Source organism: Lithobates pipiens, unplaced genomic scaffold (assembly GCF_037356315.1).
Source record: "Lithobates pipiens isolate NorthernLeopardFrog02 unplaced genomic scaffold, aLitPip1_a1.2 Scaffold_10, whole genome shotgun sequence".
In the NCBI taxonomy this organism is placed as follows: Eukaryota; Metazoa; Chordata; class Amphibia; order Anura; family Ranidae; genus Lithobates; species Lithobates pipiens.
Window position 1 is genome coordinate 184,506,134 of NW_027507686.1, and position 72,089 is coordinate 184,578,222.

General features: G+C 42.0%; 2 protein-coding genes across 2 annotated transcripts in view; both read right to left on the bottom strand.

Moving 5' to 3' along the window:
• Window positions 1-7,113: 7,113 nt before the first annotated feature.
• Window positions 7,114-42,720, bottom strand: LOC143936182 (cathepsin D-like). Its single transcript, XM_077460577.1, has 9 exons — window positions 42,549-42,720; window positions 30,999-31,149; window positions 28,687-28,810; window positions 24,213-24,331; window positions 23,770-23,969; window positions 17,675-17,797; window positions 14,937-15,081; window positions 9,494-9,592; window positions 7,114-9,354 (listed from the first exon to the last, which is right to left on the bottom strand). Exons 1-9 carry the CDS (start codon window positions 42,614-42,616, stop codon window positions 9,193-9,195), a joined length of 1,191 nt encoding a protein of 396 aa, XP_077316703.1. The 5' UTR covers window positions 42,617-42,720; the 3' UTR covers window positions 7,114-9,192.
• Window positions 42,721-54,920: 12,200 nt separating this feature from the next.
• LOC143936192 (cathepsin D-like) overlaps window positions 54,921-72,089 on the bottom strand; it is a 26,389-nt gene continuing 9,220 nt past the window's right edge. The window contains exons 2-9 of the mRNA XM_077460588.1: window positions 71,716-71,872; window positions 70,591-70,714; window positions 69,942-70,060; window positions 69,322-69,521; window positions 67,028-67,150; window positions 64,274-64,418; window positions 60,147-60,245; window positions 54,921-58,740 (exon numbers count right to left, since the gene is read on the bottom strand). Coding sequence (XP_077316714.1) covers window positions 58,579-58,740; window positions 60,147-60,245; window positions 64,274-64,418; window positions 67,028-67,150; window positions 69,322-69,521; window positions 69,942-70,060; window positions 70,591-70,714; window positions 71,716-71,872 — 1,129 coding nt within the window. The 3' untranslated portion in view covers window positions 54,921-58,578. The remainder of the gene's footprint in view (window positions 58,741-60,146; window positions 60,246-64,273; window positions 64,419-67,027; window positions 67,151-69,321; window positions 69,522-69,941; window positions 70,061-70,590; window positions 70,715-71,715; window positions 71,873-72,089) is intronic.

Genomic DNA, 72,089 nt, shown 5'->3' on the forward strand with positions numbered 1-72,089 from the left:
GAAAATTTTTTTTGAGAACCGGAAAATTTTAAAACCGAAAAATTCAGAAAAATTTAAAATTGCAAGGGGGAGTGGATATGGAAGGGCTTACTTTGCCAGGGGTATGTGTTGATCTAGTTGTATATGTGAAAAATTATTTTGTGCTTATATAGAGCATTAGCGAGCTTTGTTAAAGGGGGGGGATCTTACAGAGACCTTCAGCCTTATTCACAAAATTCTTGAATAATTGCTGTATTAGAGGAGATGTCAAAAAATATCAAAAAATATCAAAAATTATCAAAAAATATCAAAAAATTCCAAAAATTTTTTTTATATTAAAATGGAATAGTATAAAAATAAAGAGGAGTAATGCGTATATGTAAGCAAAGTTGAATGAAGATTAGTGGATAGTATAATAGTCATGGTGGATATCCGTGTGGACCTTGATATGACAAATGGTATATTGAAGTCCCGGTAAAAGTCGGGAGCTCAGATAAAATCAGTGGTATTATCTTATGCGTGGTGTGATAAAATTTGCTGATTGGTGGGATGTGTTATATTCTCTCTGCTCAGTCCACATGAATTAAAAATAGTTAAAAAATAGTTAAAAATAAGTTAAAAAATGGTTAAAAGTTAGTTAAAAAACAGTTGAGGTCCAGGTCTACATTCATTCCTCTAGGGTGTAGCGTATCTAAGTTAAAAATCCACTTAGTTTCATTCTGTGAAATCTTAATAGTCATATCTTCACCTCGCCAGTGTCCTTTGACCTTGTCAATGGCATAGAAGGTCATTTGTTTAGGGTCTTGATTATGGAATTCTTTAAAATGTCTCGAGACACTATGTTTCTCATACCCTATTTTAATATTTTTGATGTGTTCTCTTATCCTTTCATGTAGTTCGCGTGTTGTCCTTCCTACATACTGTTTGTGACAGGGGCACTCTAAAACGTATGTCACATGAGTGCTTTTGCAGGAAATTAATTCTTTTATCGAGAATTCTCTCCCGTTCGTGGTGGAGGTGAATTTAGTAGTTTTCCTATGTGTCTGCTTACTTCTGCGGCAAGGTAGGCATTGCCCACATTTGAAGAACCCTTTTAGGTGTTTGCTGATCTTAATGTTGCGTGGAGGATCAATTGTATTCTTGACAATTTTACTTCTCAGGTTGGGGGCTCTTCTATAGATGAATGCTGGGTTGTTAGGTAAAATTTGTTTTAGCACATCATCGGTTTTCAAAATGGACCAATGTTTCTTTATGATTTTTTCCACTTCCTTGTGCTGTCTGCTGAACCCCGTGAGGAAGGCTGTCTCTATATTCTTATTTTTCTTACCAATTGCTTTGTTTTCTATTAGTTTTTTCCTCTCCATTTTAGTTACGGTATCTTTGAGTGCCCTCAGATAGGGCTCTTTATACCCCTTGTGTATAAATCTTTTGATAATGGTTTCCGCTTGTTTATCAAAGTCCTCTTTTTTGGTACAATTTCTATATATTCTTAGGAGTTGTCCCTTGGGTATATTGCCAATCCATTTAGGATGGTGGCAACTAGAAGTGGGTATGTAGGCATTTCGGTCTGTGGTTTTGAAGAAGGTTCTTGTACCTAGATGACCTTCCGTTTTGAAGATTTGCAGATCTAAGTAATCAACCTGCAAATCTTCAAAACGGAAGGTCATCTAGGTACAAGAACCTTCTTCAAAACCACAGACCGAAATGCCTACATACCCACTTCTAGTTGCCACCATCCTAAATGGATTGGCAATATACCCAAGGGACAACTCCTAAGAATATATAGAAATTGTACCAAAAAAGAGGACTTTGATAAACAAGCGGAAACCATTATCAAAAGATTTATACACAAGGGGTATAAAGAGCCCTATCTGAGGGCACTCAAAGATACCGTAACTAAAATGGAGAGGAAAAAACTAATAGAAAACAAAGCAATTGGTAAGAAAAATAAGAATATAGAGACAGCCTTCCTCACAGGGTTCAGCAGACAGCACAAGGAAGTGGAAAAAATCATAAAGAAACATTGGTCCATTTTGAAAACCGATGATGTGCTAAAACAAATTTTACCTAACAACCCAGCATTCATCTATAGAAGAGCCCCCAACCTGAGAAGTAAAATTGTCAAGAATACAATTGATCCTCCACGCAACATTAAGATCAGCAAACACCTAAAAGGGTTCTTCAAATGTGGGCAATGCCTACCTTGCCGCAGAAGTAAGCAGACACATAGGAAAACTACTAAATTCACCTCCACCACGAACGGGAGAGAATTCTCGATAAAAGAATTAATTTCCTGCAAAAGCACTCATGTGACATACGTTTTAGAGTGCCCCTGTCACAAACAGTATGTAGGAAGGACAACACGCGAACTACATGAAAGGATAAGAGAACACATCAAAAATATTAAAATAGGGTATGAGAAACATAGTGTCTCGAGACATTTTAAAGAATTCCATAATCAAGACCCTAAACAAATGACCTTCTATGCCATTGACAAGGTCAAAGGACACTGGCGAGGTGAAGATATGACTATTAAGATTTCACAGAATGAAACTAAGTGGATTTTTAACTTAGATACGCTACACCCTAGAGGAATGAATGTAGACCTGGACCTCAACTGTTTTTTAACTAACTTTTAACCATTTTTTAACTTATTTTTAACTATTTTTTAACTATTTTTAATTCATGTGGACTGAGCAGAGAGAATATAACACATCCCACCAATCAGCAAATTTTATCACACCACGCATAAGATAATACCACTGATTTTATCTGAGCTCCCGACTTTTACCGGGAATTCAATATACCATTTGTCATATCAAGGTCCACACGGATATCCACCATGACTATTATACTATCCACTAATCTTCATTCAACTTTGCTTACATATACGCATTACTCCTCTTTATTTTTATACTATTCCATTTTAATATAAAAAAAATTTTTGGAATTTTTTGATATTTTTTGATATTTTTTGATAATTTTTGATATTTTTTGATATTTTTTGACATCTCCTCTAATACAGCAATTATTCAAGAATTTTGTGAATAAGGCTGAAGGTCTCTGTAAGATCCCCCCCCTTTAACAAAGCTCGCTAATGCTCTATATAAGCACAAAATAATTTTTCACATATACAACTAGATCAACACATACCCCTGGCAAAGTAAGCCCTTCCATATCCACTCCCCCTTGCAATTTAAAATTTTTCTGAATTTTTCGGTTTTAAAATTTTCCGGTTCTCAAAAATTTTTTTCCGGTTCTCAATATATACATTTCTCCCCTTTTCTTCCCATTTTGTAGTGTCTTTTTCTCATTTTTATATTATTTTTATTTTTATTATTTTTTCTTATATATATATTTTTTATATACAATTTCTCTTATATATATTTTATACATATTCCTCTTATACATTTCCCATATTTTATGATATACCTATTATACCTGGATTTTCGCTCGGATTGTAACATCTTTTTCAGTAATAACTCTCTCACTAGTATATATATACTATTATCATAAGTCTTTTCACTTTACACTTTTTATTTTGATCCCTGTTAATTTCCATCTTTTTTCCTTCATTTCACTCACTATGAACAAGTATAACATACCTAACCTTCCCCACTTCTATTTTGAAACTACACATATTTAATACCATCTGCTTCCTTCACATCTAATACCATCCACTTTCTTTATTTTATATGCCGGTACAAATGTCAGTATATATCTGTAGTTTATTTTATTATGTATAAGGTTCGATATACGTCCGATATTGTTTTCGTTGCAGCGTCTCCATTCCCCTGGCGTATAGTGCTTGTCGAGCAGTACATGTGTAAGAGGGCATTTCCCTCACTTAAAATGGCGCCGATTGATCGCGCATGCGCAACAGGCACAATACACCCTATAAAGCAGGAAAGGTGTACGAAAATGGCCGCTCCAGATGACGTCCGTGTGACGAAACGCGTAGGGCGTGGCCAGGCAGCGTACACCTCGAGCTCAGACGGAGATTGCAACAGCGGGAATTTTAAAAGCTGTACACACCGCACTTTTAAACCAGTTGTTTGTGAGTAATTTTTTAACTATTTTCTGCAATAAAATTCTTTAAAAACGGTATCACACTATGGTTGTGCCTCTTCTCTACTCCATATAAACGGGGCTTATTGCTACTCACGGAGGAACGAGGGATCCCTAATCTTTAAAGTGGAAGGAAGCCAGAGAGCCGCACAATAGCTAATATTGTGAATGTTGATCCACCCCGGATGGGGTCCTCCTTCTGGTGAGAGCATAATAATTTTAACACCCTTTTAAGCCACCGAATGTGAAGAACACAGTTGGAAAACATCACCCCCCTCCTTTCCTGCACCTGCGGTTTTTTCCGCCACCCAATAGAGACTTGCTCCATCACGTCCAATGTTTAAAATTTGCCTGCATTGTTTGCACATTTTCTTGCACTAATTTTGCACGTTTTTTTGGATTTTTAATTTTATTTAATTTTTCTGTGTTTTATCATTTTAGCACATTTATGCTTCATGTAGATGGTATTTTAATTTTTAATTTTCATTAATTTTATACTAATTTATGTAAAGCATCACTATCAGACCAGTTTATGCTACCACCGTGATATTTCATATATGTTTATTTATTATAGTTTGGCACCACAGTATACGTAATATACTTTAATATTCTTTTATCACGACTAATCCACCAGCTATCACAATTAGTCTTCACCTATAGGTCTGTAAGAATTTATTTGCACGCGCACTTTAATAACTGCATATTGCCATTTAGATTAATACTTTAATAACTGCATATTGCTATTTAGATTAATAAGTTATATGGTTTGCTACATTGTAACCTGTTGCCATTGGCGTGCACTTTGAGTTTATTGTATTTTTATTTAATTTTCATTTAATTTTAAAATTTTGGGTTTTGAACCAGCACGCTGGAAAATATATATTATATACACTTTGGCCCAAAATTAGTCAGCACTTTAAGAATTATATATTGCCACACATGTGAAAATTGACCTATACAATACAATACATTTTTATACACCAACACACTACTAGTCCCCACATATAGGTATAAGCGCCATATCTATTACCCCCCTTTGTCTCTGTTTGTGAACTAGTCTCTTGGTTCCCCATTGGGCTCCCCCCACCCCAGTATAAAACTCCTCAGCCATGCAATTGTGTGTGACGGGCAGGAAGGGAGTGAAACGAGGAGTGTTTAGTATGGACGCTCCTTCCTTGGTGCAGACCTTTACAGATTCATAGACCTATATTTAACAGGAACATGAATGAATCGGGAGCAGGCACCAAAAAACGTTTGATGCTGCACCCCAACAGAATTTTTAGGGGAGTATACATTTTTATTTTTTAAACGTGCTTTATGAATTTCTCCAACTGTGTGTAATGCCTCTGCTGCACAAATCATGCCACTGTGTTAAAGCGCCTTATGCCAGTTTGTAACATGAAGTGCATCTTGCCTCAGTACTTCATACATCTATTGCTGGAGTAGCTCATACCTCTCAGCAACAGTATATCTGATTGGCTGAGGTAAAGAGGCAGGCAGAGGCTGACACAATCTCCACCTCAGCCAATCAGAGGTATTTTATTCATTCATAAAATACAAAGCTCCCTGTGAATGGCTGAGCAACACTCAATTGCGAATCTAATTTTTTTCCTGGAAAGGGGACAGAAAGTCCCCATACCGCTGCTGTAGCACAGCACTGTATATCATATGTAGATGTAGCAGTTTATAAAGCATTCCCATAGGGCACATGCATTAGTAAAGAAAATGGGTTATTTGGACCAGCTTGGGCCAAACAAACTATTTAAAGTCATAGTAAAAACCTGGAGTTATGCTTACCATACATGGATCAGTTTTTCTATGGACCAGCCAGCAGCCTGAACGAAAAAAACTGATTGGATTCCACCATCCATACAAGCAAAGGTGGATGGAGCAAGCCTCCCCCCTATGGTATAGTATGCCAACTATTCTGCTGTCAAAATACACTAGTCGGTGCTGCAGCTGATCGGCTATGGCACTGAAGGAACAAAAAATTTCCAACACACCTGTTCCTAAGAAGTTGATCATTAAATCAACTTTTCATTAACAGCCAAAGATAAATAGAAATTCGGCCGATCGCTGTTGAACCAGCAGAATTTCATTCCATCTATGGTCAGCTTTAGGCTGTAACTCTCCACTGCAAACATCTCACACCTTCCTATTACCCACAATATCAGTCACATACAGTGCTACATGGAGTTCCCCACCCCTCTCTGTTATAAGCAGTGTCTTATGCCCCGTACACACGATACGAAAATCGTACGGAAAATACCGCTTTCGATGCGATCGTACGATAATCGGATCGTTAGTACAGAGCTTTCGAGAGCCGATTCGAACAGTACATCCGATATTATTCTATCGGACGTGCACGGAAATTTTTTTCGTACGATGCCAGATCGTACGATTTTCGTGTAATCAGTACAGCTATCGTTCGAAAATGCAATACAAATGCATTACAACACATGACATCACGTACGAATTTTTTTTATGTCGTGCGGGAATTTTCGTGACTTTAGTAAACTCATCAGATTCGATCTGAGATTAGCATGCAATAAAAAACGGACGTTCATTCGTCCGATAATCTCATCGTGTGTATGGGGCATTACACTTCCCCAATGCAAACACAGGGAGATTTACTAAAACTGGTGTACACAGAATCTGGTTCAGCTGTGCATAGTAACTAATCAGCTTCTAACTTTAGCTTGGCAATTAAACATTGACAATAAAACCTAGAGGCCAGGTTCACATATGTGCGGCTGCGGTTTCCAGCCTGGGGTCCGGTGCATTCCTGTTTCATGCTGGTTGAATGAAAAAAAAAAAAAAAAAAAAAATCAATCAATCTATAGACTGCATTAGAAGCCCACTGGATTTTTCTGGAAGATCCACTTATTTTTCTGTATTTGCAGGGTTTTTAAAAGGGATAAATAACATGAGAAAATGTGCATGTACTACATATGTGCGCAATCTTTTTTTTTGTACAGCCATTTGCACAGAAATCCAGATGGTTCAAAATCCATTTAACATAACAAATATACAGTCATTAATTAAAAAAAAAAAAAAAAAAAAACATTTTCTAAAGAAACTTTATTTCAAGTTTTGCAATTACACAAATTACAGTGTGAATCAGGTACTGACAATTTACTCGACTGATATTTAAACTTCAAGTTAAAGTTATTTCATGTTCATCAAAATAAAATTAAAGCCAGTGCATAACCCAAAAACCAGTAGGATTTGTTTTTTTTCAATTCAATACAAAAATAATTTTCCACAGACAGCTTTTAAAACTAACTCTGCAATCAGGAAACAAAATCGCACACCACAAATTGTATTGCTAGGCAGGAAGGGTATTAAGTGTGATCATTAAATAAAGCTGGGAAGGTTTTCCAGGACCATGGTAAAACATTTTTGAATTCAAAACTATAGAAAGCAGCCTACTATCAAGCAGCTCCTAGTGCTGCCCATTAGCTGCTGCCACTACGCGCCAGTCAGGGGTTATGTTATTCCTGCACTGTTCTCTAAGGCTTGGTTTCCACTAGTGCAACTTCTCAAGCAACTTGGGACAGCAAAGTTGCATGACAAGTCGTACCCCATGATTTCCAATGAGCGCCGTTCATATCTGTGCGACTTCAAAGTAGCCTCTGCATTACTTTGGTCCCACTTTGATGCGACTTGAGGTCCATAGACCTCAAGAATACACAGGCATTGCTTCAAGTCGCATCAAAATCGCTGCATAAAATCATGGCAAAATCACGCAACTTTTGGGTTGCAATAGTGGAAACCTAGCCTTAATGTGGTTGTAAACCTCTCATTGTGACCTTTACCTATAGGTAAACCTAGAATAAAGCTTACCTATAGGTAGTGGAAATATCTCCTAAACATACAGTGTTTAGAAGATATTTCCTGTACACTGCGCCGATGAGGTCAGCGGTGCATGCGCTGTAAAGAAACGGCCCTCCGTGCCATTTATTCACTCGCAAGTGCCATGACCACGAGTCCACGTCCCCCTGAAGGAAGGGTGAGGTGGAGACAGCGCGGGCTTAGTTTGCAGGTAAGTGACATAATGGGCTAGTATGTGATGCATACTAGCCCATTATGCTTTTACTTTGCAGGGGAACAAAGAGGAAGTAAAACCCAGCAGGGCTTACTTCCTCTTTTAATGTAAAATAAATGAAGACGCAAAAGGAATAGCAAGTTTTCACCATAATAGCCACATAAGGTGTGTGGAACAGAGAATTTGGTAGCAGAGATCTCAAAGCTCTTGTCCCCAAGAGTAAGAAGCCAGTGAATAATTTAACAATAGCAACAATCAAAGGCAGAGATATTACTATTGGGTGGACTATCCTTTTGAAAATAGTGCAGCTAACCCCAAAATTTCACATACACAAAAAAAAAGCAATAATTATATGAGATGACAATTAAAAAAGGAACCTGTCATGGGAAAGCTGCTTCTGCTGACATCTTTTGAAAATTCTATTTGCCTGGCTCTCCTGGTGATCCTCTTACTTCAAGTCACTGACCCAAAACATCTACACAAGTACTCATTGCGTTTTTATTACTTTTCTATTGGTATACTTGCTCTGGGTCAGCCATTCAAAGCACTGAAGTCAGTGGGTCAGTATAGGAGTAAGACAAATTTCATTTTCAGAAGGTGAGCAACACCAGCCACACCAGTTTTCTTACAGCAGGGTTACTTTAATGGAAACCTGTATCGGCAACAGTCAAGTTAAAGGATACGTTCATATTCAGGGTGTAACATGTTATGAATGGACTGGCCCCTGCTCTGATAGCTAGTGGGGGTTTTCTCCCCTCTACTAGCGGTCACAATTTAAAAAAAAAAAAAAAAAAACACACAGCCAGATTTTTTTTTACCTGCAAAAAAAAAAAAAAATGTGCATTTATTATTTTTTGTTAAAAGATGAACTTATCCTTTAAAAGGCGTGGCCAATTTAGGATATAACGGAAGATGGTTTTAGGGGGAATTTGCTGACACTGATGGAACCTCCTGTGTGCTAGTCACACACAGTGCTGAAGGAGAGGAAGACTAATCCAGTTTTTACATGGATAGGTGTGGAGTTGATAACACAGCAACATGCTCTGTACTGTCAGTAAGTGCAGGTAATGGAACGCTCCATTTATGTATTGCCTGAATTATTTAGATTTAGCAAATCCGACACGATCATTTTCTCTGTCAAATACAGTGTAATACTGGCCAATGAAAACATCTCCAATAATCCAGAGTGGTCCAGCCGGAGGAGGAATGTCAAGGCCCATGAATCCACTGATGCACATAGTACGGCCAAACTGAGTCACCTGAGAGAGAACACAGGATTACCATCAGGGGGGTCATAGGCAGAATACAGCTCCTAGAATGTGTTTTAATTGCAATAAATGCAAGGGTTGTATAAACACCAATCATATTCATAGCTATTCAACACTGCCAAATACTCACCTTCAGAACATATTGTTCTCCAGTCAGGCTGTAGTCCTTTCCTCCAAAATTGAATGTGATAACAGGCAGTGAGGGGATTTTGTCACAGATCACCATATACTGCAGAGAAGCACATGAACAGTTATATTAATACTTTAGTTTTATTAAGTCATAACATTCCTTTATGGGAATTAAACACAGATCCTTCCTATTTATTTTGACAAAAACATTCACAGTTTTAGCTATATTAAAATTTAATTTTGGTTAAAAATAAATTAAACTTTAAAAAGCCATCCTCTTCACCTTGGAGGACCCCTCAAAACTGGCACATGCGGCCCATGTTCCTCTAGTTTGCAAATGTCTTGTAGGCAACTGTATTCGCTGACACCTTCACTTTGCAATTTTTCTAAAGAAAAGACCTTTCCTTTAAAAGTGATTGCAAATGATCACCTTTTAAAACAACCTATTCAGTTTAAAAACAGAAATGAAAGGCAAAACATTTTTGTATACATATCACATTCCCTCCATTCTTAGCTGCATAAGAGCTGAGAGGAGAAGTAGCGGAACACTGAGCTTCCCAGTGAATGGCTGTGCCGTGAGGGCCTGCCAGGACAAGCATGATCATGATCACTGGAGCAGTGTTTCTCAACTCCAGACCTCAAGGCGCCCCAACAGATCAGGTTTTCAGGATTTGCCTCAGATGAAACAGCTGTGATAATTACTAAGGCAGTGAAACTGATCAAATCACCTATGCAAAATAATGGAAAGCCTGAAAACATGACCTGTTGGGGTGTCTTGAGGACTGGAGTTGAGAAACACTGAATTGGAGAAGAGCACACCGAGTTCCCAGCACAGCTAGAGAACTGACCAGTGTTCTCCTGCTTAGTGTGGTCAGTTTAAATAGGAAAGCAGAGAGAGACGGTCAGGAACAGCAAGGATTTCACATAAAGGGAGCAATACAAAGAGAAAATATCAGGAATATGAAGTGTTGGGGGTAACACACGCTTTAAGGATCAGAACTACATTTTTCAGTTAGTGGCAACATACATGGTTTGTTTTAGCACTAAACATTTTATATATTACAAAGGATCAAATCAATATGGGATAACCAGACAGACAGTAGAGTAAGAATTTTTGGAGGTATTTGATTTAAGCGAAATATGGGTCACTGCTGTAATGCAGTTTTTCAGCTGCTAGCTAGGGGGAAAAAAATACCCCATAATATGCAGGATTACACATTTTCTTTTAGAACTGAAGGCAAAGCATTTTCCCATTTTTCATAGAATAAGTGAGGGTAATAACCCATCAGGGTTTTTTTTTTATTTTTTATCTGTCCTGGTGACCATTACAAAAAGTCAAATAAGATCCCAAATGCTAAGTGGTCACCAGAACAAGGAATAGAGGGGATATTTTGCTACGAGGACACTAGTCTCACTTTGTATGATATTTCCTCTCACCTCCTGTTGTGCCTATAGATCTGGAAATCTCCTCAGACACCGGAAGTGAAGGGAAGTCTCCCCAATGGGACACAGATGGCATTTTTTTAGGAGCCGGTGAAGCTGGGTTCACACCTATGCAAATTGGATGCAAGTTTCCCCGCATCCCATTTGCATGACAGGAGATTGTGACCATCTAAGGAGCCGGTTCACATATCTTCGTTGTGGCTAATGAGTGTCTTTGACTCAGTTTCAGGGCCAAATTCAGGCAAAAATTTGGCCCCGATTCATCCCTGAAAGGGAGAACAGGGACGCACCGCAGCCCTGCTACGAGCCGCATCCATCAGAACCCAGCCTAAAGCATTACACACGCAATCAACAGATCACAGGTTCAATCTCAGGCTCCGGCAGAATGTCAGTGTAGCTGTCTACCCATACCTCGTATGGGCGGGCAGTTACGAAATGACAGGAAGTATCAATGAACTACTCCCCAGCACCCTGGTAGTTCATTGAGGACTACAAGCTATCAGCCGTCAAGGCTGCCAGTACTTGCAGTTCATTCACAGATCTCTTTGAATGATAGGTGCAGCTAGTGCCAAGCTCCACACGCCCGCATTCTTTTTGAACTGACAGTGGATGCAGGGAGTAGACCCCCGGCCCTCTGTCACAATTAGAAAAGGGATCTGGAAGAGGCTGCAGGAGCATGTTACATGTTTCATCCTAAAAAAGGGGTTGAACATGTAACACGTTCCCAAAAGGTGAACTTATCCTTTAACCACTTAAGGACCGCCTCATGTAAATATACGTCCTTTTTTTGAAGAGGGATATCTCGGTAATAGCAGCAGCCGCTGCCACAACCGAGGTATCGATCTTTACAGGAAGCGGTCCTGTGTACGATAACGGTGGTCTCCGCGGCGGGTTCGCCACGAGATCACCGTTTTCGGCGGCGGGAGAGATGCCACCCCCCCTTCCGCTGCTTACCGGAGCCGTCGGTAGCGGCGGAGGCGATCGGGTCCTGTCGATGGCCGGCTATGGAGACGAGTGAGGCTAAGATGGCCCCCACTCGTCTCTATACAATAGGAGGGCGGAAGCGACGTCAAAACGTCACTTTCGCCCATACCCCTTAAAAAAGGTATATTTTTTTCAATGTCATTTTTTTAAAATGACTTTTTTTTTTTTGCATTTAAGTCCAAATATGAGATCTGAGGACTTTTTGACCCCAGATCTCATATTTAAGAGGACCTGTCATGCTTTTTTTCTATTACAAGGGATGTTTACATTCCTTGTAATAGGAATAAAAGTGATCCATTAAAATAATTTTTTTTTTTAAAGTGTAAAAATAAATAAAATCAAGTAAAATAAATAAGAAAAAATAAATAAAAATATGAAATACATATGAAAACGGCAGACAAACCACACATGTGAGGTATTGCCGCGATCAGTAGAGCGAGAGAAATAATTCTAGCCCTAGACCTCCTCTGTAACGCAAAACATGCAACCTGTAGAATTTTTTAAATGTCGCATATGGAGATTTTTGAGGGTAAAAGTTTGACGCCATTCCACGAGCGGGCGCAATTTTGAAGAGTGACATGTTGGGTATCAATTTACTCGGCGTAACATTAGCTTTCACAATATAAAAAAAAATTGGGCTAATTTTACTGTTCTTATTTTTTTATTCAAAAAAGTGAATTTTTTCCACAAAAAGTGCGCTTGCAAGATCGCTGCGCAAATACGGTGTGAAAAAAGTATTGCAATGACCGCCATTTTATTCTCTAGGGTGTTAGAAAAAAAAACAAAATATAATGTTTGGGGCTTCCAAGTAATTTTCTAGCAAAAAAAAATGTTTTAAACATGTAAACGCCAAATCTGAAAAAGAGGCCTGGTCCTTAAGTGGTTAAAGAGCTTATCAATGGATGGGAGAGATCCATTTTATGGGTGCTGCAAGACAGAATGTAAGAGATACAAAAGGTTTTAAGACGACTCAGGGGATGTGTAATTTCCCAATCTTGGAGGAGCGTAGCAAGCATGTGGGAGTAGCCAGAAGTTCAGTCGGATAGGCAGAGCACAAGTTATTTTGGGGTTTTATAAGTAGGCTGATTATACATAACCTTCATTTGACTAGGAGCCAGTGCAGGGATGCAAGAATTGTGTTTGATCAGTGAGTAGCCTAGCAGCTGTGTTGTGTACCAGGCTCAAAGTGATGTAGTTCTCTCAGGGAGACCACAGTAGAAGGCACTGTAATAACCTAACATCGCAGTTAGAATAGCATGCATTCATTTTGGCATAGCCTCTGCTGGAATCAGATTTTTGATCAATTTGACATTCCTGTTGGATAGTGGAAGGAGGACTTGATGGCTGCTGATATCTGTTGCTAAATTGATAGGTCAGTGTCCAGGATAACACTCAGAGTGAGCAGATGGTCTCAGAACATAAGATTTTTATTTCCAAGGTATGTTAGCTGACACTTTGTGTTCGCCTTTAACATCCAACAGAGATGGTGAATATCCCCATTGGGACACAGACAAAAAACAAAACAAAAAAAAAAACCACAAACAGACACGTGTTCTAATCCCTCTCCACTATCTAAAAAATTAAAATGGTTTTGCCTTCATTTATAGTTTAACATTAAATTTCAGCTTAGATGTGGTGGCTGCATTTGTTTTCTTTAAGGTTTGGCTTATTTTCAAGTGATCAAGTCAGAAGGTCTGTTTTTCAACAGAATAAGCTGTCTTACAGATGTAATAGGTAGAGGGTTGAGACAAACCATTTAACACCGTTAGGGTTGCTTACAATGATCAGCTTTTATTTATTCATGTAAAACGCTCATCTCAAAAGGACCAAAACTGTTTGCTGTAATGGCTTAAAGTGGAGGTAAACCTATCGATTTCCATTTTAAAAAACAGTTACATCTCCAGCATGCCAGGAAGGGTATCTGCCACATTGCTTGTGCTTTAAACCAAACCATCAAATGGCTGGTGTCATAACTGATCACATGTGCAGCACCATAGCAGTTGAAGATCAAACAGAGACCAATATGGCAGCTTCCCTGGCTGAAGAGGATAGGAGGGTTTTCTTCCACTTGGAAAAAAAAAAAAAAAAAAAAAAAGTGGCAGCTGAAGTTCGGCTTCAATTCTTGGTGTATTAAAATGTGCTAGAATATATAAAACACCAGCCTCCTTAAAACGGGAGTCCACCGGGACTCCGCGTTTTTTTTTTTTTAAGTCAGCAGCTACAAATACTGCAGCTGCTGACTTTTAAAATAGTGACACTTACCTGTCCAGCGCGCCCGCGATGTCGGCACCCGAAGCCGATCTCTCGATCGTCTCTCGGGTGCTGCCGCCGCCATCTTGGGTATGGGAATCAGGAAGTGGAGCCTTTCGGCTTCATTTCCCGGTTCCCTACTGCGCATGCGCGAGTCACGCTGTGCAATAAGGACGGTCCCCGCTGCCTCTGGGATCTGTGTGTTTCCCAGCAGGCAGCGGGGCACTTGCGGAAAGGGGCAGGCACTTGCGGAAAGGGGCGTAATCTACGCCCCTTTCCGCAGAGAGCTATCCCGGAAGTGGGTGCAGATACCTGTACTGTACAGGTATCTGCACCCCCCCCCCTGAAAGGTGCCAATTGTGGCGCCGGAGGGGGGGAGGGTTCCGATGAGTGGAAGGTCCACTTTAGGGTGGACCTCCGCTTTATAAAAAATAAAAATAAAAAAAAAATAAAAAAAAAAGGTGCCCCTGTGCTCCGTCATCCAGAGCACTCCAGGTGGTGTGTAACTGGCCAGATCCCCAGGTGAAAACAGAGGGGAAAAAGGGAAAAAATGATTATAGATTTATTGTTATTTATATATTTATTTCATTTTTGGGTTTAATACCACTTTATAAAGAACACATTTATTAGTTTGAGTGCAGTGCTCTCCTGGTTTCTATGGTTCTGGAAGATACAATCTCCAGTGAAAATTGGTACATAATGCTCTACAGTCCACCAACAATGTGACACTTTATAACTTGCACACCCATTGACAGACAAGCACTCACCTCTCCATGAATCAGGGGCAGAGCTCCAATAGCTTTTTGCAGTGCATTGATTTCTTCTGTTGGGCCAATGATCAGTGAAGTCCCAGTGTCCACAATTGCTTCACAGCCACCTTTACACAGACTGAGCTGATCTCCGACCCCTACACTACAAGGGGGAGAGAAACATTATTACTCGGGCAGTCTCTAACTGCATTACAGCTGAACTGGGCCATTTTGAAAGACAAGTTCAAAGCAATCATGCAAGCACTGGACAGACAGACAATGGCCTGCTGGCTCCATACCAGGGATGAGTCTTATTGTAGTTCTCTCCAGTTACAAGAGCGACATTTTCTATGGACCCTACATTTCAATTCTAAGGCAGTGGACCAGCGTTCATAGGAAACCCGTCATGATGGAAATTAGAGCTGCAGAATTAATCAGCAAGAATCGTTATTGCGATTTTTTTCCCCATTGCAATTTTGACAAAGGGTTTCCAGATCTTCCTGATCTTTGGTATGCAGAGAATTTCCTCTCTGCTCCCAGCCCTCAAAAGTCAAAGTCTGGGAAGTCTGCCAAGTTTTAAAACATTCTATCAGTGGAATATTAAGTCTAAACAGTGTATCAATTTGTCTTTTACATCAAAGAAATGGACTTCTGTATGTAAATTAGGAACATTTAACCACTAAACCTTTTTCTGACAGTTGTTTTCAAGTTAAAAAATTTTTTTGCTAGAAATTGCTAGCCATTACATAGAACCCCCAACATATACATAAATTTTAGTAGGTTGGTGGTTGTTGTATTATGTCACACTGTATTTGTATAGCGGTCTTTCAAATGCAATTTTTTGGGGGGGGGAAAAAAAATAATAAAAAAAATAAAAATAAAAAAAACAGTAAAGTTAGCCCATTTTTTTTTTTTGTATAATGTGAGATTTTGCGCCACGTGAATCTTTTTTTCCCTCAGCAAAAAAAAAAAAAAATAGCGATTCTCATTTTGCCCAGAATCATGCAGCACTAAATATTATAGCATTGATAGAGTCATGTGGGTAGATTTACTAAAGCTGGTGCACTCAAAATCTGGTGAAGCTGTACATGGTAGCCAATCAGCTTCTAACTACAGCTTGTCCAATTAAGCTGTGGCAATACATCTTGTAAGCCGATTGGTTTCTATGCAGAAGTGAGCCTGATTTTGCACTTTTGCACTTTCCAGCTTTAGTAAATAAACCTTAGACTCCCATCAGGAAATCTTACTTCTCTTGCTGCATTTGTGTTACAGGTCAGCAACTCAAAATTATTAAAGCTGCAGCCAGGCAGCTAACATTATCAGAATGAGCTTAGAAAAGGCATTTGACATACTTTTAAGGGGGAAAAAAATCTAAATAAAAAATCAAGCACACACACCGCGCAGTTTTGTTTTCTGTTACAATTCATGTTCAAAACGGAAGAGATGAGTGGTTCAAATGTAGTCCCATAGGCAATTTGCCTGGAATCCAAATCTGAATCATATCGCAGTGTTCAGAAAACGTACAGGAATTTTTACCACATATGTGAACCTGCTCAATAGAAAGCCGGTTTGGTTCACGTCATGCGAATCAGATGTGGTTCAAAATGCACCCAATTCACATACAGTATCTCACAAAAGTGAGTACTCCCTTCACAGTTCTGTAAATATTATACCTTTTCAAGTGACAACACTGAAGAAATGACACTTTGCTACAATGTAAAGTAGTGAGTGTACAGCTTGTATATCAGTGTAAATTTGCTGCCCCCTCAAAATAACGCAACACACAGCCATTAATGTCTAAACCACTGGCAACAAAAGTGAGTACACCCCTAAGTGAAAATGTCCAAATTGGTCTCAATTAGCCATTTTCCATATATGTATATATATATATATATATATATATATATATATATATATATATATATATATATGTATGTGTATATGTATATATATATATATATATATATATATATATATATATATATATATATATATATATGTGTGTGTATATATGTATATGTATATGTATATATATATATATATATATATATATATATATATATATATATATATATATATATAAATAAATAAATAAATAAATAAATAAATAAAGGGAGGGGGGGGGGGGGGTCTTCGCTGACCCACTAGGGATGCCCACCCGTGCCCATTAGAGATGCCATTCGGTGCCCATCAGTAACGTCTGTCAGCGACTCCTATAATTTCCCATCAGTGCAGCCTGTCAGTGCTGTATATTAGGGCCTTATCAGTGCCTGTCAGTGAAGGAGAAAAATGTACTTACACAATTTTACAACAGAAACAAAAATAAAAAAAACCTCCCCCCAAATATGTATTTTTTTTTTAATTTAACAAAAAATAAAAAACCCAGTGGTGATCAAACACCACCAAAAGAGAATACATCAAAAAGATACTGGGACGATGCTTGTGGCTGCAAGCATCATCCCAGTATAACAGATGAAAATCAAGGACATCCACCCGTTGGAAAGTGGTTAAGATGCATCGCTTGCCTTGGTAATAAAGCAGACTTTTAAAAATGTAATCTGTATCCTCCCCATACTATACTGATACTTGTTCATGTGTCAGTTAAGATCACACTGGTGATCGTTTGAAGAACAAAAAAAAAAAAAAACCCCACACAAACATCACATACATTCTCTCATTATCAGGTAACTTCACATCAACTAGCACACAGCCCACCAATAGGAAGACAGCTCAAATAAATTCTTGCTTTTACTCACTTGTTCATACGAATCTGCCAGTATGCCTTGCGGGTCACATTCATGTAACTGAAATCTCCAGTGTAAAACTTAGGGTCAGTGCCTCCAAGCAGCAGTTCTCCACCTGGTGGAGAATCTGGATTTCTAAAGAAAAGGATCATTGGAGAAATATTAGAAACCATTGTCATTTGCATAAAATATCTTGTTACACCTACTAAAAGGTTTTATATTTGCAAACTGTAAGTGCATCTGACTTAGCAGTACAGAATAAAATCAACAGACAGGGGTTGACAAATTTGCTTGGAATCTAGGAGCCAGCTAAAAAAGTTAGGAGCCAGGTCCGTGACGGCGATCGGGACCTGTCCCTGGCCTGACATGGAGACGAGTGAGGGGGAAGATAGCCCCAAGCCCCTCACCTGTCTTCAAGTCATTGCCCATAGCTCTTAGAGGGACATTTTATTTATTTTTTTCAAATGACAAATTTTTTTTAAATTGCATTTTAGTGTAAATATGAGATGTGAGGTCTCTCTGACCCCAGATCTCATATACAAGAGGACCTGTCATGCTTTTTTCTATTACAAGGGATTTTTACATTCCTTGTAATAGGAATAAAAGTGACACATTTTTTTTTTTTTTTTTTTTTTTAAAGAACAGTGAAAAAAATAAAAATAAAAGTTAAAATAAAAAAAAAAAAAAAAATTTTAAACGTGCCCTGTCCCGCCAAGCTTGCGTGCAGAAGCGAACGCATATATGAAAGCGGTGTTCAAATCACACATGTGAGGTATCGCTGCGATCGGTAGAGTGAGAGCAATAATTCTAGCCCCAGACCTCCTCTGTAACTTAAAAAGTGCAACCTACTTCTCCTTTTGTTAAAAGAAAAATTTCTTCTCAATAAAAACCAATTTAAAAAAAAAAAAAAAGAAAGTGCAACCTGTAGAATTTTTTAAATGTCGCCTATGGAGATTTTAAAGGGTAAAAGTTTGTCGCCATTCCATGAGCGGGCGCAATTTTGAAGCATGACATGTTTGGTATCGATTTACTCGACGCAACATTATCTTTCACAATATTAAAAAAAATTGGGCTAACTTTACTGTTGTCTTATTTTTTTTTTTTTTATTAAATACATTTTCCCCAAAAAAGTGCGCTTGTAAGTCCGCTGTGCAAATACGGTGTGACAGACAGTATTGCAACGACCACCATTTTATTCTTTAGGGTGTTAGAATAAAATATATATATAATTTTTAGGGGTTCTGAGTAAAGGGAAGGAAGATAGGCTGGCAGGCAGGGAAAATTAGCATTGCACCCATTAGCATTGCTGGTTGTAATTCCAACGGCCACCACAAGAGGGCGCCAGATTCCAGAAGGAACCATAGGATCGTAGAAGGCCTCAAAGCCGGGGGCTAAATTACCGGCCGGCGGCGGCGCGGCCCGACGCGATCGCGCCGGGGGGGTCCGCGGAGACAGCATACCCCCAGCTGTGCTGCCCCAGGCGCCAGTTCGCTAATTATAGTCGCAAATGCGACCTGGCGCCCGGGTTTTGTCGAGCCCTGTCAACAGATATTATAGGATTTGCAGATGTTCACATCCCTCCACTCACTGACACCTACAGAAATGTCTGAAGCTTCATTTGTGATAGTGGTCTTGAGACCCCCCATACAGAAATGAGAAAAGGAGTGGGTCTCGTGCCTATAACTACCTCATGCTTATTAATTGTCGCCTCAAAGAGACAAGGTGCTGATATTCCGTGGCAATTCCACCCATAGCAAGCTGATCCTCAGCCATGGCAAACTGTCAGTAGCCTCCCTGGCGGTATGATTATGTCAGATTTTTGCATCTCAAAGCGGTACAATTATTTTGCATAGAAATTTGGCATTTTATATTGTAGGCCTAAAATTCTTAGAAATAACACACTTAAATCTGTCCAAACAAGAGTCTAGTAGACATCCCGGGTATGATAAAGTTTGAAACACAAAATCATAAAAATGTATATTATATATATATATATATATATATATATATATATATATATATATATATATATATATATATATATATATATATATATATATATATATATATATATATAAAATGTATTTCCCCACGACTCACTATCACTCACTTCAAGTGTTCCAATTTACTATCGCTGTTTTCTAGCTGGTCCAAAACCACTTTTAACATAAAGAGACACTTTTTGATTGCTATGGACAATCTCCAGTTTCCAGGCAGAAATAACAGTATATATATTTGGTCAAAGCACTAAAGGGATGTGAAATAAGCTTCAGAAGGAGAACAGAGCTCGCAGACACCACGGGGGGACATTGCAGGATCCTGGTGACAAGGCAAGTATACCGCACCAGGATACTGCAATGCAATCCCGAGTGTGGCTCGGGGTTACTGCTAATGGTACTGAAATTTAACCCCCCCAAGCCACACTCGGAAAAACCGCCAGGGAGGTTATAACCATAAAAACAAAAAAGGAGTGCCAAGCCAAAACAATAGAATTGAACAAGCTTTAATCATTCTAAAAGTAGTACTACACTGCAGTGCCATTTAATTCATTTTTAATATTCAAAGCAAACTCATCCATTCATTTTGCTGAGAAGTCACTTAAAAACCAAAACACACACACAGGGGAAGCACATCGGCCAAGTGGTTAGCACTTCCACCTAGCAGCACTAGAGTCACCGCTTCGAATCTCAGTAATGGTACTACCTGCCTGGAATTTGCATGTTCACCCTGTGCCTGCACGGGTTTCCTCCCACACTCCAAAGACATGCTGGTAAGTAAATTGGGTCCTGTCTAAATTGGCCCTTGTATGTGTATGTATGAATGTGAGTTAGGGACTTTAGAATGTAAGCTTCTTGAGGGCAGGGACTGATGTGAATGTACAATATATATGTAAAGCGCTGCATAAAATGGATGGTGCAATATAAAGTATCTGTAAATAAGCCCTCAATTTTTCACTCACCTACTTACTCATTTTGCAAGTGGAAAAATAATGGCTGGCAAGCATGGGCTGTGGCGAGTGCCGCTGGCAGGTGGGGTTGAAAGGGAGCCGTACTCCCATCGAGGGAAGGGGGAAGAAAGAGATATCACATCCTGGCATTGGACGGATGTTCTGTCTATCAAAGTATCCGGGCCAGGAGGTGGGGCTGTATGTATGCAACAGCGAGAGTGGGGAAAACTCGGCAATTCAAATGAAAGCTGTTACAGTGATGTTCCCTGCTGGCAATCCTTTCTCTCCTCTCTTCCCCTGCACAGGTGAGGCTGCACTGATAAAAGTTAATATTTATTTTATAACTTAATTCAGCATAAAACATTTAAATGTACTTTTATGAGATAATTTATGAGGGCATGTTTAGGGGTGGGGCAAATGGTGGCGAGTAACCTCTAAGGCCTGGCTAGTAGCTCAGGACTTGAAAATTTTGAGCCCTGTAATAATCAGAATAATAATTTACACCTGTGGCCATCCTGTGTAAGGGCAAACGATTCATGTAGCATTTCATGCTCGGAACCCATCTGCCCTTAGCTCATGCATGCACGCAGGAGGTTGTGCTTAGCTGAGAAAACCCCTGGGATGTAGAAGATCATTGTCCAGACTTGAAAACCAGGATGTAACATTAGAAATGTAAAAGAAAAGTTCAACACAAGTAAATATGATACACTTTCCAACTTACTAATGCTAGCATCACGAGGATTAAAAATAGGGTTGATCGAGAGGGTGAAAGTTACACTTTAAAGGGTTACTAAACCTACAACAGTCAAATCAGTTTGTATATGCAGCATAGCATGCTTGTTATACACACTGTGGAACTTAAGAGGTCAATCCTCTGCATTGTGTAAAAAGGCCGTTTTATCCTGTATGCATAGATCCTCCCCTCCTGCAATTTCTAGCTTGGGAAGGCCAGCTAACACACAGGAATTAGCCAACCTGCACATGTGCACTTGTGTCTTATGCTGGAGAGCACACAGTTACATGTTCTCAGAGATAGCCAGGTCACATGATTTTGGGATCGCACATGTGGGCATGTATACAGGCTGCTGGGAAAATCTCCACTCACCCGAACTCTCAGCACTGGAGAAACTGCAGTTTATCATCTAATCGAGGTGTACAGATCAGAGATAAAGGTATCTCATGGCAAGATTTTAATGTAAAAAGATTTATAAACTGTGTGCACTGTGTGGTGGGAGGGGGGTTGGGGGGGACAGATTAACTATTTTCCTATTTACTGGGTTTAGTAACACTTTAAGTAAGACAGTCAATGACCCAAAACAGACCTCCATCAGGGCTCAATACATTTTAAATCAGATTTAGAGTAAAATTGGATGATCAGATAGACCTGTAGTTTGCTGGTATATGGCAAGAGCAACTGTGCAGTGTATGTTGATGCTGCAAACTTGTGACAGTTTGAGTATGTTGGGAGATCACAACTTACACTTTTGAGCCAACATACTCAAACTGTCAGGTTTACAGACTCAACATACACTGTCAAGTTATTACAGCCTCTTGTAGAGAAATTCCCATGCACAATAGCAGTGTAGAAAGTGAGGAGAAACAAACAAAAGCACATTTTTTGTAGTTGTGAGGAATGTGTATCTTTCGATAATGGTTTTAGTGCCAGCAGTGCCTTCCTGCTGCTGACAGAAGTGAATCCTCTACTTCTTGTATGTATGTCACATAGAAAGGAAGTCAAGGAAAATCTTCCCAATTGGGTCACAGAAAATAAATAAATAAATCTGTCAAAAAAGGAAATGGTTTCCTAATCTATCTAAAACTATTAGAAAAAAACATTTTGGATGCGCATAGGCAACGCCAAAACAATAGAGAGGTTTTCACTACTATAAAAAAAAAAAAAAAAAAAACACAAAAAACATACAATGGAATGAGAATTCTATAATTGTGGACCTACTGTACATATGAATGGCCATCAAGAAAAAAATAAATAAATAAAAAGTTCTAACCTGCTCGAAAATTTCAAGATGCACCATACTCTAAACAGACTGAAAACTGATCTTGAAAATGGTTACTTCATTTGATTATACAGGATTTATATAGCGCCAACAGTTTACGCAACGCTTTACAGTATGAAATGGCGACAGTACAATTACAATACAATACAAGAGGGTTAAGAGGGCCCTGCAATAGTTAGGACCAGGGAGTGGGTAAATCACTGACAATATTCTCGATGCCCTCTCTCCAAGCTCCACATCATTTACTGCTTTTTTGTTTAAACAGCTAATCTGATGTAAAAATTTGGTTTTAAGTTACTTGTGAAGCCATTAAGATCACTCAAACTCCATTTTATTGCTGGGAGAAATGGAAGGGTCCTGTTCAGTGCCACATGTCATGTTTGCCATAGCTCCATGCATCACACGGGCCAAAATAGAACAGCTTGTCAGATACCTTTGAAAAGGATTCATGACTTCTTTTCTGCATTTCTGATAAAAGCAAGTGGAAGCTCTAGTAAGGCAAGGTATTACCAATGTAATAAAATAATTACTCTGCCTGGAGTTCGGCATTAAAGGGGTTGTAAACCTTCGTGTTTTTTCACCTTAATGAATCCTATGCATTAAGGTGAAAAAACACCTGGCAGTCACTGGCCCCCAAGCACCCATTTTACTGAGCCCTGGAACTTGACCCGGTGGGGACCGCTGCCTCTCTGCAGGGGATTCTCAGCTCGATTGGATAGATTGATAGCAGTGCAGTCATTGGCTCCCGCTGATGTCAATAAAATCCAATGACGCGGGGGGGGGGGGGGGGGGGGGGGGGGGGAATACGGCATCTATGTCATACATTCGGCAGCTATGGATGGTGAATGCTAGACTTGGGAGCGTGCCTGCAAGATAACCCCCTCGGGAGAGTGCTTCTCCTAGGGGGTTATCTGATATGAGGTGGAGCTACCAGGGGACACCAGAAGACCAGGTTCGGGGCCACTCTGTGCAAAACGAGCTGCACAGTGGAGGCAAGTATGAAACTTTTTTTTTATTATTATTTAATTTTTATTTTTTTTTAAATAACAAAGATCCTTACAATCACTTTAATTTCTAACAAAGCCACTTTGTTGAGCTACAAAAATAAAAATGAACAGTTTGCCTGGTCCACAGATGACACTTACCTGTTCAGATAGAAAGAAAACACATTTGTATCTACAAGTTTTTGATTCATAATGTCATCAAAGACAGTAGGAGCCCCATCTACAGATATTCGTGGGTATGCCATTCCCAAAATACCATCAAACTTTGCTGCTACGAAAGTGATGCCAGGTTGTTTTATAGCCTCTGCAAAAAGTTGACCCTTCACGGCCAGGTTTCCAATCTGAAGCAGAAAAAAAAAAAAAAAAAAAAATTATATAGCTTGTCAGACTAGACCTGTAAACATATAATGAACGTTCAAAACATGCTTAACACGCAAGAAAAGACTCTGTAGGTCAGTATATATTGACCAAGGAATTCACCAGAGCATTATTTTCTAGTGATATGGTAGACTACTTAGACCTACAAAGTCATGCTGTACACTGAATAAGACAAAACACATGAGAAGTTCTCCAAACAAGCTGACCGTCACTGTGTCCTCGCTGAGATATCCCGACAAACTCCCACTGCCGTACTGGATGGAAAAGTCTGTACCATTCTTGACATACGTGGAGGATTTGGAAGAGTCATACTTGTGGTGTAACCCTGGTAAGGAGAAATATGGCTGGTAAATGTTTTATAGGAAGAAGTAAAACCCCATCCAACTCATGACAATACTTTGGTAGTTTATGTTAAAATGTTATGTTAACTATGTGAAACATCAGAAAAAAAAAAAAAAAAAATACTGCCCATGTGCTTCATGAACAGTTTATCATCCCTGAGGCTGTTTAAAAATGCTCTGCAACCCAAGGGGTTAAATCAAGCTCACGGCTTCAGACACAGATATGAGTCTTGTTACCATTTTGTTCAGCTGCTTCCCAGATAGCCAGTAAAAATAATCCTATAGGATTGTAAAAGTGCTGCCTATGGACAATTTTGGTGACCATAGGTTTTTTTTTTTTTTTTTTTTTTTTTTTTAACATTTCACTGGTGAAACAACCCCCGCCTTTTACAGTTTACAAAAAAAAAAAAAAATATATATTATATATATATATATATATATATATATATATATATATATATATATATATATATATATATATAATATATAATAATCTAAAGTGGAAGTTCAGACGAAAACTAACGCCAAATCTACTCAAAACCACATTCCAAGAGTAACCTATCTAACCCTGTAAATCAAAAATTGCTAAACATACCTATTGTGAAACCAGGCTGGTCTCAAGCGGCAGATGCTGTGTGGAAGAGACAGCCAACAATGGCTGGGAGATGCTTGGGAAGTGACATCACCCATAGACTTACTATGGGGCTTCCATTGTCAGCTGCTTCTTCCGCACACAAAAGGTTATGTATAGCGATTTCTTCTTCACAGGGCTAGATAGGTTAGTCTTAGAATGTAGCTGCAAGTAGATTTAGAGGGTTAGTTTTAAGATTAACTTCTACTTTAAAAAGTAGAACTATAGACAAAACTCCCCCCCCCCCCCCTTAATGGGGGCACAGACAGTAATAGAAACTGTCAGGTGTTCTTATTCCTCTCCACGCTATCCTAAACAGAAAAAGGTTTTGCCTTTAAAAGGAATATATTGTGTTTCTGTGCAGTAAAATCCATTGTTTATTTTCTTTCCTGAAAATACTAAAATTTGATAAACAGTTGAACAAATGTAATGAAGCAAAAAAAAAAAAAAAATTGCTCCTGATACAAAGGGTTTGAAACACAGCAATCTGTCCATATCAACCAAACAGCATTCAGATTTAATTTTTTCACATTAAAAGCAAGTATCTGGTTGCTGGGGCAGTGCTTCCTTTCATGTTACTAAAGGCCTGTGTTAAAGGGCTTTGAACTTGTGTCAGTGGAATCAGTTTGAGATGCTTATGAGAACATTCAGAATTTAAGGACAGATGCATTTGACCTGCTTCAAACAAGTTTTGCATAGACATATTGAAAATCAAAATGCATTTGAAGGGAACAGAAGCCCATTGAGACAGGCCCTATCTGAGCTCTGCTTCAGAAGGCAGCTACTGTGTAGTCCAGGTAGGATGCTAGAAAAACAAAGACTGATATGACTGAGAGCGCCCTTTTATTAAATCAGAAAGCTGAGGTAAGACTATGAAAATGGGAGGTTGTTAAACTATACAGCCACCCACCCACACTACCTACAACCAAAGAGCTGAAGTAGTAATTCTGTCAAAGTGAAATTTTGGTAAATTTTCTATCTACCAGTGGCTACAGCCTCTGTCCAAACACAAGCAGGGAAATCCTCCATCTACCTTGTTTGTGTGGATGGAGGAATCTTTTTCGTGAATGTTCAGCTTTAGCCAAGAGAAGCAGAGAGGTTTTGTCAGTCCTTCAGCCCAGGTTCACACGGACAGCGGGAATTAAATCATGCGAGTTCAGCCGAACGCAATTTCATTCTCGCATGTCAGTCACAACTTCGGGGGCGATGTCAGAGACATCTGTGCAGATTGTAGCATAGATGTCTATGGAAATCGCTCCCGAAGTCACCAATAGTACAAAAACTACTTTTGGGAATCGATGCTGCGAGCACTGCTTTGGACGGTGCCATTGCCGCCGATTTGACATGTCAAATCGCTCCAAACTGGACCAATGTAATTATGCATATATAAAAAAAAAAAAAATTCAAAAAAAGAATTCAGGTAGGGTTTTTTTTTTATGCGTAATTACATTGGTCCAGTTTATGCAACTATGCATAGTCCATAACTGGACAATCCCTTGGAAATGGTGAATCACCTCAGAAGCTGCCACTGCTACTGCAGTAATCTTTGCTGTGTTCTGGGTCCTGTGTCAAGCAGCAGCTATTTTGCATCCCCCTCCTTTACCCCTTACTGCTCCTTGCAATTTTTAATTCAGCCTATGGCCACTGGTTGAAGTTCAGAATGAATGATATATGGCATCATCCTTGCTCAATGGCTGGCTGCTAGGAACTCTCTCTCTTCCACTGGAACTTCCTAGCCCAATCTTTCTCCTACTCTGGTCTGCCTTTTTTATTTTTTTAAGCCCACTTCCAACTGAAAACTACATTCTCAATTAGCTCATCTCTCCCAGCTATTCATTTTTATATCACGTGTCCCTTCCTTTGAAATTGTAAGCGCCCATTGAATTGTATTGTAACTGAAAGGTCTGTCCTAATTATTAAAGCGCTACAAAAATTGTTGGCACTATACACCAATCAGCCATAACTTTATGACCAATGACAGGTTAAGTGAGTAACAGCAAATAGGTTGTGATGGCATCTGAAAGTGGGTGGGATATATTAGGCAGCAAGTAAACAAGTTGTGCCTGAAGTTGATATGCAGAAAGCCGAAAATAAAATGGGCATTGCAGTTTGTTATGCATGGAACATTGTAGCTGCAGACTTGTGTTCAGTCAAAACCACCTACAATGGGTATGTGAGCATCAGAACTAGACCACAGAGCAATGTAAGAAGATGGCCTGGCCTGATGAATCATTATTATTATTATACAGGTTTTATATAGTGCCAACAGTTTGCGGAGAGCTTTACAATATGAGGGCAGACATTACAGTTACATTACAATTTGGTACAAGAGGAATCAGAGGGCCCTGCTCGTTAGAGCTTACAATCTAAAAAGGAAGGGTAAATTGATACAAAAGGTAATAGCTGTGGGGGGATGAGCTGATGGCGGAAGTAAAACAGTGTTAGTTAGAAGCAGGATAGGCTTCTTTGAAGAGAAGGGTTTTCAGGGATCGTCTAAAGATGGATAGATTAGGGGACAGTCGGACAGATTGGGGTATGGAGTTCCAAAGGATGGGAGAAGCTCTAGAGAAATCCTGGAGGTGAGCATGGGAGGAGGAGACAAGAGAGCTAGAGAGCAGGAGGTCTTGGGATGACCGAAGAGAGCGGCTTGGTTGGTATTTTGGGACTAGGTCAGTGATGTAACTAGGGGCAGAGTTATGGATGGCTTTGTAAATTATTGTTAGTACTTTGAATTTTATTTGTTGGGTGAGTGGAAGCCAGTAGGGGGAATTGGCAGAGAGGGGTGGAGGACACTGAATGGCTGGTAAGGTGGATGAGTCTGGCAGTGGCAGAGGGAGTTGCAGTAGTCAAGGCGAGAGATGACCGGGGAGTGAATTAGAAGCTTGGTGGTGCCATTAGTTAAAAAGGGGCATATTCTGTAAGTTGTGCGGAGGCTAAGGCGGCATGATTTGGACAGGGCTTGTATGTGGGCCTGAAAGGACAGTGCGGAGTCTAAGGTTACCCCTAGCACCCCTGCATGTGGGGACGGACTGATAGATGTGCCATTGATCTTGACAGAGAAGTCAGGCGAAGGGGTACGTGGGGGAGGAAATATTAAGAGCTCAGTTTTAGATAGATTAAGTTTGAGGAAGTGGTTTGACAACCAGTTTTCTTGTTTTCTTTTACATCATGTGGATGGCCAGGTGCATGTGAATCGCTTACCTAGGGAAAAAGATGACACCAGGATGCACTATGAAAAGAAGGCACGCCGGAGGAGGCAGTGTGATGCTCTGAGCGATGTTCTGCTGGGAAACCTTGGTCCTGTCATTCATGTGGATGTTACTTTGACATGCATCACCTACCTAACACTCCCTGATGGCAGCAGCCGCTTTCAGCGGGATGGCTCAAGAATGGTTTGAAGCGTCAACTTGGCCTCCAGATTCTCCAGATTTGAATCCAACAGAGAATCTGTTGGATTGAAACAAGTCGGATCCATGGAGATCCACTTGCAGTTTACAGGACTTAAATGATCTGCAACTGATGGCTTGATACCACAGCATAGTTTCAGAAGTCTAGTCGTGTCCATGCCTTGATGAAACAGGACTGATTTGGTGGCAAAAGACAGACCTACTCAAACTTGGGTGTGCGTGGCCATAAAAAGTTATGGCTGATCGGTGCATACATCATTAACAAAACAAGTATATTAGACAAAATCATGAAGTTACTTACAACAGGCAACATCAAAAAAGGAGCAGTGGATGGAAGGCACCCAGAGATTAGAGGAGCCAGTGTCAAATACCACCAGGAAGGTCTGTGGAGGGCTGCCAATACCAATTTCACCATAATACTGGGCCTATAAGAGCAGAAAGTTCATCCAATATTAGACAACTTTTTTCTAGTGGATAAGAGAAAATAGGATTCATTTGATTCTAAGGAACCTAAAAACACACAAAAGTTATAATGAAAAAACAAACAATCATGACACTTCAGTTTTATTTTCTTAATGAAACACAGAATTAGCCCCCATTTACACCAGAGCATTCTTCTGTTTGTTTCTCTACGCCTGACTATGCAGAATTCCATTCCTTCCAATGCTCCCGGTTTCCCTGAAGAAAAAAAAAAAAAAAAAAAAAAGGGGGGGGGGGGAGACAACAGTATTCAGGCGTTTTTGATCCCACAGATTTCAAATAGGAATGCCTATAAAACATGCGATAGGCCTGCAAAAAAAAAAAAAAAACAACTTGAGAAACAAACCCTTTTCAAACTCACCAGAAATGAATTCTGCTCAGGTTTGGATGTGGGCTTAGTGATGTGGTTAAGGGATAAAGAATTATTTTCTGGACCGAAAAAAAAAAAAAACACAAAAAATAAAAAAAATACGCAGCTGATCCAACAGCTTGCTATAAATGAGACTTATTTTAGACCTGAACTATTATCACCGTCACATGTCCTTTACATTCCTGAACTGCAAGGTGACATTTTAACAGGTAAATCATTTCACTGATCATGTGACAGTCAGCTATGTAATAAAACAATATACAAATTACACAACACTCTAAAAGTAAGATTCATACTAGATAAACAGATTACAGAACAGTATATTAGAAAGAAGGGTGTATACCTGAGAAAACTACAGCACAATCAATATACAGCAAGGCCCCTTTCAGACAGGTGTTCTTATCAGGTCCACCTATCAGTTTTCAGGTAGTCCTGATCAGAAGGTTCATTCATTCCCATGTAGCACAGTGAAAACAGACAGTGGACTGTCTGTTAACTTTTAGCCACCTATAAAGCAGAGCGGGCTCTGCAGATACTGAGCAGACAAAGCTGTGTCATCCACCCACTCTGCTCCAATCAGCATGGGATCAACTCAGAGATCCCCTGCTGGTGCAGTAGAATCTGCCCCATGTGAAAAGGGCCCAAGTGTTTATTAGCATCTATTACTTATTCAATAGTGTTTAAACTACAACCACATTGCAGATTTGGAGACACAATACCACTAGGTGGCAAGAATAAGACTACAGAGATGTGTATACTAGCACAGCTTAGATCCGTAACTTGCCCAGAACAGACAGCTTTCCATAACCTTTGGCTGAGTTAAATGCTTGACCAACAGTTTTCAACCAGGGTGCCTTTGGGTTTCTGCTGGATGGGGGGCTCTGGCAAATTCCTTACAAATTGGCCATAAACTGTATACAAGCCTGCCTTTTAGTTACACAAAAGACACAGGCTGTTATTGTGCACTATCACAACCTTCCAGTCACTGACATGCCAACAACCAATGGCATTGGTTCATGAGGACATCTGTGCATCCCTGTGTGGGTAAATATGGCTCTGCACAGGGCATGAATGCAATCCACCTATAAGGACAATCCCCAAGAAACATAAGATCAGGGGTCCGCAACAGTTTTCCACTTAAGGGCCGGATTCAATGTATGCGAGTGCATGGAGGGCTGCATTTACCTGCTAATAAATGAAGATAATAAGATACCTAACACGTCATGCTTTAAAAGTGTGCACACTCAAACAATGGCCGATAAATTACGATACTTAAAAATCTCCATAGGCAACGCTTTAAAAAGGTCTACAGGTTACCCAGTTTAGAGTTACAGAGAAGGTCTTGTGCTAGAATTATTGCTCTCACTAACAATCACGGTGATACCTCTCATGTGTGGTTTGAACGCTGTTTACATTTGTGGTTGCGACTTGCGTATGCGTTCGCTTCTGCGCGAGCATGGGAGGATGGGATGCTTTGAATTTTTTTTTTTTATCCTGTCCCTTCAAAATAAAATTTTTCCCTCCTGCTGCTTGTGGATAACAGCCAGGCAGCTTCTTAGCCGCATCGGTTGTTAGCCCAAGAAAGCCAACCACTAGCTCTGCAAAAAATGTGTCCATGAGCCGGGTGCATGCAAATTTATCACGTGCACTGGCGGGCCGGAAATTTTGCAGCGGCAGGCCGGGTGAAGTTAGCAGGCCGTAGGTTGCTGACCCCTGCATATGATGGTGTCTGGGACGTTCTCAGAAAGTGGAGACATACTTACATCCAGATAGTTAAGCAGAGTCTCTGGGGTGGGCTCCGTGCTTGTAGGGAATCCAGGGTAATATTTCTGGTTTGATCCTATGCAGTCCTTTAGATCTTTTGTGGCATTAGCCATGGTGTGTCGAATTGTGGCCATTTTCTTCAGAGGAATTCTGAAAAGAGACAATAGGGGAAGGCAGAGAATGGATGAAACATTGGTACATTAGAACAACATTCTGTAATCTCCTATTTAAAAAGATCAGGTATTGCAGTACTTTTTGAAAAGGTCAATTAAAGAGAGAAAAATGGGTGCAACACTTCAAAAGAAATGTACAGTGACTTTGTAACCAATTTCATTATCATGGTCTGTTATCCCACAGTGCCCTGGAAACCCTTGTCATGTATTTTGAGTTTATTTTTATAACTGAAAATGCATATAGATAAGAAAACAACAAAATATAACACAATTTAAAAACTTTAAATAAAATAAAAGTAACCCAAACCCATTACAGCGGAGGTGTCCAACTCCTGGCCCCAGAGAATTCGGCATGTGGCTCAGAAACGTCTGTAGGGATGCCGTGCAAACATAGCATCAGCAGCACTGACAAGCCAAGCAATTGCACATCTGGAGGGATGCCAGATCTGCAATAGCACCAGCAGCAGGGAATGCAGGGGCACCAGGTGAGTAAATGAGGTATGGCTGGATCTAAGGGGGTTATTACAATTTGCACTGACCCTAATCTCCGGTGTGAATGTAGCTTATGTATGTGCCCCAATCACTATAATAACAGATCGCCGGAGGCTGCACCTATGTGCAGTTACCTGCAGTGATTGCTGTTGGATGCAGACAAAGTGCATCCAGCAGTGATCACCACAGGCAATCACTGGCTGTGCAGAGAGCAATGAATATGTCTGGCCACCGGCAACCTTTCATTATAGTGAATAGAGGCCAGCAGCCGCACCTACCCACTGAGAGCCGCAGGAGGAACTGCAGCTATAATTCACACTGGCCCTAATCTCCAGTTTGAATGTAGCCCCCCCCCCCCCCCCCCCCAACACACATAGGCTACATTCAGAACAAAAAAATAAATAAATGGAGCTGCTCTAATACTAAAGAAATTAAAAATGGAAAAATAACTGAAAATAAATAAGGAACACAATATGAATTATTGAATTGAATTATTAAGTCCATCAGACAAATGGTGAATGTGGGTAGATCTTTTAAATCCTAGTTACATTAGGGTATAAATCCTACACCCCACAGCAATAACGAACACCTCCACCACATAGATTGTACGCTTACCAGATGGCAAGCTTAAGAAAGCTTGCGGCTAATACCCAGCCAGGGACTTTATCCAGAGAGTGAATCAGATGTCAGCTTACAGACAGACCCCATCCAACTGAAATAGGCCATGCAGAGGACACAGTAATCTCATATAAACCATGAATGGACTCCGCAGTCAGTAAGCATAAACATCAGAACAGCCAGAGTGACCCAAAAAGAAAAAGCTCTCATTCTCGGGGAGGAGCGACATGCTGACGTCATCGCGTTTTTACGATCCCGGAAGGATTGGTGGTTCATGTAACCCGTCCGGCTTATCCATCAAATGCTATTTTCCTCGTTGCATTACAGGCTAAATTCAAACTGGAGATTGGGGCGAGTGTGAATTGTAGCTGTAGTTCCTCCTGTGGCTCTCAGCAGATAGGTGCGGCTGCAGGCTGCCGTTTACTATAATGGAAGGTTGGCGGCGGCCAGACATAATCATTGCTCTCTGCACAGCCAGTGATTGCCTGTGGTGATCGCCGCTGGATGCACTTTGTCTGCGTCCAACAGCAATCACTGCAGGTAACCAAAAATAGGTGCAGCCACCAGCGATCTGTTATTATAGTGAATGGGGCCAGTGGCCGCACCTCCTCGCTGAGAGCCGCAGGAGGAACTGCTGATCAGCCATCATTGTTGTTTATCGCTCTAGTACTATGTTGCCCGCTTTTTTATTTTATTTTTTATTTTTTTTATTATAAAAGTAAAAGAAGAAAGTTTTATTACTCAAATAGGTAAATTCATCTGTAATCCTTAACTTGTGATCTGCCCCACTTTTTCTGCTCAGCTATCTTTATTGTTAGTGTATTTTATGTGTTTCCCAAGACAAATCCTCTTCTTCCAATATGGCCCAGAAAGATCAAAAAGGTTGGACACTCCTGTATTACAGGTATATTAAAGTGTAACTGCATCTTTGCTGTAGTTATAATTATACTCTACCCTAGAGCTGCACGATTCTGGCTAAAATGAGAATCACAATTTTTTTTGCTTAGCAGACAGATCACGATTCTCACAATTCTCGTGGCGTATCATCTTTCACATTAAAACAAAACAAAAAAAAAAATGTTGCCAACTACTAATTTTGTTTTTTATTTTTTGAAGTGTATTTTTTCAAAAAAAAAATTGCATTTGAAAGACGGCTTGGCAAATACAGTGTGACATAAAATATTGCAGCAATTGCCAATTTATTCCCTAGGTTCTCTTGAAAAAAAATAAAAATTAGAGATTGTGTATATATATATATATATATATATATATATATATATATATATATATATATATATATATATACACACACACAATTTTTTTTTTTATATTATGTTTGGGGGTTCCAAGTAATTTTCTAGCAAAAAATATTGATTTTAAACTTAAGAAGTGTCAGACTGCCCAGATTATTTTTTTTTATTTTCCTTTGATCTAATAAGTAAGCAGTTAGTTACAATGTTTCAAGTTCTACACTTGGCAGAATGCCCAGGATGCTTTCCTTTGACAGCTGAGGGAGCAGATAATCACTCCACTTGTTTATATGAAAGAATCGCCTACTCTCAGCGCAAGAGATCGTAAGGGGGGGGGGATGTGAATTGAGATCGCGTTTTTTTTAAATTATTAATCGTGCAGTTCTACTCTACACCCCATCCCCCTGCTAGTCTTGTACCCACAGGTCCCAAATCCACAAAATTATAGCCGACTAGATCACACAGCCTCTCTTCAAATATATTTAAGGCCAGGGGTAGACAAGGCGCCCTTTACTCTCAGCCATCACTTCAAACTTCCAAATACAAGACTGTCTTCATGGCTAATTCTCCATTAGAATGAATGCGATCTTATAGTGCATGCATGGCTCCAGCAGGAAATATTTTAAAGGGCAGATGTGTGATTTGGTCAGCGATATCTTCCAGATTTGGGGACAGGTGAGAATATGGGGAAAGGAACTAAGTGAAACACACAAAAGGTGATAAAAGAAAGAGAAATAATAGTCATTTGTTGTTTTTTTTTTTTTTTTTTACGTAAAGTAGTTGTAAAAGCAGTTTTTTTCCCCCTTCATGCATTAAGGTTGAAAAAAAAAAAACATCTGCATACAGCCCCCCCAATAATTAACCAAGCTTGATTGTGATTCAGCGATATGCATGAGAGAGCCGCTACTCTCTTGGGTCTCTGAATCCTCATTGGCTGAGCTTGAGTCACTGGCAGCCAGGGAGGACGGAGTGCGACTGAGCCACACACTGTGTGTTGTCCCATAGACACCCAGAGGTGGCTCGGGAGCACCCCCCCCCCCCCACAGCAGTACAGGGAGAAGTTTCCCATACCAGTGGTCACTTTAAATCAACGCAGCTGGGCCACATCATTCATTCACACAGCTTTGGGTGTGAATAATGAGCTACAAGCCCAGACATCCCTTGTGGCTGTCGGCTTGTTGTTCTCAATGAATGATCACGGCACAGTGGAGCACCATGGTAGTTCATTGATTATTCCTGTCAGTGTATCTGCTTGCCTGTATGGGCACACAGATACATGGACAGATCTGCAGGAGACCTGCATAGCACCAGATCTGCTGATCGCTGGTGCAGTGCTTTACAGGCTCCAAAAAAAAAAAAAATGTATTATATATTTTCACTTTGATGTCAGCATCACTTTCTTAGTTTTCTTGCTATCTATATACAATGCTAGTTTTACAAATATTCATAAGTGTTTCCACTCTGGGTTAATTGCTAGAGGTCGACCGATATGATTTTTTCTCTGGCCGATGCCGATATTTAGAAATCATGGTGGCCGATAGCCGATATATGATGCCGATTTTTTTGGGCCGATATGTTAGGCCGATTTTATTTTATTTATTTATTTTTTTCCTTTTTTATTTATTTTTTTATTTTTAATCCCCCTTGATCTAACACACCTTTCCCACTGGGGCGTTTTTCAGGCGCTTTTGGGCTAAAAATAGCGCCTGTAAAGTGCCTGCAAAATGGCTCCCCTGCAGTCTATGTGAAAGACAGAGTGCTTTCACACTGAGGCGATGCGCTGGCAGGATCTTAAAAAAAAAGTCCTGCAAGCAGCACGTTTGGAGTGGTGTATACCGCTCCTCCACCACTCCTGCCCATTGATATGAATGGGCACCACTGCCGAAGCGCATGCAATGCGATTTGGCAGCAGTGCTTCATGGGAGCATTTAACCTCTTCCTTGGCCGCTAGCTGGGTTATATGTGCCCCACTAGCAGCCAAATAGCACCGCTAAAATGATGGTAAAGAGCCGCTAAAACTTGCGTTTTACCATCAACGCCTGCCTGCTCCAGTGTGAAAGCAGTCTTCATAAGTGATACAGAAAATTTCTTACATTTAAACATTTATTAAACAAAACAAACCTCCAATCAGTTTACTTGTATGTATGATTTAGATAAAAAAAAAAAAAAAAAAAAATATATTAAATAAAAACAGGTAGTCAAAACTTTTGGACAAAAAAAAAAAAAAAATGGGCTAACTTTACTGTTTTTATTTTATTTTTATTTTTTAAATAGTGTATTTTTTTCCCCAAAAAATGCATTTGAAAGACCTCTGTGCAAATGCCGTGTGACATAAAATATTGCAACAACCGCTATTTTATTCCCTAGGATCTCTGCTAAAAAAATATATATAATTTTTGGGGGGTCTAAGTGATTTTCTGGCAGAAAATACAGGATTTTTACTTGTAAGCAACAAGTGTCAGAAAAGATTTAGTCTTTAAATGGTTAAACTGAGAACTTCTACACACTGAGATGACTTCATTCAAGTGTAAACATTGTATCTTTCTGTTCTTTTCTTGGCAGGCTGCCCAGAGAGGAGGAAAGACATTTCTATGACGACTCAGGCAACTTACACTGACTTCTATTACAGAAGTCATTTCCAAGTCCTGCTGTAGTTCTAAATCGGCTTTTTATCAGCACAATCGGCCGATGCCGATTATTTAAAAAACGGCAAATATCGTCCGATATATCGGTCGACCTCTATTAATTGCTGATAATAAAGCAATGAAGTACAAAACCACTAGGCATTCAATTGAAGTGTTGGACCTTTCTTTAGGCTGTGGCTGAGGGGAACTGCAATATACAGTAATTGTAAATGGCAAACCTTATCCCTTTTCAAGTATCCAAACATATTAGGTCTTATTTACTGTTTGGCAAACAATTTACAGATGCCCTTGTGATATACAAATATTTCCCAACCTGTGTATCTACATGTAGATACTGTTAAAGCAATTTGCTGTTCCTGTTCAGCAATTCATCTTCCCCTCAGCATTTTTGGTGGGTTTATAAGGCAGGAAACACACAGTATATCATGTCATTACATTTGAAGCACAAACAGCGAATTCTTTAATCCTGTTATGTTGTCAACAGGGAGATCAGAATGTTTGCACCCTTAGCTACAGGACTGTCAATTTTCAAACAGGCATCCCAAAGTCTTGTGCCACCTTCTTTAAAGGGGTATCATCTCTTTAAAGAGGAAGTAAACCCCACCAAAAAAAAAAAAAAAATCGTAATTTTCTATTCTACTTAACATCAGCATTCATACGATCTATATAATTCCTCAAAACGAGCGTTATAAATAACTTTTTTCTCCTTTTAAAAACTCTCTGCCTTCCGGGTATCGCCCGCGCCATTGCAACGTCTGGTTTTCATGTCCTTTGCGGACGTCATTTCCGCCCTTAGTTTGATTTCCCTCAAGAAATCTCGGGCATGCGCCGTAGCGTCATAACAATCCTAACCAAGCCTCGAGCAGGGATATCTGTACATCGCGAGACTTCTCCTCTGCCGCTCTGAGGAGAATGTCTCGTATTAACAAAGGCAGAGAAGCAGGAAGATCAAAGGCGGCAATACAATATATGCCGCCTTCGCACGTCAATACTGTGCAAGCGCGGCTGACGTCATGGACATCAAAACGGCGGTTTATACGAAAATGACTGAGTGCACTTTCTCAGGCAGCGATCAGCTGCCTGAGAAAAGTATTATCTACAAAGCAAAACATGTTTAGGAGGGTTTACAACCACTTTAATGGTTTTGTGATTAAAAAAAAAACATTTGATTCAACTCTTTCAACCTTGAGATCATTTAGGTGAAGGTGCCATGCACTGGAAATGTTCACACTCCCCACTCCTCCAGATTTTCATTCACATTTGTGCTGATCACCTTGGTGTGCATCATTAAAGTGACGGTTTTTAAGAGGTGTTCTTTTGCTCATTCATAAGAAAAAAAGAAAGAAAAGAAAAATCTGATGATTTTTGATAAATCATTGATTTATATCCACCCTGCCTGTAAGAGCATATGCCTGTTAACTCCTGAAAAGCCATAGTGTCCATGGACACATTGGCCAACATGGTGGGGAGTTTCCAGGCAGAAAAAAAAATGAGAGCTCAAAAGCCTGTAGGAGATGCTTCTTTGAGCTGCAGTGTGCTTGAGCCCTTAGTGTCTATGGAGAAGATACACAATATCACGTGGATCTCCAGATTGATGGAGGACCAAGGCGCTCACGGCACTGCGTCAATGACAACCCCTGATCTGAGGTCTGGTGGTAGATATTTCTAGCACAGGAAAGGTGATGGAAGCAGTTTGAGTCATCATTAAAAGGCATTCTTATGCCCTGTACACACGGTCAGACTTTGACGGAAAATGTGCAAACGGATCGTGTTGTCGGAAAATCCGACAACACGGGACGAAAGCTATTGGCTACTGGCCCGTTTATAGTCCCGTCGTACGTCGCTGCGTTCTGAATGATCGGATTTTCCGACAACTTTGTGTGACTGTGTATGCAAGACAAGTTTGGGCCAAAATCCTTCAGAAAAAGTCAGACGGAAAGTCTGACCGTGTGTACAGGGCATTACTCTTTATTGGCTCTTTTTTTTACAGGTAGGTGGTGACAATATTAGAGTCAGTACCGTCATTAGGTAACACTTTAAACTAGCTCATGAGGGTATGAAAAAATTTTCCCAGCATCAAAAAGGCGTCATCACTTCTAATAAAACATACCAAGAAATGCAGCCAATACATGTGAGAATATGAGCTGCCCTGTCATCTGTAATAAACAGTTTAAGATCAAAAAATGAATCTGTCCAGACATGCTCAATGACTGAGCAAATTATACCAGCTTTGCTACAACATGGATAACCTAGACATACATAGATATTGTATTCTCACAGCAGCACCTCAGTTGTCAGAATAGGAATACACGGATCAGAGGCTGATTGAAAAAGATGATTTTCCAACATGTCCCTTTGACAGAAGTCGATCAAACGATCAACTTCAGTCAAAACAGTGACAGTTACACGCTGATTGAAATTTGTCTGGTTCCTGCTGAACTCAATGTATAGCTTGCAGTTTAAAAGGAAATTGCATGCAATGCTCTGTAACCCATAGCAGCCAATACTCCTGCCTGTAGTCATTCAGTGGCACGTTCATAAAAAAAAAAAAAAGGTGGTAGAACATCTCAGGATGTGGTAAGACAAGACTTATGGTTGAGCAACTGAAGAAAAGCTGTACGGGTTACCTGTACAGTCACTAAATATTTGACATGCTCCGTGTCTCAGATCTATACAACTCAGCAACACTGAAGAAAAAAAAAAAGAAGCACTACCATACCATGCATTGTGGTTTTAATGAATAATTCAGGCATTGGAATCCAGCATGGTGCAATCTAAAGTTGGCCATACATTATACAGGTGCCAACCAATGAATGACTGCACGGCGTTCTCTGACTGGACAAGTTGGAGGGGTGGGCAGTGATGTCACGTCACGGAACACCTGTGCAGGCAAAGAAAGCCCTTCCCACAGATAATTGCATTGGTATGTGGGTATGAATGAGGCCTAAATCCCCATACACACTATCAGATTTTCTGCTGATTTTTGCCTTCAGATTTACCAAAACCATGTGGTACAAGGGCCTGCCTGATTGCTGATTGCAAACTGAAACTCCTAAGGTTTGACCTCATATTATATGGTTTTGGTAAATCTGAAGACAAAAATCTGCAGAAAATCGAGTGTATGGAGCTTAAAACTTGAGCAGACGCTGACAGAGAGAAATGATAGAAGCTTCCTCCAACATGCACCAAAGCTTTTCATGTGTGCCGTATGCAACCCTTACATCTTATATACTACATGATCATGCATTTGCTGACCTGCACCCACTGCTTCCATAGTGATACTTGTAGAAGAGCAATCTACATTTCCTATATTACATCAGCAGTTGTAGTGTGCATGTAACTTCAGAAGTGAAGAAAGAATCTGATGTAGTAACTGAACAGGATTGATGCAATTCCCTGCTTCTTCCTTTAGGAGATGGTGAAAAATACAGCCTGCCTACTATAATATGGTACAATTAGAGGTAATTGTAAGCTCTAACGAGCAGGGCCCTCTGATCCCTCCTGTATTGATTTGTATTGTAAGTGTACTGTCTGCCCTCATATTGTAAAGCGCTGCGCAAACTGTTGGCGCTATATAAATCCTGAATATTAATAATAATTATACATATTTAAAAAAAAAATAATAATAACACACACACACACACAAACTCCACCTTTAACCACTTCCCGACCAGCGCACGACGATGTACGTCGACAGAATGGCACGGGCAGGCATATTGGCGTACATGTACGTCCAATCTTCAATGCCACCCTGCCATCAGGAGCGCGCCGCCGGCGGCGCGCTCCCGCGCTGGTCAGGACCCCCCGTGAGTCTGGTCGCGGGACCCGCGGACTCGATCGCCGCAGGCATACCCGCGATCGTCTCACGGAGCGGCCGAATGGAGGAAATGCTGTGTAAACAGCATTTCTCCATTCTGCCTAGCAACTAGTGACGCTGATCTCTGCTACATGTGATTGGAGCAGAGATCAGTGTTCACTAAATTTAAGCCCAACCCCCCCACAGTTAGTAACACACCCCTAGGAACACTTAACCCCTACACTGCCACCCACTGGTTAACCCTTTCACTGCCAGTGTCATTTACACAGGAATCACTGCATTTATATAGCAGTGATTACTGTATAAATGACAATGGTCCCAAAAATGTGTCAAAATGTCCCCCACAATGTCACAGTCACAATAAAAATCGCTGATCGCCGCCATTACTAGTAAAAAAATAAAAAAAAATAATAAAAAATTATTAATAAAAATGCTATAAAACTATCCCTATTTTGTAAACGCTATAACTTTTGCGCAAACTAATCAATAATCGCTTATTGCGATTTTTTTTACCAAAAATATGTAGAAGAATACGTATCGGCCTAAACTGAGGGGAAAAAAAATGTTTTTTTATATATTTTTGGGGGATATTTATTGTAACAAAAAGTAAAAAATAATGCGGTTTTTTTCAAAATTGTCGCTCTATTTTTGTTTATAGCGCAAAAAATAAAAACCGCAGGGGTGATCAAATACCACCAAAAGAAAGCTCTATTTGTGGGAAAAAAAGACGTCAATTTTGTTTGGGAGCCACGTCGTACGACCGCGCAATTGTCAGTTAAAGCGACGCAGTGCCGAATCACAAAAAGTGGTCTGGTCTTTGACCAGCGAAATGGTCCGGTCTGTAAGTGGTTAAAGGCCATATTAATGTTGCACCCTAAATAATGGATGGGATGTAACAGAAGACATGATTGTGCTCCCTAATCTGACCACAGTAGTCTTGGATCTGCAGCCATTATTACCGTGGTCAGCACAGACGGGGACACTGGAACAATCAGGTTTTTTTTTTTTTTTAAATAGGATAGGAATGGAAAAATGACATACAGGAGCACTGTGCTATACAGCATGTCTTTTAGGGTTACAACCCTTTTAACTGCCTCCAGACCCACAATCTAACGTCCAGACCTGCATACAGACCCAGGGCTGGGGGAGGAGTCTCCAGGAGCCTGTGTGTTTATTTTAATAATATGGGTGCATTCAGTAAATTTGTGCAAAAGGGGGATTAGGTGTACCCCCCCCCCCCCCACGTACCTACACATAGGAGTAATCCCAGCCCCCCTTACCTACACATAGGAGTAATCCCAGCCCCCCTTACCTACACATAGGAGTAATCCCAGCCCCCCTTACCTACACATAGGAGTAATCCCAGCCCCCCTTACCTACACATAGGAGTAATCCCAGCCCCCCTTACCTACACATAGGAGTAATCCCAGCCCCCCTTACCTACACATAGGAGTAATCCCAGCCCCCCTTACCTACACATAGGAGTAATCCCAGCCCCCCTTACCTACACATAGGAGTAATCCCAGCCCCCCTTACCTACACATAGGAGTAATCCCAGCCCCCCTTACCTACACATAGGAGTAATCCCAGCCCCCCTTACCTACACATAGGAGTAATCCCAGCCCCCCTTACCTACACATAGGAGTAATCCCAGCCCCCCTTACCTACACATAGGAGTAATCCCAGCCCCCCTTACCTACACATAGGAGTAATCCCAGCCCCCCTTACCTACACATAGGAGTAATCCCAGCCCCCCTTACCTACACATAGGAGTAATCCCAGCCCCCCTTACCTACACATAGGAGTAATCCCAGCCCCCCTTACCTACACATAGGAGTAATCCCCCCCCCCTTACCTACACATAGGAGTAATCCCCCCCCCTTACCTACACATAGGAGTAATCCCCCCCCCCTTACCTACACATAGGAGTAATCCCCCCCCCCCCTTACCTACACATAGGAGTAATCCCCCCCCCCCCCTTACCTACACATAGGAGTAATCCCCCCCCCCCTTACCTACACATAGGAGTAATCCCCCCCCCCTTACCTACACATAGGAGTAATCCCCCCCCCCTTACCTACACATAGGAGTAATCCCCCCCCCCTTACCTACACATAGGAGTAATCCCCCCCCCCTTACCTACACATAGGAGTAATCCCCCCCCCCCCCTTACCTACACATAGGAGTAATCCCCCCCCCCTTACCTACACATAGGAGTAATCCCCCCCCCCCTTACCTACACATAGGAGTAATCCCCCCCCCTTACCTACACATAGGAGTAATCCCCCCCCCTTACCTACACATAGGAGTAATCCCCCCCCCTTACCTACACATAGGAGTAATCCCCCCCCTTACCTACACATAGGAGTACTCCCCCCCTCCCTTACCTACACATAGGAGTACTCCTCCCCTACCTACACATAGGAGTACTCCCCCCCTACCTACACATAGGAGTACTCCCCCCACTACCTACCTACACATAGAGTCCACCATAGCTCCACCCTCACTTATGCATGTAGTCACACACACATCTCTCTATTTCTGTCTCTCTCACCTGACCAGCGCTGTGCCCGGATGTAGCAGTGCGGCCAGCAGTAGAGTCCATGTCAGCAGAGCCTCCATGGTAACCCAAGCAGAATATCTTCTCACACAGCAGACCAAGTACTGAGCTTCTTCCTGTCACTCTCCACACAGGTCACAAGACGTCTCTTCACCACACGTGATGTGTCAGCTGACCCGCCTGTCACATGACTAGGAAAGGGCGAGACGATAAACACAAAAGTCATTGCTAACCCTTGGTCGCCCCCCAGTGGTCATTACAACCATAACAAACACCGAACTCTAGTGAAAAAATAAAAAGCATAAAGTTCCAATTTTTTCTTTTCCAGTGATTTTTATTTAAATTTTCAACAAAGATAAAAGAACAGGCACACAAACAAATAGTGTACATTGGGTGCAAACCAAGGTACAAAACCTCACAATAAAGTGAAATCACCACTTTTTCTATTTTTATTGATGTGTTCTTTCCCCTTAGGGCCTTTGTCACATGGGGCGGGCGCCCACTCAGCATCTCTCCGCTGATCCCCGCCGAGTAGGTGGGTGACAGGTCTGTGTCTGCTCCACTGATGCAGAGCGGACATAGACACAGCCCGCTGTTCTCTATGGGCCGCTCAGATAAAAACGGACCGCCTGTCTGTTTCCATTCGACTGTCATCCGATCCGATAGATGGATGGGATCCAAATCCTTCTATTTTTAGTGGACTGGATCGGTGGAGGTTCGAATCGGGTCCACCTGAAAAACTGACAGATGGACCCAATCGAACGTCTGTGTGAAAGGGGCCTATGTTTTTGACCGGGCACTGCCCTGTGAATATATGTGCTTCCCGTCTCCTCGAATGATGAAGTGTATATACATTCTAAACTTTGGTCTTGGTGAGTTTGCCATATATGTCTGAGTATCCCACAAGCTGAGCAGGGGGTGGGGGGCCTACATATGAACATTATCTAATGTAAAATTTCTCTCTCTGACACCACTGTTCATGCCCTATGAGAATGGAAAGTGGGAACGCTATTTAGATTCCTACAGTATGTATCTACCCTGACTTTATTGCTAAAACTACTGTTAAATTAAACACGTAGCTGGGTATAGTAAGATGTCCACGCCTTCTTTCACTACAGTGTTCTGTCAGATTAGACAACCTGCTAGCGGAGGTATACATGCGCAGGTGACGAAACTTCACTTTTGTTACTTAATGTGATAGGTCGCCAATTCTGACGGAACACCGTTGTTCTGTCAAAATAGCCAATTCATCAAGATCTCCAATCACGTCACTTCTGGTTACTGTAAACCATCAGTAATTGGAGATTTAGACGAGTTGCTGCTTTGACACAACACCAGGAAGTGTGTACACTCCGGTACATGAAGAGTTTGCTGTTTTGACAGAACAACGGCTAAGGAGGAAAAAGTTGTCACCGCCTTGGAGGTGGCCATGGTGTTGGTTAGTATTGGGTGGACTAACATTGTCTGCTCATAATATCGTATATATGCTTGGCGGTGTGGTGTCAATAGCAACTCTTCTAAATTTCCAATTACTGATAGTTTACAGTAACCGGAAGTGACGTGACTGGAGATCTCAATTAATTGGTTATCTTGACAGAACACCGGGATCTCCTGTGTACTCAGTGCTCGCAGACACACACAGTCCCGCCTCCTGGACAGCTCCTAGGATAGACATCACATGTCCTGGCATTGGACCGGTGTCCTGTCTTTCATAGGAGCCAGGCAAGGAGGCAGGACTGTATGTGACTGCGGGCGCAGAGTAAACAGGAGATCCCGGCTCTGTGTAATCTGGCACTGGTGAGGCTGCATTGATGGGCAATGGCAAGGCTGCAGATGGGCACTGATCAGGCTGCAATGATGGGCAATGATGAGGCTGCAGATGGGCACTGATCAGGCTGCATTAATGGGCAATGGTGAGGCTACAGATGGGCACTGATCAGGCTGTAATGATGGGCACTGGTGAGGCTGCAGATGGGCACTGATAAGCATGCATTAATAGGCAACAGCGAGGCTGAAGATGGGCACTGTTCAGGCTGCATTAATGGCACTGATCAGGCTGCAATGATGGGCAATGGTGAGGCTACAGATGGGCAGTGATCAGGCTGCAATGATGGGCAATGGTGAGACTGCAGATGAGCACTGGTGATGCTGCAGATGGGCACTGATCAGGCTGCAATGATGGCCAATGGTGAGTCTGCAGATGGGCACTGATCAGGCTGCAATGATGGCCAATGGTGAGGCTGCAGATGGGCACTGATTAGGCTGTATTATTGGGAAATGACCCATATTTTGCTTCAAAGTTCTTTATTTAAAATGTAAATTTTTTTCCTGAACCTTCCCTCTTAAAATTAAGGTGCATGTTATACGCCAATAAGAAAGCTGGAACACATTCATTTGCCTGACTCCAACTGTACAAACTTGTAAAACATAGACCACAGGTCTAGTTGAAAAACTACAAAGATCCTGCCTTATGCTATTACTGTCCCTACTCCTTGGAAGCTGCTAGCACTGTGAACCATATACCCCCCAAGTGGATAACAGTTATTTTGTGACAAATACAATGAAGTGCTGCCCTTATATAAATACTGTTCTCTTGCAATTAAAAATAAAAATGTGTGATCAATTATTAAGTCATTTAACATGATAAATATCCAGTTAAAAACCATAAAGTGAGATCAAAGTCCATCCACCGTGTTCTTTAAATTCTCCTGCTCCTGACACTCAGACGAATACTACATATGTGTATGTTATTTGTTGTTTGTACCTGTTGTACAGCCCAGAAACAATGGTAGCTATTGTTTTCTTTATTTTTTTAAATGTTTTCATTTTTTTTACGCACTTTGTTTTTTTTACAGTGTTCTCTTCTGTAAGTAAAGAAATATACAATGTATCTTCCAATCAATTCAGAAGAGGAGGTAAACACAGGGACAGGCTGCACAGTGAATGACCCAGAACCGAGAGTCCTTGGTCCTGATCATTAGTGAGAACCTGGTCTCTGTGCTCAGAGCACGTTGTGCGACGCGCTCCCAGCACAAAGAGAGGCATGCATATATGCAGCCCCACAGAAAAAAAGCCCAGTTCAGTTGGACCGCATATTTATGTACTGTCGGCGGGAAGGTGTAAAATATTTTACATAAACCATATAGGCTGTATGGGTTTTTTGTTTTTTTTAAAGATTCATACTTACCTAGGTGGATGCAGCATTGGTCCGATGCTGCATCTGTCCCCCGGCACCTCTAACACTGAGAAACGAGCGAACAAACACTGCAGATTGCTCGATTCTCACAGCTCCATGAGCAGAGAGTCACTGACTGTGAGGGGGTGGGAGCGGCTGGCTCATGCTCTCAGCAGCTTGCAGAGAGGCTGAGCTGGGTGGCGCCCCAGGAATGTGGGCGGATCCTGACTCCATTGTTGCGATTAGGGATGAGCTTGGTGTTTGAATCGAACACACGTTTGACTCGAACACTGGCTGTTCGCCCGTTTGGCGAAGCCAGAACTCTGTGGGCCGTTCGCGCCAAATTTGTGTGGCGCTCACAGTCCACAATGCACTGTGCCATCGCAGTGCATTGCTGGCTCATGATTGGCCAAGCATACCCTGTGACCCCGCATGCTTGGCCAATCACAGCGCCGGCAGAGAGGAGAGCCATGATTGGCCACAGGCAGGATGCCTGTGGCCAATTATAGCTCAGGCTGTTTAGTACACGTCCCGCACTATATAAGGCCGCCAGCGTGGTGGCCTTGTGTAGTGTTACGGTGTCTGCAAGAGTTAGTGGGTGTTGTGTGTCTTCAGCGCAGTATACACCTGTATCTACCCTTTATTGCTGTTCTCTAATTGAACCATCTGCAGGAGTTAGTTGGTGTTGTGTGCCTCCAGCACAGTATACACCTGTAGCTACCTATATTGCTGTTCTCTAATTGAGCCATCTGCAGGAGTTAGTGGGTGTTGTGTGCTTCCAGCGCAGTATACACCTGTATCTACCTATATTACTGTTCTCTAATTGAGCCATCTGCAGGAGTTAGTTGGTGTTGTGTGCCTCCAGCACAGTATACACCTGTAGCTACCTATATTGCTGTTCTCTAATTGAGCCATCTGCAGGAGTTAGTGGGTGTTGTGTGCTTCCAGCGCAGTATACACCTGTATCTACCTATATTGCTGTTCTCTAATTGAGCCATCTGCAGGAGTTAGTTGGTGTTGTGTGCCTCCAGCGCAGTATACACCTGTATCTACCTATATTGCTGTTCTCTAATTGAGCCATCTACAGGAGTTAATGGGTGTTGTGTGCCTCCAGCACAGCACAATATACACCTGTATCTACCCTTTATTGCTAGTGTTCTATAATAAAGGCATCTGCAGGAGTTAGTGGGTGTTGTGTGCCTCCAGAACAGCACAATATACACCTGTATCTACCCTTTATTGCTGGTGTTCTCTAATTCAGCCATCTGCAGGAGTCAGTGAATGTTGTGTGCCTCCAGCACAGTATACACCTGTATCTACCCTTTATTGCTGTTCTCAAATAGAGCCATCTGCAGGAGTTAATGGGTGTTGTGTGCCTCCAGCACAGCACAGTATACACCTGTATCTACCCTTTATTGCTGGTGTTCTCTAATACAGCCATCTGCAGGAGTTAATGGGTGTTGTGTGCCTCCAGCACAGCACAATATACACCTGTATCTACCCTTTATTGCTAGTGTTCTATAATAAAGGCATCTGCAGGAGTTAGTGGGTGTTTTGTGCCTCCAGCACAGCACAGGATACACCGGTATCTACCCTTTAATTGCTAGTGTTCTATAATAAAGGCATCTGCAGGAGTTAGTGGGTGTTGTGTGCCTCCAGCACAGCACAATATACACCTGTATCAACCCTTTATTGCTGGTGTTCTCTAATACAGCCATCTGAAGGAGTTAGTTGGTGTTGTGTGCCTCCAGCGCAGTATACACCTGTATCTACCCTTTATTGCTGTTCTCTAATAGAGCCATCTGCAGGAGTTAGTGGGTGTTGTGTGCCTCTAGCACAGCACAGTATACACCTGTACCTACCCTTTATTGCTGGTGTTCTCTCATACAGGCATCTGCAGTAGTTAGTTGGTGTTGTGTGCCTCCAGCCCAGTATACACCTGTATCTACCCTTTATTGCTGGTGTTCTATCATACAGGTATCTGCAGGAGTTAATGGGTGTTGTGTGCCTCCAGCACAATATACACTACCCAATTGCTGGTTTTCCCATCTCCCTGCAGGCCATTACCCTGTCTGGAAGGCCAACAAGTACAGGCAGACAGGCACGAGCCAATAAAAGAGGGCAAGCAGGCTCTGTGTCTAGAGACAACAGTGCTGGTCGTGGACACGGTGCATCATCATCAGCACATGGCCATGGGACACGCTTGTCCTTATTTTCGGCAGCTGGACATGTTGAGCCACATCATGCCGAAGACTTGGTAGAGTGGATGACCAAGCCCTCTTCATCCTCCTCATCCTCTCTCACCCAGGCACAGGGTACTAGCAAAGCAGCTGCCAACGCATTCTCTTCCCTCGTCTCAATGTCATCATCAGTCCTTCCTTCCTTCCCTAGACTCACCATGTCCTCCTGAGGAGTCCCCCAAACTGTTTGAGCACAGTGTTGGGTACATACTCCAGGAGGATGCCCAGTGTTTTGTAGGCTCTGATGATGATACTCAGCTAGAGGAAGGCAGTAGCGTGAGCGCAGAGAGAGGGGATGCTCAAGAAGGACAGCAATCTGGCAGTCATGTTCCACAAGCTGCAGCATACTGCCAGGTTTGCTCCAGTGATGAAGAGGGAGGGGATGATGAGGTCACTGACTCCACGTGGGTGCCTGATAGGAGAGAGGAGGAGGAGGAGGCGCATCTCCAATGAGGCAGGATGCCCTCCGGGGGCCAGCTTAGGGACAGCACACTGACTGAATCACACCACAGAGCTCCGCCTGTGCAGGACGCTGCCTCTGCGCGTTATTCTAAAAGTTCTTTGGTGTGGGCATTTTTTGAGATGAGTGCATCAGATTGCACTGCTCCTATTTGCAAAATATGTCTCAAGTGTTTCTCGCGTGGCCAAAACATCAGCTGATTGGGCACCACATGCTTGACCAGACATATTTTGACCTGCCATGCAGCTCGTTGGCTGCTTACCTCAAATACCCACACCAAAGAACAAAGTGGACCTCTCCTTGCTCCTCATCAGCTGGGATCTCCGACCCCACTAGACCTTCAGTCCTCTCTGAAACCTGCACTGAGAGGAATGAAGGTGTAGAATTAGGTGTGTCACAGCCAAGTGCTTGCGGGCACTCTGCCAGCAGTACACCCACGTCCGCTTCTAGCAGGCAAATTTCCCTGCTCCAGCTGCTGGACCGTAGAAAGAAGTTCACTCCCAGCCATCCACATGCCCAGCGGTTGAATGCTAGCTTGGCTAAATTGCTAGAACTTCAATTGCTGCCTTTTCAGTTAGTAGACTCGGCCCCCTTCCGTGAGTTTGTGCAATGTGCAGTTCCTCAGTGGCAGGTCCACAAATGCCACTTTTTCTCACGGAAGGCGACTCCGGCTCTCTACCGGCATGTGGAAGGCAATGTCCTTGCCTTGCTGGACAGGGCGTTCAGCGGTAAGGTGCATATTACCGCTGACTCATGGTCCAGCAGGCATGGACAGGGAAGATACCTGTCTTTCACGGCCCATTGGGTCACTCTTCTGGCACCTGGGAAGGATGCAGGACAAGGTGTAGTAGTGTTGGAGGTTGTTCCACCACCACGCCTCCAAAATGCTACTACTGGTTGTGACACACCTCTCTCCTCCACCCCTCCTCTTCTTCCTCCATGGCCTCTTCCAGTGCTCTGTCCTCGGAACCAGCAGTGCTCCGTAGGTGTTCAAGGGGCTACGCAAGTACGCAGGCAAAACAATGCCATGCCGTGCTTGCGCTGGTTTGTTTGGGGGACAGGAGCCACACTGGGGCAGATATTTTGTTAGTTCTGCAGGGGCAGGCCGAGAGGTGGTTGTTTGACGCCACGCCAGCTTAAGCCAGGATTGGTGGTTTGCGACAATGGTGCCAACCTCCTCTCCGCCCTCTGACAGGGACAACTGACCCATGTGCCCTTGTAGCTCACGTCCTTAACCTGGTGGTGCAGCGGTTCTTCGGCTTACAGGATGTCCTGAAGCATGCCAGGAAGGTCTGTGTGCATTTCCGCCAATCATTTAATGCCAGTGCTCGGCTGGCTGAGCTCCCAAAGGAGTTGAACCTGCCCAAGAACCGCCTTATATGTGACATGCCCACCAGGTGGAACTCAATGTTGGCCATGCTGCAGCGGCTGCACACGCAGCAGAGGGCCATCAATGAGTACCTGTGCGACTATGGCACCAGGACAGGGTCAGGGGAGCTCAGTCTTTTCTCACCACGCCAGTGGGGCATGATCAGGGATGCATACACTGTCCTGTCACCTTTGAGGAGGCCACAAGGATGGTGAGCAGTGACAGTGCATGCATCAGTGACACTGTACCTCTTGTCCACCTGTTGGAGCATACGCTGCATGGAATAATGGACAGGGCACTTGAGGCAGAACAGAGGCAGGAAGAGGAGGACTTCCTTGCCTCTCAAGGCCCCCTTTATCCATACAGTGTTCCTGCTGTCCCACCCATCACACAGGAAGAGGACGAGGTGCAGGAATACCTGGGGCAAGGTCAGACTTGGACACCTTTCCCACCGAAAATCCTCTGGCTTACTGAGTCTTGAGGATGGATCACTGGCCAGAGCTTGCACAGTATGCAATTGAACTACTGGCCTGTCCTGCATCCAGCGTTCTTTCGGAACGCACCTTCAGTGCTGCTGGTGGCTTTGTAACCGATCACAGGGTGCGCCTGTCCACCGACTAGGATGATCGACTGACCTTCATAAAGATGAATCAGTCTTGGATCACCACCAGCTACCAAGTACCTGAAGCTGATGTAAACAAATAATTTTTTTTTTAAATATCACATCCCTTCAAGACTGCCTATGCTGATGCTGAGTGACTGTCCTGTTATGTTGATTGTCTATCCTTTTCTATTTTTTTTATATATCAACACTATATGCAGTTTTATATTATATATATATATATATATATATATATATATATATATATATATATATATATATATATATATATATATATATATAAATAAAATATAAAACTGCATGCAGTAATGTGTAAGATTACAGTGTACTGTATGTGTTACGTTTTCTGTACTTTTTGCATTGCCACGGGCTCCGCCCCCATGCGTCACAACGCTCACAGGGAACGGAGCCCAGCATACAGAGCTTCAGGCAAAGGACACAGCGTGGGGACATCACAGGATCCTGGGGACAAAGTAAGTAACCTGGACCAGGATCCTGAGATGCAATCCCGAGTGTGGCTCGGGGTACACGGCTAATAGTACTGAAATTTAACCCCGAGCCACATTCGGGATTACCGCCAGGGAGGTTAAGTAAAGGCAAAAATCCACTGCAAAGTGAACCATCTATTTGCCTTTACCTTTATGGTTATGATGGCATATGTAAAGGCAGAAGCCTAGATAGCTGGAAGAATTGTTCTTTATTTTCTGTAGCATACAAGAACACATTCCCTGTTCTGCTTGTAAGAAAGCCACAGTTCCAACAGACTGGTCCTTCAGTAAGCCCTGCCATCATTACAAACATGATTCAAGGCATCTCTAAAATGTCATCATTCTCCAGCAGAAAGTTAAGGGTGAATTTTGGGTATGGAGGAGTATATTGAGTGGCACTGTGGTGTAGTGATTAGCACTTTCACCTAGCACTAAAAAGGGTCGCTGGTTCAAATCCTCAAGCACGACACTACCTGCCTGGAGTTTGCATGTTCTCCCTGTACCTGTGTGGGTTTCCCCTGGGTATTTCGGGTTTGCTCCCACACTCACATTGGTAGGTTAGTTGGATCCTGTCTAAATTGGCCCTAGTATGCATGAATGTGAGTTAGGGACCTTAGATTGTAAGCTTCTTGAGGGTAGGGGCTGATGTATATGTATAATATATATGTAAATCGATGGTGCTCTACAAGTACCTGAAATAATAATAACATGTATAGTTACATTGGTTCAGCTTGGACCATTGTAAATATACATATTCCATACCTGTGGAAAATGGAAATCACTGTAATAGGCACTGCTACTGCAGCAATCACCACTGTCTTCTGTGCCAAGTGGCTACCCTGCTGCATATTAACTGCTTAGCACAGGCTCCATTCACAGAACTCCTTGCATTTTTCTCAGCAAAGTCAAGGCGTTCACTGATTGGATGAAGTGGAGATCATGAGGTCATTGCCCTACCTTGTAATTGAAAAATATTGCACGGTATTCTGTAAATTGTGCCCATGCATCCCATGCAAGAGAGCCTGAAGACAGCAGTGACTACTACAGTGATGTCCAGCTTCCACAGGGGATCCCACAGATAGAATATGCAGATACATTACTCAAAACTGGACCCTTGCAATTGTGAAACATACCTGGAATTCAGCTTTAAATTGCAGGAGCTGGAAATTATTTTAATAAGTGGCATGACTAAAATGCATCACATGGAGGTGGCAACATTTTATGTTTTGTTCAGTCCTGTTCACTACAGAGGAAACAGAAATCTGCAAACATTGAGTATAAACTTACACCAATTAGTGCAAAATACACTGGTCAATATACATCAGAATGGTGAAAGGAAATGAAGGGAGCCAAGCACATTGATTTATACAACCTTTTGAACACTGTGTATTGCTGTGTGTCTTCCACATACTATATGGATCAAAAGAACCTTGGTTGTACTGCCTGTCATTCATACGGTGATGGAAACTCAGTGTAAATCGATTGATAATACAAGCAGAGTGTGTGTGTGAGTGATATACAGTGCCTTGCGAAAGTATTCAGCCCCCCTGAACTTTTCAACCTTTTGCCACATTTCAGGCTTCAAACATAAAGATATCAAATTTTTATTTTTTGTGAAGAATCACCAATAAGTGGGACACAATTGTGAAGTGGAACGAAATCTATTGGATTTTTGAAACTTTTTTAACTAATAAAAAAATGAAAAGTGGGGCGTGCAAAATTATTCAGCCCCCTTGCGTTAATACTTTGTAGAGCCACCTTTTGCTGCAATTACAGCTGCAAGTCGCTTGGGGTATGTCTCTATCAGTTTTGCACATCGAGAGACTGAAATTCTTGCCTATTCTTCCTTGCAAAACAGCTCGAGCTCAGTGAGGTTGGATGGAGAGCGTTTGTGAACAGCAGTTTTCAGCTCTTTCCACAGATTCTCGATTGGATTAAGGTCTGGACTTTGACTCGGCCATTCTAACACCTGGATACATTTATTTGTGAACCATTCCTTTGTAGATTTTGCTGTATGTTTGGGATCAATGTCTTGTTGGAAGACAAATCTCCGTCCCAGTTTTAGGTCTTTTGCAGACTCCAACGGGTTTTTATCCAGAATGGTCCTGTATTTGGCTGCATCCATCTTCCCCTCAATTTTAACCATCTTCCCCCTGCTGAAGAAAAGCAGGCCCAAACCATGATGCTGCCACCACCATGTTTGACAGTGGGGATGGTGTGTTGAGGGTGATGAGCTGTGTTGCTTTTACGCCAAACATATAGTTTTGCATTGTGGGCAAAAAGTTGGATTTTGGTTTCATCTGACCAGAGCACCTTCTTCCACATGTTTGGTGTGTCTCCCAGGTGGCTTGTGGCAAACTTTAGACAAGACTTTTTATGGATATCTTTGAGAAATGGCTTTCTTCTTGCCACTCTTCCATAAAGGCCAGATTTGTGCAGTGTACGACTGATTGTTGTCCTATGGACAGACTCTCCCACCTCAGCTGTAGTTCTCCCACTTGTTGGTGATTCTTCACAAAAAATTTAAATTTTATATCTTTATGTTTGAAGCCTGAAATGTGGCAAAAGGTTGAAAAGTTCAAGGGGGCCCAATACTTTCGCAAGGCACTGTGTGTGATTATATATATATATATACACATACACACACACACATATACATATATATATATATACACATATATATATACATATATATACATACACACACACACACACACACACACACATACATATATATATATACACACACACACACACACACACACACAGCCAGTAGTCCTAATCATACACGGCAGCATAACTTTATCCTTTATTGCTATCACACTGTCCTCTTTCCAGGCTGTTACACCATTTGGAACAGGAATATGTACCGTATATACTCGAGTATAGGCCGACCCGAATATAAGCCGAGGCCCCCAATTTACCCCCAAAAAAACTGGCAAACTTATTGACTCGTGTATAAGCCGAGGGTGAGACATGCCTGTCCATCCCTGTGTGTGTGTCCGTCCATCCCTGTGTGTCCGTCCGTCCCTGTGTGTCCGTCCATCCCTGTGTGTCCGTCCATCCATCCCTGTGTGTGTCCATCCATCCATCCATCCCTGTGTGTGTGTGTCTCCATCCATCCATCCATCCATCCCTGTGTGTCTGTCTCCATCCATCCATCCATCCATCCCTGTGTGTGTGTGTGTCTCCATCCATCCATCCATCCATCCCTGTGTGTGTGTGTCTCCATCCATCCATCCATCCCTGTGTGTGTGTGTATCCATCCATCCATCCATCCCTGTGTGTGTGTGTATCCATCCATCCATCCATGTGTGTGTGTGTGTGTGTGTGTGTGTGTGTGTGTGTGTGTGTGTGTCCAGCCTACCTGTGTCCCGAGCCTTTGTCCCGAGCCTCCGTCCCGTGTCGTGCCTTGCCTTCGTCCCGTCCCGTCCCGTCCCGTTCCGTGCCGTGCCGTGCCTTGCCTTGCCTCCGTCCCGTGCCCTCTTCGTCGGCGGCCATTGTAAAATTCAAAAGCCGCGCCTCCTCCTTCGCCTGTGATAGGCGGAACACTGAATTTCCCAGCAGCCTGTGTTCCGCCTATCACAGACGTCGTATCATCCTCGTCCGTAGTACGAGGATGATACGACGTCCGTGATAGGCGGAACACAGGCTGCTGGGAAATTCAGTGTTCCGCCTATCACAGGCGAAGGCGGAGCCGGAGGCGCGGCTTTTGAATCAGAATGGCCGCTGTCTGTCTGCTCGACACGCTGATCGAGCGGGCAGACAGCGATGACTCGAGTATAAGCCGAGGGGGGCACTTTCAGCCTCAAAAAAGAGGCTGAAAATCTCGGCTTATACTCGAGTATATACGGTAGTTCTTCTAGTTTACACAAGAAGCATGGAGAGCTAGTGAAGATGTCACTGAATCTAAAAAAAGGCAATCTAATTAAAACAGAAAGGTTTTAATTAATAACGTCATTAGCATGTTGATGAGGAGTGAAAAGAAGAGTCAGGGATGGCAAGACAGCAGCAGATTACATCTTTGATTTATTGATCCCCTTAAACAGAGTTCTATTGTACATTACAAATTAGTGCATGTAAATAAATAGTGCAAAATAGTACATCTTCTAAGAGAACGCTCTTAAACTTTAAGGATCTCCATTTGCTACATTTTGCCCTGGTACTTTGAAAAAAAAAAAAAAAAAGGAAAACAAGATTGTATAATATTGGGTAGGCTGTCTTTTTCTAACGTACCTTTGTCACAAATAAACAAAAATCTAAGGAATCTATGTAGAAAATGTTAGCTGAATGAATGTGACAAACATCTGCACATCTCTAATGAAACTTGTCTTATACTGTGTAATATAATTTTCCCCTATAACTGTCGTCTAGTGGCCATAATCCATTTTTCCCCTATTGAGGTATTTAAAAAAATAAAAATAAAAAAAGCTGCATTATGGCCACCAGATGGCGCTTACAATCATAGCAGATAATTATATTACACAGAATTTGTCAAGTTTTGCTGGAGCTGTGTGGATTTTTGTCACATTCCTTTAGTGATCTTTATATATAACCCCCATAGTGTTGCAAAGCTGTGCATATTTTGAAACTGCTTTTACTTTCTGAATTCATACTGTTAATTGGCAGTACAATTTTGCTCCAAACTCTTTTAGCATAAATCACATGATAGAATGAACTAGAGGAAGCACAGAGCAGCATTTTCTCCAGTAAAAGTAAATATTCTGGCAATCTAAAATTGTTCTTTATCATCTCAGTAAGACCGCTGGCAAAGCTTTAACTTAAAGTGATTGTGAAGTCTCATTTTTTTCCCTATACAAATAACAAACATGTTATACTTACCTGCTCCGTTGCAGTGGTTTTGCACAGAGCAGCCTATTCCCCTCTTCTCAGGTCCGAGGCTGGAGCTTCCTCCTGTTCAGTGCCCCCACAGCAAGCAGCTTGCTATGGGGGCACCCAAGACGAGTCACAGTTCCCTGTATTCATTCAAACACAGAGTCCCGACCTGGCCCCACCCCCTCTCCTGACTGGCTAGCTGGCTTTGATTGACAGCATTGGCAGCCAATGGCGTCGCTGCTGTGTCTCAGTCAATCAGGAAGGAGAATCTCAGATGGCTGAGACACTCGTGGACATCGCTGGACAGAGGCGGACCTCGGGTAAATATTAGGGGGAGGGGGGACTGCTGCACACAGAAGGCTTTTTATCTTAATGCGTTGAATGCATTAAGATGAAAAAAAAAAAAACCTGCTTTTACAACAAATTTAAAGTGGAATTCTAGCCTAACATTAACCAGGCTTAAAAATGCCCCCTCCCCTCCTGCTACCTATCCTGCCTACCCCGTGTAAAAAAGGAAGGATATGTATACTTGCCTATTTTTCCTATTTTTAATCCACTCCAGTTCAGACTCGTGATCCTGTGTGGCAATGAGTGGCAACTGCAGGGGAGAAGAAGGAGCACTACAATAGCTAGGAATTCCGGGAGACATAAGGTCACTAGGCTTCCATGGCCCAGCTGTTGGTGGTGCTTTCTCCTCTCGCAGCCAGAGCTGCAGGCTTACATAACCAGACTGGAATACAATTACATAAAGGGGAGGGCTTTAATTGTGTAGTTCAATGCAGACAGGTTAAAAAGACTAAGGCCGCGTACACACGCGGGGACTGTTCGCCCAACTTTGTCCGTCCAACAGTTTCGGCAAACAGTCCGCTCAAAATTAGCATGGACGGACATGGCCACACACGACGAACGAACAGTTTGCTGAAACCGTGCGCGATGACGTGAACGGCACGTACGACGGGACGAAAAATACGACGTCCTATACACTGCATTATAGCTTTCGGCGTGAAAATCCTTTCTGAGCATGCGCGCAACTTTGTTTGACGAACAAGCCTACACACGGGCGGACTGTTCGCTCAAACAAGGTTTCAGCGGACAGTTTTTCGGAATTTCCGAAAAACCTTGTCCGTCCAACTGTCCGCTGAAACTGTCCGCTGAAAGCCCACACACGAGCGGACTGTCCGCCCAAACACTGTTCAGCGGACAAAGTTGGGCGAACAGTCCGCCCGTGTGTACGCGGCCTAACATTGTTTAGGAATCCAGATAAATGCACAAGAAGCTGCAAAGGCACTGAATATCCAGTAAGATCAACAGATATTTTTCAGTAGAAAAAAAAAAATGGATGCAGCTGCCACATCTAACGACTCATTAGCTGCAATATATTACATTTTTGTTCTTGGATTTTGATTTTCTTTACCATTTGAGCAAAGGTCCACTAATCTCTGTTCCCACCGCAGACAGCTGCATAGAGTCAGAAAGTATGAACACAGCACATAATTATTCGATATAAGTGTAACATCAATGCAGACACAGCTTTTTGTTTTTCTTGGAGACAAATTCACTTTAAAGGAACATATTATAGAAACGTGATAGATTCCTAAATGGCCAGTCTGATCTTGTTAGAGGAATCAGACAGGCAAACAAATATGTCCTTGTTTCTCTAAAAAACTGCATAAGCTACAGTCACTCCGACTCCACGAACAATGCTTTCTTTTAGAATGATTGGGATTACGCTGAGAATTAGTATATGGCAGCTCCTACTTTGTTTGTATGGCTTGTAACACTGAAACTATTAAAATATTTCTAACGCTTTCTTGTCCCAAGTCCCAGCACCAGTCTATGGAGTAGTCGATTTCAGTGCACTGATCTGTTCTACGCAATAGTTTGTCTGCTATGACACCAGATATTTTAAAACAATCATCTACATTTTTATACAGAACAATCCAAATTACTTAGAATGAATAAATTAAATTTCTACTCTTAAAATGAATATTTACATTGCCTCATTTGACTATCTTCAGACATTATTGTAAATTGCTCAAACAGAAACATTTAAGAGCCATTCCAGTAAAGTGGTTGACTGTGACACACTTGGCAGTCATTCAAGAAAAAATAAAAAAATTCTGCCAAGCAACGCATTACGTGGCAAGCCATCTAAGGCTACCATGAGAGATCTGTCACCTAATATAGCCCTTAAGGGTCATATCAGGAAATGGTTGAATACAAAATGACGCACCGAGACCTTTGCATAGGCCTCCTGGCCAACGATCTTGTGTGGGGTGTGGGAGCTGATCGCTCAGAATTCATGTTTTCAATAAAGCGACTTCTGCTTGCCTGAGATAAAGCTGGCATCAGGGATTACTAAATAAATATAAATGTTCAGCTAAAACATTGTGTGCTGTATGTATAAAGACTGATGCCATTCCATGTCTTTGGCTAGGTTAATAGGTGCAGGATAGTGCGCACTGCGCACTATTCTCGCCATAGACAGGAGTTAGCAGCTAGAGGTTCTGACTGCTGCAGAGATCTAGTAAATGTTGTGGCTGAATGTGCATGACTTTTTTTGTTCTTTACAAAGTAGACACCCCTAAGGACAGCTGTACCTCAGGAAATCCATTTCAGACAATTAATCCCCACACCCCAGAATAAGCTGACCAGGAGAGGTTTGCAGAGGTCTTGGAATATTCATAAATAATTATCTATTTGTAATCTGTTCGCAGTGGGGGATCACTTCATATGTATCAATAACCTTAGCCAGGCACATAATCATTGCATTGAGTTCTTGTGGAGATTAGATGACCCAGGGAAAGGTACAGCGATTGTAGAGGATGCTGCCATCATTTGGCCTTGGCAAAGCCCACACGGTCATTAGCCCGGTCAAAGACTGTATAATATTGACCGATGAAGACGTCTCCTAGAATCCACAGGGGTCCGGCTGGAGGAGGAATGTCAAGACCCATAAATCCACTCAAGCAGATAGATTGGGATCCCTGTTTAACCTGCAGGGGAAATTAAAGTGATTAGACCGGATAAACATGCAATGTTCTCAGCATTATAGGGGTAGCAGTACCTGGCCAATGCATAGACTACTACACTAGCACCTGTAAGCTTAAAGTGATATTAAAGTCTCATTTTTTTGTTAAAAATAACAAGCATGTTATACTTACCTGCTCTGTGTAATGGTTTTGCACAGAGCAGCCCAGATCCTCCTCTTCCCGGGTTCCTCTTTTGGCTCTCCTGGCTCCTCCCTGTGGATTGTGTGCATCTTTTTACTGCTAACATTTCCTTCACATCAGGTTTTCTATGTGTTATAAGTAGCAAGCAGTGTGTCCCAGCTTGACCAGCAGATATAGTGCAGGGTCACCAGATTAAAGCCAAGAAAGGATTAGCAGAGACTGGTGCAGTACTGAAACGTATGAAAACTAAACTACTCAGTAAATTGGCTATGCTGCTAAATATTTGAATACCTCAACAATGGGATTTTAAAGGCAATGTCAATGACCAAAAACTTTTTTTTCCCCTTATATACAAAAATATTTAATAAACACAATGCTGCTTGTATGCATCTCAATGATGTATTTTAAGGCTGGTTTCACACATGTCCGGTGCGAATTGAATCTCAGGTTTTCCTGCGAAGAGAAAACTCAGTTGTTCAGCGTTTCATGTCAGTTTTTGAACAGTATCAGCTGAGGATTACTTCAGTATTTCTTCAGGACCCGATCAGTATGTTAGTGTGAAAGGCTGGCTGGCTGGCTGGCTGGCTGGCTGGCTGGCTGCCCCCCCCACCCCCCCCCCCCCAGTTTAATTTTGCTTTAAATCAATCACATCAATCCTTTTTTACAGAGAAAAGTTGCAATCTAAAATGTCCTTAAACCCTGGTTCACATTGAAGCAATTTGGCATGCGATTTGACCCATCATGCGCATGCCAAAATTTGTGGCTAGTGCTGGCAATGGCACAGTCCGAATCGGTGCAACGCCGACTTTGCAGCTCCGCACCAATCCCCAAAAGTAGTTTCCGTACTCATTTGGCGACTTCAGGGTGCGATTTTCATTGACATCTGTGCAGAATCCCGCACATATATCTCTAAAATTGCCCCTGAAGTCGGACTGACATGCGGGGATGAAATCGTGCGAGTTCAGCTGAACACGATTTCATTCCCGCTGTCAGTGTGAACCTGGGCTAAATATGAAAGAGAATACATTACAAAAGTAAAAGAGGTCATATAAATTTTAGGGGCAGCGGGTTTGAAAATTAACCTAGTATTACCAGGGAGCACTACGTACTACTCAGTCCCAGGTGACGTTTGCCCCAAATATTCATACCACTGCTGTATCATTTGTTGGTTTACATAGATCATCATCAATATTACTCTTGTATGATTTGTAAATCTAAGGGATTCTTACCTTCATAGTATACTGTTCTCCGGTCAGGGTATATGCTTTTCCTCCAAGTGTCAAAGAAATGACAGGCAAAGAAGGCACCTGATCACACTGCACCATATACTGTGAAAGATAATTTTACATATCAGTAACAGAATTCACAATAAAGTTAACGTTAAATTCAAAGGAGCTTACTGGTATACAGTATAATCACTTTTTTGGTTAGAACCTGACACATTTTTTATCTCTTCTACTCTCTACTATTAAAAAAGGAGCTTTTTATTGTTTTCTCTGCATCTCCACTTCTGCGCTGTTCCTCTTTTTCTGATCGCACAGGAAGGGAGAAGAAATCTTTCTAATGGGTGCAGAGGTACCAGTAAATCCTTGACAAAAAATTGCTAATTTGCTTTACAAAGGTCTCAGGAGTTGTGTCCGCAAATGTCTTAGTGCTGCAAATAATCCCTGAAATGTGTTTGATTGTCAGCTCCATATAGAGGCTATAATGAAGTATTTCCATGATTGAGAGAAAACATATTAGACACAGTATAGGGATTATTTGCAATACAATAATGTAAATGCTAAGGCATTGGCACAGTGATTTTTTTTATTAGGTTTTACGACAACAGGAATACGCATACAAATAAATAAATGACCCCTAGGTGTCTGCCATTACCTTTGTATTACTTTTTGGGTGTTTCGTTTTTTTTTTTTTTAAAGAACAGCTAAAAGTCATTCAAATTGGGTAACGGTGCATGTTTAGGAGATAATAACAGTACCTATAGGTAAGCCTTAGTATAGGTAAAATTAATGCATGGGAGTTTAACTCCTACTTTAAAAGGGAATCCTCTGGCCTCCTGCCCCCAGTTCACCAGAACTAGTTTTACCCTTATATACCTCAAGTAAAAAAGTAAAGCCAGGATCACATTGCTGCAATAAAGGTGCCTTTCTGGCTAATAAAATGCACTTACTGCCAGCTCATGGGCAGACCAAATCCTAAAAGGGGGGGCAAACATGCTTTAAATTCTCATTCTTTGGTCAGGTTTGTTTATCAAATTGCACTATACACACGCCAATCAGCCATACCATTATGACCACGCACCTAATATTGAGTAGCATCTACTTTTGCTGCCAAAAGCCCTGACCCATTAAGTCATGGACTCCAAAATAACATCCACATGAATGGTAGGATCGGATCCAAAGTTTCCCAGCAGATCACCGCCAAGAGAATCACACTTCTTCCGCCTGCTTGCCTTCTTTCTCTGGTGCATCTCCATGTAAGCCCAGGAGTCCCTAACCCCCTGGGCTGCAGCCCGGTGCTGGTCTCCAGTTTGAGGCCAGACCACGATGTAGGAGGCTAGCGGCAGGTGAGCACAGACTCACCTTGCTGACATGCAGAGACCCTACAGCCATGATGCAGGTGGTGATGTCAGCAAGCTGAGTCTGTGTCTGCCCGTCGCTCACCTCCTACATCGTGGTCTGGCTTCAAACTGGAGACCAGCACCAGGCTGCAGCCCAGGGGTTGGGGACCCCTGGCTTACATGGAGAGATTTTCATAGCAGGGAACCATGTCAACGGCCCTGTTGAGCCAATAGCTGCATCTGGTGCTGCATCTGGGGGCTGCAGTGGCAGGCTACAGTGACAAGTTGCATCTGTTGGCTGACTACAGTGGCAAGTGACAAGCCGCATTACGGTGAGTTGAACTATTTTATTATATTTTACAATGTAATAATATAAAGAATGTGCTTCAATACCATCCTGACATCATATCACCCATGGTGTCATGATGATTGATGCGCTAACATCAAGGCTGGTTTTTCTTCCTTGGATCACTTCTGGTAGATCCCGACTCCTGCAGACCAGGAACATCCAACAAGAGCTGCAGTTCTGGAGTTTCTTGGACCCAGTTGTCCATCCCAGTGGTAGGACAAGGTCTTCCAGAGCCCAGGGCGAACATGCCAACCTGTGTCCATACACCACCCAGCCCGTAAACCCCGCCCCCCAGATGGATGAGCATTATGGGTCAGCAAAATCCATTCCCTCCCCCCCCCCCAAAGTTCTCAAAACTAAGCACTAATTTGCATGATTACCCCCTAAGCATAAATTACACCTTCCCCCACTGCTGAAATCCCCTCTCCCAGTACAAATCTCTATGCCCCATCCTACAAATGCCCCCCCCTCAAATCCTCTACCCCAAAAGATTCCCTTCCAACTACACATCTTCTCCCCCCACTCCAGATCAGCCTTCATACGTGATACGAGTCCATAATTAATATTTTGTCACCGTGGAGAGCATACCTTTTACAAGCATCAGCACATGCTATGATCTGATATCAGGAAGGCTTTTTATAAGGTTTCTTATCAAAAGCAACATGTGTATATGGCACATCTCCTTATCTTAACTACATACATACGACATACCAATGGTAAAATTACCCCCCCCCCCCCCCCACAATATCAACCTCTTATATATTACAAATACCAGGAAAGTCCCCAAGAATCACAGAGGTTGAAGTGGCCACCTTAACTACTTATATAAAATGGAGAATGTTTCCACACATTAATTATTATCATGCTTAACCACTTCCCATCCATGCTATAGCCAAATGACAGCTACAGAGCGGGCCTTAATTGTCGGGGGGGGGGGGGCGTCAATAGACATCCTCCCGTGCATGAGCTGCCTGTGTGCCCAGCACGCTCTGAGATCACGAGTCAGTGAGACTCGGCTGATCAGAGTAAGCGGTTGTTCCCGGTCCCTTACCATGTGATCAGCTGTCAGCCAATGACAGATGATCACGTGATGTAAACAAAAGATCAGTAATCTGCTTTTTTTCTGCTCGCACTGATGGCGTGGTTTTTGTCAGAGGGAAAACAGTCCCGAAGAGGGATAGACATCACCCAAGTATCTGTGCCACCAGTGCCACTTGCCAGTGCATAGCAATGTCGACAACCAGTGCCCACCAGTGTCACCTACCAGTGCCACCTATCAATGCCCATCAGTGCTGCCAATGCCCATCAGTGTAACCTAGCAGTACACATCAGTGCCATCTATCAGTGCCCACCAGTGCCGCCTCATCAGCACACATCAATGAAGGTGAAAGATTACCTGTTTGCAAAATTTCATAACAAACTATAACTGTTTTGTTTGTTTTTCTTCAAAATTTTCATTTTTAATTTTTAGCAAAAAGTAAAAAAAAAAAAAAAATTTGGGTACGGTGTTGCATCACCAGGCAATTGTCATTCTTATTCCGCATACACACAATTGGATTTTCTGCCAACAAAATGGATTTTTGTTCGAAGGTTGTTGGCCCAAACTTGTCTTGCATACACACGGTCACGCAAATGTTGGCCAACAATTCCGAACGGGAGAATGCGGTGATGTACAACAAGCCGAGAAAAGGGAAGTTCACTAGCCAGTGCGGCTCCTTCTGCTTGATCCCAAGCATGAGTGAGCTTTTGGGCGACGGACTTGTGTACACACAATGCACTATCAGTGTTTAGAATATTAAATTACAATTAATACATTAGTATGATATAGATAGTAAGTATCACATACATATATTCTGTCCCTACACACCCTTCCTAGAACAATTCTTACCCCATGCCGCCCCTCTCCCCCCCCAAATTCCTCCTTCCAGCACAAATGGCCGCCCCCCATCTCTTCTTGTTGCCCATCCACCTCATATGATACAACAGTGCCCAGGGCAGCTGCCTCTCCTACCCACCCCTTGTCCCGGCCCTGGCACAGCCATTACAATTTGGCCCTTGTCAAAGTCGCTCACAACAATATCAATCTCGGGGACAACATGTTTACTTGCTGCCTAATATTTACCACTCACTTTCAGGTGCCATTGTAATAAGATAATCAATGTTATTAATTTTACCCATCAGTGGTTGCAATGTTATGGCTGATTGGTATATGTCGATTTTAAATCATATGGAGATAGGAAATGTATCCCCAATATCTACAATGCAAGGTCACAGAGATATATTACAGATCTGATGAATATATTTGAACTTTACAAGTTAGCGATCACGATAATATTCTGATCTGCTCATTGCACTTATACTGGCCGGTCAAAATGTGCAGTTGAGGATAAAAAAAAACCCACACATGTACGTTTACGTTGGTGTGCACATTAATGGTACTTCACCTCTCCCTGAGTTAGAGGCGTAGCTCCAATGGCTTTCTGCAGTGCAACAACTTCATCCTTTGGGCCAGTGATCAGCGAGGTTCCAGTGTCCACAATGGCTGCACAGCCTCCTTTACATAGAGCGAGTTTTTGACCAACATCAATCCTGCAAAACACAACACATACAGATCTGTTACTTGACTGATCAGTCAATCCATTTTTAGGAACGGTCAAATTCTGCACCCAAACAGACATCACAATCTGCAATGTGGGTGAAATAATTCTGCAAGGCAAAAATACAACTTCTAGGGGGCTTTTAAAAAATTACTAGGTATTTTGCAGAGCAGTGTTGCACATGCTCAGTTTTCAGTGAGTTTCTACGCTGAACAATTCCTCCCTACCACATCTGAGCAGCCCATGTGACTATAAAGGCACACATGAGGGCGTATGCACAGTGGTAAATGACAGTCCACTCCCTCCCTCCTCCTCCATGACCACTACCCAGCTAAACACAATGGGGCCAGGATATTACATGTAGATTTATGAAGGCTTCACCTCCCTCTTATTCGAAGACACAGGCTGGAGGGACGTGACACAGACTGACTGGCAGAAATCTGCACACACCATGGTATTGCCAAAAAAAAATATTTGTACAACAATTTATTATAATTAATTATTTATTTTTACTCTATACAACCAATGAGCTTCCAGGTTTTATTACCAAAGCTTAAATGAACAAGCTGGTGTTACTTAAAAGTGGGGTATGCCTGTATTCCAGGCAGTTTTTTTTATTTTGAACATGTAACCAGCAGCTACTCCTGCTTATGTTTCCCTGCAGACAGACTGGGAAAAAGCTGGGGAATATGATAGCTGTATATTGATTAGGAAAAAAGGTACTTTGTGCTCCTCCACCTTCCCTTTGAGGATGTCCCACAGATGCTCAATAGGGTTTAGGTCTGGAGACATGCTTGGCCAGTCCTTCACATTTACCCTCAGCTTCTTTAGCAAGGCAGGGATCGTCTTGGAGGTGTGTTTGGGGTCGTTATCACATTGGAATACTGCCCTGCGGCCCAGTCTCCGAAGGGGGGACATCATGCTCTGCTTCAGTATGTCACAGTACATGTTAGCATTCATGGTTCCCTCAATGAACTGTAGCTCCCCAGTGCCAGCAGAACTCATGCAGTTCCAGACCATGACACTCCCACCACCACGCTTGACTGTAGGCAAGACACACTTGTCTTTGTACTCCTCACCTGGTTGCCGACACACAAACTCGACACCATCTGAACAAAATACATTTATCTTGGTCTCACCACAGAAAATGGTTCCAGTAATCCATGTCCTTTATCTGCTTGTCTTCAGAAAACTTTGCGGCCTTTCTTGTGCATCATCTTTAGAAGAGGCTTCCTTCTGGGACGATAGCAATCCAGACCAATTTGATGCAGTGCGCGATGTATGGTCTTTGCACTGACAGGCTGACCCCCCGCCCCTTCAACCTCTGCGGCAATGCTGGCAGCACTCATACGTCTATTTTTCAGATCCTCAGAGAGTTCACTGCCACGAGGTGCCATGTTGGACTTCCAGTGACCAGTATGAGAGAGTGAGAGCTATAACACCAAATTGAACACACCTGCTTCTCATTCACACCTGAGACCTTGTAACACTAATGAGTCACACGACATGGGGGGGGGGGGAAATAGGCTAATTGGGCCCAATTTGCATATTTTCACTTAGGGGTGTACTCACTTTTGTTTCCAATGGTTTAGACATTAATGGCTGTGTGTTAAGTTCTTTTGAGGTGACAGCAAATTTACACTGTTATACAAGCTGTACACTCACTACTTTACATTGTAGCAAAGTGTAATTTATTCAGTGTTGTCAAATGAAAAGATACAATAAAACATTTACAAAAATATGAGGGGTGTAACACTTTTGTGAGGAACTGTACACACATGGAAGTAGAGAAAGAAAGAAAGAAAGAAAGAAAGAAAGAAAGAAAGAAAGAAAGAAAGAAAGAAAGAAAGAAAGAAAGAAAGAAAGAAAGAAAGAAAGAAAGAAAGAAAGGTTGTCAGAGCATGGTTTTGGATCCCAACATGTTTTCACCATAATTGGCTTCTTCAGGGGTTTGCAGATCACCACAAAGTTGGATTGTCTGGATTGCCGGGGCGACCATTGCAATGTTTTTTCATGGTAGAAGTGGTAGTTTCATGTTAGTACCAACTCTCGGTTACTGCAGTTATACATGGTGCCCCTGCAGTATACCTTGTTAATATTAGTGTCACCTGGTCCGCTTGTATCCCCTGTGCACAGAGCCATCCCTCCATAGATCTGTGGACTCGGTGGCTTTGTATAAAGTGTGTTTTTCTCTGACTATGAGCACCGCTATAATCCCATAAAAATACCCTGTTGCTTCATTTCATATACAATAGGGATGAGGTGCCGGATATTATATTGTCACCCAATTGCTATCCAAGCTAATAATTTTCGAAAGGTGGTTTTTCGTTTGTGAGGATACCTGCTTTTATGTAATGTTATGATTGTATTGCATAAAAACACTTGAAACACGCTGAAAAAGGCTTTCATATGTAGGAAATTAGCATTTGTGTGGGTTAATGATCTAGCATGCTACTATCAATAGATCTGGAAAAACCAAAAGAATGAAAATGGCTCTTTAATCAAGATAATGAACATCAGATATGATAAAAAACAAAAATACAGTATATCACATTTGCAGGAAAAGAGACAACAAAAAAGGAAAGTAATGTTGCTACTTACTGGTCCATATGAATTTCCCAGTATGCTTTGCGGGTAACATTGAGGTAGTTAAAATTTCCCGTGTAGTATTTAGGATCTGTGCCTCCTAGTAAAAGCTCACCACCAGGCTGAGATTCCGGGTCCCTAAAGGAAAAAAAATAAAAAATAAATAAAAAGAATTTACTTTTAGGTCCCAGGCCCATGTTATTTGGGCTCCCAGCAGATCTCATGCCAAAACAAAAGATAATCATTTATGTATAGCATCCGCCACCATTTACAAACACATCCTCCTCAGGCAAAAAGTAGAAACATGTTAGCATGTGATTAAGGGCCACAGCAGAAACATATTTTAAAAATTTTACAGCTGCGCACAGGGAATTCTGCAAAAAGTCACTGGGCTAAATTACATTGCAGCTGTGGTTCCTGGGCGCCACAACAAAAGGATTTTACTTTGTACGACTGTACTTCGCAATGTACAACCATGTGCAAGAGTCCTGAATATGCCCATTATATATAGCAGGTGGAAAAACACAAAGCTTTTCAACTAAACTAATCTACCCTGTCAGCTATCTTGTATCCTTCCTGTAGAAATTGTGAGATTGTCACTTAGATCTTGTGTGCTGTAGCCTAGGCTTAAAGAGGAAGTAAACCCTGATGGGTTTACTTCCTCTTTCATTCCCTGCAAAGGCAAAGCATAATGGACTACTATGCATCGCATAGTAGTCCATTATGTGTCACTTACCTGACACAGGAGCCAGCGAAGTCGCCGCTGTCCCCTGTAGTCCGCCACATCCATCTTCTTGGTGGGGTCTCGCAGCTCCGCCGCTGTCATTCGGCGAAGCCGCGATGACGTCACTCCCGCGCATGCGCACGGGAGCCGACACGCGCAGCAGCTCCGTCATTGAGAATGCCGCGCTCAGTGCGCCTGCGCGCCGCTGTCTACGGCACATGCGCCGTAGACAGCGGTGCCTGTTTTCGGGCAAATATTTCTTGGACCTACAGGTAAGCCTTAATCTAGGCTTATCTGTAGGTCAAAGTGGTTTGTAAGGGTTTACAACCACTTTAACAAAAGAATTAATTAAAGCCATTCTTCTGCACAGCGAGGATGAAGGGAGCCATCCATCTCTAAAGAACATAATGGAATAAAAGCAATCACTTTGCCGGGTGCACCTAAAGAGTGACACCCACAGCTTTTCCTTTGGAAGGAGAAAAGGGGACGCTTATTGCTGCAGAGTAAAGGAGATATACATTGCTCTGCCCAATGAAGGAGAACTAGAACATGCATTGGGTTTTTCCAATCTACTAAAGGTGTTCCTGTTGTAGACATAAGCGGAAACGTTTACACTTTTCACTATGCACACATTTAGGACTGTCTGACACTGTTGTGTCCATTGAATTACAGCAAAACTCACTGTACGTCTAGGCAGGCTGTGCAGGGCGCAGTGCACAGGGGATTTAAATCTTGCCATTTCTTTGCATCAGTCCAATGTTTTGGTAAATATAGGCCCCATAATAGACAGAAATGTGCTTCATCTTCGATTTCCACAGGCTTTGGGGAGGCCTGAATGAATCACAAAATACCTGAACTAATGTGGCTATTAATGTTTCAATATACTAACTTTTGGATCCAATCTATGCCCACACATAGGGACACTACTGCTCCCCCCACCCCCCACCAATTTCAGTTGCGCCCCCTCCCCCGAAAGCCCCATGTCAACAGCCCTTCCTCTACCTCCATACACAGCACATACATAGGCTACATTCACACCAGCAATTAGGGCTGGTGACAATTTTAGTGGCAGTTACTGCAGCTCTCAGTGGGTAGGTGCAGCTGCTGGCCCTGTTTACTATAATGACAGGTTGCCAACGGCCGCCTCTTTTCTCAACTCTCTGCCCAGACGATTACCTGCAGGTAATTGCTGGCTGTGCAGAGTGCTGCGAATAGGTGCGGCTGCTGGCGACCTGTCACTATAGTGCATGGTGCCAGCGGCCACACCTACCCACTGAGGGCCACAGGAAGAACTGCTCATCGCCTATCCTTATTAGTGTACTTTATGTGCGGCCCAAGACAATTCCTCTTTTTCCAATGTGGCCCAGGAAGGTCAAAATGTCGGACACCCCTGGTATAGTACAATATTCTTACCTCCAAAATCAAACAGTAACGGTACTTGCCAGTCCGTAGCCAACAAACACACACACACACGGGGTAATCAGAGTGATTAGATCAGAAAGGATATATTAAATAGGAATAAGTTGCAGACATGTCAATGCCACGCATGGGTTGAAATGTCATACAAAACATTTACACATCTCACCTATTTAGGTAGAAGGAGAATATGTTGTTTTCTATCAGCTTCTGTTGCATGAGATTATCAAACACGGGTGGAACACCATCAACAGAGATCCGTGGGTACGCCATGCCCAATATCCCATCAAATTTGGCTGCAATAAAGGCAACACCAGGCTGCTTTATGGCTTCCCCAAAAAGCTGTTCTTTCACGGCAAGGTTGCCAATCTGAGAGAGATTAGGAGGTAATGAAAGATTGTGAGTTAACAGTGAACACTTCTAAATAGAATTGTCCTGGGTTTTTAAGGAAAGCGGGTTGATTTACTAAAACTGGAGAGTGCAAAATCTGGTGCAGCTCTGCATAGAAACCAATCAGCTTCCAGGTTTTTTTTGTCAAAATCTTAAATTGAATAAGCTGAAGTTAGAAGCCGATTGGCTACCATGCACAGCTGCACCAGATTCTCCGCTATCTAGTTTCAGTAAATCAACCCCAATGTGTTACCCATACAACCAGATTCTTTTCTTATTATCCAACCAGTTCTGGTGCAAGGACCTCTGGAATTTGATTTCCTGGTATGAGCAAGAAATGAGAAACAATGACAACAGATTCTTCTCTAGACCAGATGGGAGTCTACTTCTAGATCTTACCGTCACAGTGTCCTGACTCAGGTACCCAGACAAGCTCCCGCTGCCATACTGGATGGAGAATTCTGTACCGTTCTTTACATAGGTGGAAGATTTGGAAGAATCATACTTGTGGTGTAATACTAGAAAAGAAGAAAACAATACTTTCTATTAAAAAAAAAAAAAAAAAAACATTAGGCACATGTATAATCAATAATATATAGAAAGAGAAGTGGAAATACCATGTTAAGGCTTTAATTATATTTGTGTAATACCGTGTACACACGACCGGACTTTGACAGCAAAGTTCAGACAGAACAAACCCGTCAGACAATGATCGTGTGTGGGCTTCATCTGACCTTTTCCGTCGAAAAATCTGACGGACTTTAGAAATAAAACTGGTTCCGCCGGAACCAGTTCCTATCGCGAAAACCGCTCGTCTGTATGCAGGTCCGATGGACCAACGGCGACACAAGGGCAGATATTGGCTACTGGCTATTTAACTTCTTTTCTAGTCCCGTTGTACATCATCGCATTAAACGATCGGACTTTGGTGTGATCGTGTGTAGGCAAGTCCGTTTCAACGGAACGCCATTGAAAAGTCCGTCAGAGTTCATTCTGACGGAAAGTCCGGATATGTGTACGCGGCATTAGGGAAGTAAGTGCTACTCACAGCAGGCAACGTCCAGCAAGGAGCAGTGGATAGAGGGTACCCACAGGTTAGATGATCCTGTGTCAAACACTACTGTGAATGTCTGTGGAGGAGTTCCAATGCCAATCTCACCATAGTACTGAGCCTAGACAAGGGTAGATGAGGTGTTAAAATGCAATATTGGTAAAACTGTAGATGCAGCAAAATTCTAGTTTATCTCTTGAAAAATCTAGTTCATGCTCAAACGTTCCTGGCTTAAATGAAACCTGTCAGGAGAGAAACATGGATTCTGACATTGCTGAGCTCTCCTGAAAATGCAGAGTTTCTGGCTGTATCGTTGACCCTCTTACCTCAATACTTTAGTCACTGACCTGGCACAGCTATGCTCATCAGGTTTTCTGATGTTTCAATAGCTTTCTGAATCAGCCTGCTTGTGCTGGATCAGTGACCACAAGGTTTTCAATTACGTCAAACTAGTAGTGGCAAGAACCACACACTAAAAAAAATGTAAAAAAAAATAAAAGCGTTATCCTATTTTAGAATGTTCAGAGAGCTCACAACATTGCACCTTTTTTTGTTAATCTTCGGGGTGCCAGTCTTTAGACACTGGCTTCTTGTACTACTGAGCATTAGCTACCTACGTTATAAATCAATTTCAATTGCTCAAGGAGCGATACACAGCAATGGGCTCGCTGGCATGATCAGTAGCACTATACCACCATCACCAATCTAGAACAGCAGTCTAGTCATTGGAAAAACTTACATCTTAATGTGTCTAAACCATTTACAAAGATCTCACAAACTCTATACAGATGAATACTGCAATGCAGAAGTATCAGTCGCTAAAGCTGGCCATACATTTTACAATTTTCCTTTATAATTATTTACCTTTCAACTGTGTACTGCCATGGCCTGCCTGATTGCATACAAATTGAAAGTGTTTAGGTTTGACCTCATCATATGGTTTTGGTAAATCTAAAAAGGAAAATTGTATACTGTATTGCCAGCATAAGTCCCATACATACACTATATAACACACACACACACACACACACACACACACACACACACACACACAGCCATTTACTATACAATGAGGACTAATGAGAATAAGTTTGGCATAATAAGCAGTAGCATTATACTTACATCCAGATAATTCTTCAGGGTCTCTGGTGTGGGACCTCCGTTTGGTGGAAATCCAGAGTAGTATTTGTTGTAGCCCTCTTCTCCAATCAGATTCTTCAAATCCCCAGCAGACTCAGAAAATATTCTCCGTATAGAAGGGAATTTTGTCAGCGGTATCCTGAAAGGAGAAATTCATTGCTCGTTTACAGTAAATACCAATCAAAAAAAAAAAAAGTGTGTGTGTAATATATATATATATATATCTCACACACACACACACCATAGTTAATTAGGTTTTAGAAAGCACTGAATATAGGGTCAGCCTGATAGGGGTAGCACGGTGGTTAGCATTTCCGCCTGGCAGCACTGGGGAGAGAGATAGATAGATAATAGCA

Bases quoted from the DNA above. Each gene is read 5' to 3' on its own strand.
- LOC143936182 (XM_077460577.1), bottom strand. From the start codon at position 42,616: ATGGAGGCTCTGCTGACATGGACTCTACTGCTGGCCGCACTGCTACAT. The intron at 24,332-28,686 runs GTAAGTAACTTC...TCTCCTTACCAG, and splicing joins CTTTTTTGATGTTGCCTGTT to GGTTACACCACAAGTATGAC. The intron at 9,593-14,936 runs GTGAGTGCTTGT...GCTTCTCTGCAG, and splicing joins TGCCCCTGATTCATGGAGAG to TATATGGTGATCTGTGACAA.